The 72,089-nt window shown below is 40.4% G+C and overlaps 3 protein-coding genes across 4 annotated transcripts; all 3 read left to right on the forward strand.

Moving 5' to 3' along the window:
- Positions 1-10,663: 10,663 nt before the first annotated feature.
- LOC112173203 (pentatricopeptide repeat-containing protein At1g08070, chloroplastic) lies at positions 10,664-14,450 on the forward strand. 2 transcript variants are annotated; one of them, XM_040508007.1, is made up of 2 exons: positions 10,664-12,968; positions 13,128-14,450. In XM_040508007.1, the coding sequence occupies exon 1, from the start codon at positions 10,828-10,830 to the stop codon at positions 12,661-12,663; it is 1,836 nt and encodes a 611-aa protein (XP_040363941.1). In that variant the 5' UTR covers positions 10,664-10,827; the 3' UTR covers positions 12,664-12,968; positions 13,128-14,450. The 2 variants fall into 2 exon arrangements, with proteins under 2 accessions (XP_040363941.1, XP_040363940.1); XM_040508006.1 differs by having other exon boundaries at positions 10,664-13,352; positions 14,222-14,446.
- A 15,193-nt stretch (positions 14,451-29,643) lies between these two features.
- On the forward strand, positions 29,644-31,152 carry LOC112171317 (bidirectional sugar transporter SWEET1). The gene is made up of 4 exons (XM_024308519.2): positions 29,644-30,029; positions 30,145-30,184; positions 30,263-30,358; positions 30,712-31,152. Exons 1-4 carry the CDS (start codon positions 29,993-29,995, stop codon positions 30,911-30,913), a joined length of 375 nt encoding a protein of 124 aa, XP_024164287.1. The 5' UTR covers positions 29,644-29,992; the 3' UTR covers positions 30,914-31,152.
- A 23,224-nt stretch (positions 31,153-54,376) lies between these two features.
- Positions 54,377-56,183, forward strand: LOC112172425 (bidirectional sugar transporter SWEET1). The gene is made up of 6 exons (XM_024309767.2): positions 54,377-54,500; positions 54,597-54,633; positions 54,714-54,809; positions 55,096-55,375; positions 55,462-55,581; positions 55,767-56,183. The coding sequence occupies exons 1-6, from the start codon at positions 54,467-54,469 to the stop codon at positions 55,941-55,943; spliced, it is 744 nt and encodes a 247-aa protein (XP_024165535.1). The 5' UTR covers positions 54,377-54,466; the 3' UTR covers positions 55,944-56,183.
- The last annotated feature ends 15,906 nt before the right edge of the window (positions 56,184-72,089 follow it).

Below are 72,089 nucleotides of genomic sequence, written 5' to 3' on the forward strand. Positions count from 1 at the left end.
TTTTCTGTTAAAGTCACATATGTGGCTTGTATTTCTTTGAGAAAAACTCTATATGACTATTGCGAAAGGTATTTTTTGGCACTACGATTTTTTTTTACACCAAATGGTACCTCAAGTATGTTTTTGGAGTTTTATCTTAAATTTGTGATTAATATGTATTTGAGGTAAAAAAAATTTATAGGTACCAAAAAATACATTTTGCAATCGTTTCGGTACCATTTGAAGTTTTTATTCACAAAATACATGCCACATAGGCAACTTTAACAGAAAAATTAACATAGATACTAGATTTGGTAACGGCGCAATACTTGGAGTTTTGTCTTAAATTTGTGATCAATATGTATTTGAGGTAAAAAAAAATAAAAAATTATAGGTATCAAAAAATACATTTTACAATAATTTGGGTATTATTTGGAGTTTTTATTCAAAAAATACATGCCATGTAGACAACTTTAACAGAAAAGTTAACATAGGTACTATATTCGGTAACGGCGCAATATTTTAGGTATCATTTGGTGTAAAAAAAATTCGTAGGTATCAAAAAATATCTTTCACAATAATACAGATACCATTTGGAGTTTTAACCCTAAATAATATTGCTTTGAATTAGAAAAATGTTAATATTAAATAAAAGGACTCATCGTTAGAAAACGGTTTTGGACCAATTGGGCACTTAATCAACTGATTTGGATAAAATGTTGAGCCTATTAGGAAAACTTGAAATGTCTGTCCTCACTGGGAATTAAACATTATTGTTTTATTCGAATAAATTTTTTTATTGAAAATAACCAAAGTTATATAACAGAGGAATGACTGGTGGTGGACATGAACTCCCCACTCTCTTCCGTAAAAAATGAACTAGTTATGATTCTGTAATCATGAATGACCTCCATGAGCCAAAAGGGCCTAACCCTTAACCAACTATGTTGTCCAGCGTTTCGAGCTACAAAGAATTCCGAGAATCTCGATAACACCTCATAGACAACCACCAGAAAAACCAACACCCTTTTCCACACCATGTCCCAATGATACCAAACCACGTACAAGGATCGCTTGTCAGCACATTGACCATAATATAAAACCGACAATAAACACCAAATCCATGGCACCACAATTTGACCTAACTCTAACTCAAAAGAGTAGGGAGATACTGATGACCAAAAAAACTTAACCAAAAACAAAACTCTAAACAAAAACGAAAAGAGCAGTCACACTCCTCTTCCTTCTCCCCGGCCAGGTGCCCCGCTTGCAGAGTACCACCGCAAGAGTATCCCTTCAAGCTCGTCACGCCGAAGAAACCCATACCATTCAAGAAGCCACATCAAATCTCCTGACTGTTGTCTGTCAGATCCATGCCTAATATCAAATCCCTACCAACCCACACCACCAAGAATCAGTAAGGAATCACTGTGCCATGCAACCTTAAAGCAAAAAAACTCCAACAGTCTGTGTCCATCAGCTTAAGAGCTCGAACCCACCGCTGTAGACTACGCGTATTGTTGGAGGTGAAAAATTCCGTAGAGGAGTTTGACCCAACAATTAATGTAGACTGGAGCTGGAGTTGACCTGGAAACAATCGAGAAGCTTCTCTCGAGCGTTGACCTGGAGTTTGACCGTCGGCTCGAGGAGAATGGGAGGTACCTGCAGAGAACCCTCCGGTGCCTAAGTCAGTACGTTTCTTAGTAGTGGAGTACAACAAGTTGGAATTCGATGGATTACCTGGACGTCGAGCCTCCTTTATATAGGCGATGACTTACTTCGGAAACAAGCCGCCATTATTTCTACTTTGATAGCTGCATTTATTTACACACTTATAATGACAATTATTTCTGCACTAATAACAGTTAATCATTGCGTACTTACGACCGTCATTCATTGCGCACTTATAATCATAATCATTGTGCGTAGTTATTGTCGTAATAATCGCCTCATTCATGATGAAATTTAACGCCATACTAATTACGGAGTTAATCGCCTTAATTGTAGGCCCAGCAGAATTTGACCATTCGCACAATGCCCCCAAATTTTCTCTTTGGACACTCGTCCTAAAAGGAAATTTCCATTCTCTGGCTGCTTCAAATCTTGCCTCGAATATTTCCTTGAGCCCTGGCCGTCCCGATTCTTTCCTCGAGCCTTGGCCTCCCCGATTCTTTCCTCAGGCCCTGGCCGCCCCGCCCCGATTCTTTCCTCGGGCCTTGGCCGTCCTAGCAGCCCCGAATCTTTCCTCGGGTCTTGGCCGCCCTGAATCTTTCCTCGGGCCCTGGCCGCCTCAATTATTTCCTCGGGTCCTAGCCGCCTCGATTCTTTCCTCAAGGCGAAGATTCATTTTCAGCATGAGACATGGAATTGCCCCCATTTCCCTTTGAATCTGATCAACAACATTTTATTCTCCTTGGCCATCGGCCTTGGGTATTTACTCTGGCCACCAGCCTTACACATACATTTCAACAACCCTGACCACAAATATATTTCAAACAGAAAAGGAAAAAGTCAGAATATGATTATTAAAGGAAAGAATGCTAGTCTACGTTACCCAGACATTTGTCACTTCGGGCTTGTATTCCATCACTCCCAGTCCTTAGTGACAGAAATAGAATCTCGTCAGGGGCAGCTCACGCCATCACTTTTTAGGGATAAGTGTTTCCCACAGACGGCGCCACTTGTTGGAGGTGAAAAATTTCGTAGAGGAGTTTGACCCAACAATTAATGAGGACTGGAGCGGGAGCTGACCTGGGAACAATCGAGAAGCGTCCCTCGAGCGTTGACCTGGAGTTTGATCGTCGGCTCGAGGAGAATGGGGGGTACCTACAGAAAACCCTCCGATGCCTAAGTCAGTACGTTTCTTAGTAGTGGAGTACAACAAGTTAGAATTCAATGGATTACCTGGACGTCGAGCCTCCTTTATATAGGTGATGACTTACTTCGAGAACAAGCCGCCATTATTTCTGCTTTGATGGCTGCATTTATTTACACACTTATAATGACAATTATTGCTGCACTAATAACAGTTAATCATTGCGTACTTACGACCGTCATTCCTTGCGCACTTATAATCATAATCATTGTGCGTAGTCATTGTCGTAATAATCACCACATTCATGAGTGAAATTTAACGCCATACTAACTACGGAGTTAATCGCCTTAATTGCAGGCCCAGCAGAATTTGACTACTCCCACACGTATCGACCCACCTTAGAGAAGTAACCAGCGCCATACAATCCGTGACATACCATCTCCATATTCTATCCTCTGGCCACCTGCTTCACACCTGCGTCACCGTCAATCGTCAATCACCCATCATCCATTGTTGCACTACTGCCTGAGAGGAGTGGAGACTCGTCCACGACCCAAACCGACAAAAAGAAAACAATAACCGGAGCTTAGGGACCCCAAGAACCTGTCAAGCAACACCCGCCACTCATCAGTGACACAGGGAGTTACAGTCAACGTGGGGGAACCGCTGGACAAACTGCAACCTTTGTTGTGTTTCCCTAAAACTCTGCTGCGTTCTCGAAGCGAGAAGGATAAACTGAGACAAACTCTATTTGGATTAGTAGTGGGAATGAAACATGTTAATTTTGTACCTAATGATAATTTACCTTATAAATATATTGCGTCTTTTTCATTTAGCAGAACAATTTCTGCTAATGTATGACTCCACTGTGGACGCTAGGCTAACAGGTATTCTACGCTGAGTGTTTCTTCCGCCAAGTTCTGTAAACAGAAGGAAAGATCGTCAAGAGGAAGTCCGGAGTTATCCAAACTTCGCTTCTCTGACACTCAAGTTAGAAGGTAACAAGGCGGAAGCCATTTCTGGAATTGGGAAGAATGAGAGATGAACGTTACCCCGAGTATCGAGGCGAGGTCCTTATATAAACAGTGGAGGTTGCTAGGGTTCGTGCCAGCTGTCTGGCCGACTCTGCCTGGAGGATCGCACCCGTTCACATGCAGACGCAAGCGCTCCTCTAGCAGGGCCACTGCTCTTGTTATGTGGGGTTGCCTTTTGCTATCGCACCAACAAGTTCTTGATTAAATTATGTCATCAGAAATAGAATAAATATTTATGATTTTTTTTTTTGTTCCAGTATAAATATTTCATGTTTCTCGAGTGGTATATGTTTATTTTTAACAATGTCTAGTCAAATAAAACAAGGTAGAGAGAATAAATTTCTGATAGATTATTACACCTATTCTGTGGTGTATATAAACAGATTACAATCGTACTACAACTATTGTGTACTACTATACTACACAACCTATACAAGGTAAGTAATTACAACAATATATTCCCTTGTAGTCTATTCCTAATAGGGAACGATGACTCACACTAACACTCCCCCTCAAGTTGGCGCATATACATCAACCATGCCCAACTTGCTTAGTGAGTCATAAAACGCCTTCCTGGAAACTCCTTTGGTAAGTACATCTGCAGGTTGCTCTTCAGTTGGAACAAAAGGAAAGCTAATGATTTTGGCATCTAGCTTCTCCTTTATAAAGTGACGATCAACCTCCACATGCTTAGTACGATCATGCTGTACTGGATTCTGCGATATGTCAATAGCTGCCTTGTTGTCACAATACAGCTGCATGGAATTTTTGAGTATGAAACCCAGATCACGTAACAGATTTCTTAGCCACAACAATTCACACACTCCGTGAGCCATATCTCTATACTCGGCCTCAGCACTAGAACGTGCCACAACTTTCTGTTTCTTACTCTTCCATGTAACCAGATTACCTCTCACAAAGGTAAAGTAACCTGATGTCGACCTCTTGTCTGTGATATTTCCAGCCCAATCTGCATCTGTGAAGCCACAAACCTCGAGGATGTTGTTGTGTTTAGAAAATAGTACTCCCCTACCTGGAGCTGACTTCAAGTACTTCAGAATTCACATAACAGCATCCATGTGACTCTCACTCGGATTATGCATGAACTGACTCACCAGGCTCACTGCATACGCAACGTCTGGTCTGGTATGAGCCAAATAAATCAAGCACCCAACTAACCTCTGATAGCGAGCTCGATCAGTAGGTACCTGATTTGGATACTCAGCTAAACCATGGTTCTGCTCAATAGGAGTGTCAATAGGTCTGCAATCCAACAAACCTGTTTCTGTAAGCAAGTCAAGGACATACTTCCTCTGGCACAGATAGATTCCTTCTCTCCCCCTGGCTACCTCAATTCCTAAGAAGTACTTAAGCTCACCCAAGTCTTTCATTTCAAACTCAGAGGCTAGCTGTCTCTGCAGTCTATCCATCTCAACAGTGTCATTACCAGTGATTACCATATCATCCACATAGATAATTAGAGCTGTTACCTTCCCCTGTTGATGCTTGAGAAATAAGGTATGGTCTGAGTTGCTCTGCCTGTAACCAACCTTTCGCATGAACTGTGAAAATCTTCCAAACCAAGCACGAGGTGACTGTTTGAGACCATACAGAGACTTTCTCAATTTGCATACAAACTCACCAGGAGAAGCAACTACATACCCTGGTGGGAGACTCATGTATACTTCCTCGGCTAACTCTCCATGAAGGAATGCATTCTTGACATCAAACTGTCGGAGTGGCCAATTTAAACTAGCAGCGAATGAGAGCAGAACCCGAATAGTATTCATCTTGGCAACAGGAGCAAAAGTTTCATCATAGTCTATACCATACGTCTGAGTAAATCCCTTTGCTACAAGACGTGCTTTGTATCGATTCACTGATCCATCTGCATTATGCTTCACGGTAAACACCCAACGACAGCCTACAGCCTTCTTGCCTTGTGGTGGATGCACAAGTTGCCAAGTACTGTTCTTCTGCAACGCCTCCATCTCTTCATCCATAGCCTACCTCCACTTTGGATCCCCCAACGCATCCTGCACTTTGTTAGGTACTGATACAGCAGATATTTGATTCACAAATGATTCATATGACTTAGACAACCTCCTAATGGACATATAGTTGGCTACAGGATAGGTTGATTTGGCAGTAAGAGTAGGTTCATATCTTTTGGCTGATTGACCTCGAGTGGTCCTATGTGGTAACACATATGGCTCAACATTAAACTCACTACTACTAGTATCAGTGGATGGACATACCTCAAATGGGTGATCTTCAGTACCAGGAAGCTGTGGGTCAGGGGTAGAAGCGATGGCAGGAGGGGCAGTTGGGAGGGGCAGTTGTGTCTTCAACCTCATTCTGAGTGATGGGAACTGGCGCTTCTGCTGCTGGAGGAGGCGAGCTAATAGTTTCAACCGTATCCGTCAAAGTACCTCCTGGCTGTGTGACTTCTCCTTCTCCCTTTGATTCCTCCCCTCTGCATGATATAGCTCTTCAACCTCATTCTGAGTGATGGGAATTGGCGCTTCTGCTGCTGGAGGAGGCGAGCTAATAGTTTCAACCGTATCCGTCAAAGTACCTCCTGGCTGTGTGACTTCTCCTTCTCCCTCTGATTCCTCCCCCTCTCCATGATATAGCTCTTCAAAATATGAATTCTCCCCTTGAAGAGCTGTATCTGAAGAGGAGAAATAACTCATGTCTTCAAAGAAAGTAACATCCATAGTGACATAATACTTTCTGGTGGGTGGATGATAGCACTTGTACCCCTTCTGATGACCGCCGTAGCCAACAAACACACACTTAAGGGCCCGGGCATCCAACTTAGACTGCTGATTTTTTAGTACATGGACAAAGGCAACACAACCAAAAACACGAGCTGGAAGATTATGAAAGGATGGTAAGGAGACATGAGAGGCGAGAACCTCAAATGGAATTTTGCCCTGAAGGACACTAGATGGAAGACGATTGATAAGATGAGAGGAAGCATGTATAGCATCGCCCCATAGATACTTAGGCATATGAGCACTAAAAAGAAGGGCACGAGCCATATCAAGTAAATGACGGTTTTTCCGTTCGGACACTCCATTCTGTTCTGGTGTTTGTGGACACGTGGTTTGGTGAACAATCCCATGAATGTTAAAAAACTCTTGGAACACATGATTAACATACTCCCCCCCCCCCCCCCCCCATTGTCAGAACGAAGGACTTTAATGGTGCTATGATATTGTGTTTGAACAAGATTACGAAAGGTTTGAAAAGCGGGGAAGACTTCATCTTTTGTTTTAAGAAGAGCAACCCATGACAATCTTGTACAATCATCAACAAACAACACAAAATATCGCATACCCGATACAGTAGGCTCCCTAGAAGGTCCCCAAACATCAGAATGAATCAACTCAAAAGGAATGACACTTTTATTAGAAATACTAGAAGAATAAGTAGCACGATGACTCTTGGCCAAAACACATGTTTTACAATGTAAAACTGACTCATCCACACCAATAAACAGAGTAGGCATGGTTTTCTTCATAAGACTAAAAGATGGATGCCCTAAACGGCGATGCCACAACCAAATCTCACTTAGCTTATTAGAAGTCGAAGTCAAAGCGGATCGGGACTGTGCTCCTGGTTTCTCTCCTGCGTATGTCTGATCCAGATGGAACAACCTGCCCCTCAGATACCCCCGACCGACTATCTCCCTGGTGAGAAGATCTTGAAAAATCACATACATAGGATAAAAGGTTACAGAGCATTTAGACTCAGTGTTCAATTGTGGGACAGATATCAAGTGATGAGATAAGTCAGGCACATATAACACATTGTGAAGTTCTAAAGTAGGAGTAAGACGCACCGACCCTGACCCTAACACAGGAAAAGCCTCACCATTGGCATTGGTTACATAGGACACTGATGGGGAAGACAATTCAGTAAAATATGATTTGTCATAAGTCATATGGTCGGAGGCACCAGAATCAATAATCCATGTATCAGAACCAACAAAGTTAGAAATCTGTAAAGCCATACCAATTTTACCTCGACCAGCTATAGAGGCTGTAGGGGTAGCTCCACCTGCTGTATGATGATCTTGGCCAGCCACTCCATAGAAATCCGGTTCTTGGACCAAGTGAACCGCAGCTGCTTTGCCCTTAAGGCGATAACCTTGCTTTTTAGGTTTAAGGTGTGGGTTCAACTTCCAACAAGTCTCCCGAACATGCCCAAGATCGTTGCAATAGGAGCATTGAGGACGAGGACGGTTGGTGAAGCCTTGTGGGAAACCTTGCTGATGCAGTGGGGCTGAACTCTGTTGCTGAAGGAAAGGTACAGGTGCCTTGGCTTGAATGGTTAGGCTAGAGACTTCAACCTGTGCATGTTTGACACTTTCCTGCTGAGACTCATCCTTGCGGATGTATGTAAAAGCTGCATTCAAACTAGGAGGATCTGTCATTTTGAGCAATTCTCCCTTGGCACTGCTATACTTCTCATCAAGCCCTCTCAGGAAGACATGAACCCTTTCTAGCTCCTTCTCCTTCTGGTACCACACAAGATCTTCCTGATTCTTGATTTTGCAAGGACGCTTCTGATCAATTTTAGCCCATACATTCTTCAGCTTGGTGAAAAACACTGACACTGGTTGCCCATTCTGTTGCATTCCTGTAGCTTTGCACATCAGTTCATGAACCTGTATAAAATCAGACTCATTTGTATAGAGATCTCCCAACGTCTTCCATATTTCCTCAGCAATTTCACATTCCTCTACCATCTGTAGCACATCATCAGTCATGGCTCTAAATAAAATAGACATTACAAGCCCATCATCATCTTCCCACTTAGCATAAGCTTCTATGTCATCTTCACGAGGAACCTTGATTGTTCCTGTCACATGTCCCATCTTGTGTATCCCACGAAGATAAACGGACATAATCTTCTTCCATGTTCGGAAATTGGTACCAGTGAGTTTAGTACCTCCAAAAGAACCACCTTCTGAGCTCTTAACAGATACCTCAACTTTCTGAACCTCATTGGCCTTAGAACCCTGACCTTCACTGTCATCACCACCCATTGCAGTAATAAAATAGAAAAATACACTCCCAAAGTGCGCAGCGGAAATAAGAATAACAATAGTAACAACAATTTTTTTTTTTTTGAAACCTGGTTGACCGAGCTGGATGTGTGGACCGAGTCGGTTGACCGAGTTGGGACGAGTGGACTCACTGATGTAGGTGGGTTGACTCACTGAAGGAGGCGAGTTGACTCACTGAAGGTCGAGATAGATGCGAGGAGAGATCGAGAGCGATTGATCTGAAGGTGAGGAATCGATCTGGAGGTGAGGATCGATCCGTAGATTGGGCTGGAGTCGATCGACCTGGAAGTGCCGGAGAACGAACCGAAGAGGATCGGAGACATCTGAATCGAGGAGGGCCGAACTGGCTGGATCGGTCTGAGTGCTGCCGTGAACTGGGCAGCGACGCTGGAATCGATCGACCTGGAAGTGATGCAGCGACGCCGGAGAGATGTGATGCAGCGACGCCGGATCTGGAAAAATCGATAGGTCTGGTTTGAACACGATCTGGAAACCAGCGGCTCTTCTCCTGGTGCAGACAATGGGGCCGAACTGGAGATGAGAGGGTGTCGCCGAAGTCAAAGAAGAAGACACCGGTCGTTCTTTGACGGACGCCTAGGGTGCAGACAAACGATGATGATAGTCTGAAAATTAAGATAAAGAGACAAAGTCCTCTCGGATCTTTGCTCTGATACTAATTCAAATAAAACAAGGTAGAGAGAATAAATTTCTGATAGATTATTACACCTATTCTGTAGTGTATATAAACAGATTACAATCGTACTACAACTATTGTGTACTACTGTACTACACAACCTATACAAGGTAAGTAATTACAACAATATATTCCCTTGTAGTCTATTCCTAATAGGGAACGATGACTCACACTAACATGTCTTAGTTTGGGTCAACTTTGTGACACGGTTTGGAATGGACGAATGAGGCTTTCCACCGATAGAGTAGCCTGCTTCACTATCATCTTCATGGTTGTGTCCATTACCGTCTTCCTATCTTTGCTACCCTCCAAAAGACCCTTTGCCTTAGGCGATGTCCTCATCAATCAAAGCTCATAGAGGCATGACCTGCATTGTTGAGACGCTCATCAATCAAAACTCATAGAGGCATTTCCACCGTTAGAGTAGCCTTCTTCACTATCATCTTCATTGTTTTGTCCATTACTGTCTTCCTAATTTTGCTACCCTCCAAAAGACCCTTGCCTTAGGTGATGTCCTCAACTCCTCATCAATCAAAGATCATCGAGGCATGACCTCCATTGTTGAGACGCTCATCATTGAAGGTGAGCTTGACCTCCATTATTGATGAAACCGAAGCCACAAAGATACCACCGTAATCGTCTAAAACCAGCATGGCAAAATCAAAGCCAAAGCTCTATACGTGTGACTTTTCTCTTGCCTCATCATGCTTATAAAGTTATAATGGTAAAATACTTTTGTTCTGTAGTGAGGAGATGACCAACAACAAATTTAAAAAAAAAAAAAACCAACTCCAAGCACTGTCTTTAAATTCCTTTTGTTTGACATTCAATCTTTAATTATAATCTTTTTGCATTGAAAAAAAAAAAAGAAAAAAAAAAACTATAATTTTGCAATTTCTTAATAGAAGCATGAGTAAACTATATAATGACACTATTATCTGTCAACACATTTTTTTTAGATACCGCTATCATCCTACCAGTAACATAATCATATTATCAAATAAATTTTATTAATAAGTTGAACTTTCTTTTACATTAAACCAAAAAATTGATACCTAAGAAAGGAGAGCATGCACATGATCATAAGTTAAATGCACACACATGTAACACCAAATACAATACCAATATCAAGTATCAAGAGATTCAAGACCTATTGCTATTCTTGATCTCCAACGAGAATATATATAACTGTCTTTTGAAGAAACAGGACCCAACCACAATCACTATGCATCAAAAACTGCTGAAAATCCTGCAGGACTGCAAGTCTCTGAAACAACTGAAACAGAGCCACCTTCAGATATTCATCCATGGACTACAACACAGCAGCTTTTTGCTTCCCAAGCTCCTCACTCTCTCCTCGCAACTGGGTTTTCTTCATTACGCTTATTCCATTTTCCAAACTTCTTGCTCCCCCAATGTTGTGGCTTACAACACAATCATAAAATGCTTCATAGGAAAGACCCGAGTAGACGCATTGCGAGTCTACGATCAAATGAAGACGTTAAGGATTGTGCCGAATGGTTATACTTTCACTTTTCTTCTCAGGTGTTTTGAATCTTTTGAGGCCCTTGAGGATGGGAAAGTGGTTCATGGTGACATTGTCAAGCTTGGTTTCGGCTCCAGCGTCTTTGTTCAGAACACCCTTTTGGATTTCTACGCCAAATGTGCAGGCGGTTTTGAGTTTGGTTCTGCACGCCAGGTGTTTGATGAAATGGCCGAGAGAGATGTGGTCTCTTGGAATTCCATGATTGCTGCTTACATGACTCGTGGTAGGATAGAGCCTGCAATGAGGTTGTTTCATTCGGTGCCGAAGAAGAACATTGTGACATGGAACTCTGTTGTTTCTGGTCTTTCCAAGGCCGGAAACATGGAGTTGGCGCATTCGGTTTTTGAGGAAATGCCAGAAAGAAATGATGTTTCCTGGAATTCATTGATCACTGCTTATATGCGGTTGGGTGATATGAGCTCAGCTCGGTGTCTGTTTGAACAAATGCCGGAGAAAACAGTGGTTTCTTGGACCGCCATGGTGTCTGGATACACCGCCATTGGAGATGTTGAATCAGCCAGGAACTTGTTCAGTCAGATGCCGGTTAAAAATGTTGTATCGTGGAATGCTATGATTGCAGGTTATGTTCATAACCACATGTTTGATCAAGCTCTTTCTGTTTTCCGTGAGATGTTGATAGATGGCAAGTGCAGGCCTGATCAGAGTACTTTGATCAGTGTACTATCGGCATGTACTCACTTGGGTTCTCTTGAACATGGAAAATGGATCGAGTCTTATGTTAAGAGAAACAAGTTTGACATGTCTGTACCTTTAGGAAATGCTCTAATAGACATGTATGCAAAGTGTGGAGATGTAGAAAATGCAAAAGCTGTTTTTGATGAGATGGAACAAAGATGTATAATTACATGGACGACAATGGTTTCAGGTCTAGCTGTTAATGGGTGGTGCAGGGAAGCATTAGCTCTCTTTGAAACAATGTGTTTAAGCGGACATAAACCAGATGATGTGATTTTCATTGTGGCTTTATCAGCTTGCACTCATGGAGGGCTGGTAGACGAGGGCAAAATAATTTTTTATCAGATGGAACACGAGTTTGACATCAAGCCCCGAATAGAGCATTATGGGTGCATGGTTGATCTTCTAGGTAGAGCTGGGAAGTTGGAAGAAGCACTCAGGTTTGTAGAAAACATGCATTTGGAGCCAAATGCTGTAATTTGGGCCAGTCTACTGGGTTCCTGTAAGATTCATGGAAATGGAGATCTGGTGGAGTCTGTAACCAGGCGGATTATAGAGCAGGAACCGGAAAATCCCAGCTATTTAACTCTAGTTTCCAATTTGAGTGCATCAGTCGGACAGTGGAAAGATGTGCTGATCTATCGGCAAGTTATGAGACAACAGGGGATAGAAAAGGTTCCTGGTTGTAGCTCAATCCAAATGGGGAACAAGATAGATGAATTTCTTGCCCACGATACAAGACATGAGGAAAGAAAAGAAATTTATGGAGTTTTGAATTGTTTAAATGAACAGGTGTCAGCAGTTTCTGATGGGCTATGAACATATGACAATGGTCTCGTACACAATGATCCACCCTATGCGATGTATGGGAAGAAATATTAATGATATAAAGGAGTGGCACTGTATGTGAATGCCCCAAGCAATTCTGGCCAATCTTCTGAAGATCAGACTTGAAGATAGAATCAGAAAAGCACATTATGAAATACATCAACTTCGTGTAGCAGCAAGAAACATGTCTTGTGAAAGAACAGGTATTGGAACAAATTCTTTTGTCAGTGATTGGAAGCAACACTCTGATAAGGCAAATATATCTTTACAGAAGAAAGGGTTGAAGCAGTGGAAGGGTAAGGTTCTTCTGTTTTACTCTTACGAGAATTTTTTTTTTTATATTATGGCTAGTGTCACACTGACTAGTGAAAGAAAGTGTTAGAATATAATTCTTTTGTCAAAAGATTAAAGGAAGTAGTGATCTTACAGTTACATTCTGGGCTCCTTTTCTTTAGATGATAATGAAGCTAACAGGCAGTGTGTTCTTTCATCAATGAGACGTCTACCATGGTCCACAGCCTTGGGAGCAGTGGGACTGCAATAGCTTTAGATTGAATACTAATAAGTTTTGTGGAGCGGCCGATCATTACTGTACTAATGCTTGGCCGCTTACAAAATCCCTCCTTCTGAGCCGGCCACCAGATAAAATAACAGTGAACACTTTGTGCAATTGAGAACAAGTAAGTTCAGATGTTCATGAATTAGTTTTGGGATATACGTCAATTGTATATTTTTCTCCCTCCCTTTCTCTCGTTCTCCTCTGTACAAGATGGTGATTGACATACAAATTGTTTTTGTCTATCAAATTAATGTTGGAGAAACTCTAATTTTCCTCAGGTTTGCAGGGCTTTCTTTTGGTGTCATTGCAGTAATTATTTAGTTCCAATCCAACGTTGATGTGTATACATTAGACTGCAAATAGGTGTTTTTATTTTTATTTTTTTATATTGTGATAAGTAGAGAAGCTTGGATTAACGTGCAAGTTTTATACCGTATTTGTCTAACATTTCTTTGATGGAGTGACAAATGACGATAGATGTCTTAAATTTTTAAGTCTCCAAAATTTGGGTAGTCTGGTAGAACATTTCTTAACTCAGTAAATATCTGCTTTGCTAATCAGTTTATATTTTTGTGTTCAGAGTCACAATGATCCTCAAACAAAAAGAAAAGGTCAAGGATGCATATGTTCTTTACTTTATGTAAAGCTTCATTCCAAATTAAGTAGGTCCTTTGGGTGGCAAAATTGCATTTGCTTTATACTTCTGGCAAGATGTGATGTTTCACTCCACCGAATCCTATTTTCTAACTTTAAATTATCCACACTTAGGTTTTTAGAGAAAATAAATGAAGCATAATAATCAACAATGTCAAGATTAATGTACTGATTTGCAATAGGTAGACATTCTTCCTTGCTTGCGCAAATACAAGATAGCTTACAGGCTTATAACTTATTTATTCTAGTGTGCATATTTGGTCAAAATTGATGGTTTTTCTTTTCGTGAGTGATTTGTCTTATGAGCAGACTATACTGAATCTCATTGTAATGCAGGTCAAACTGCTTATGCAATATGATGTGTTTCCACTACTATGGAAGGATGTGATGCATAATCATGCATTAGCATTACTTGATTATATTCATTATGTTCATTACTTGTTTCATTAATTATGCAATATGATGTGTTTCCACCGGAATGGAAGGATGTGATGTATTAGCATTACTTGCTTATATTTGTTATGATCAGTACTTGTTTCGTTAATTAGTGCCACGCATTCTGAATATGTTATCGTGGTGCAGAAAAACATGACCTTTACAGAACTGCCATATCTGCTACTTTGGCTTCGAATGGGAACAGTACAAAAGTAAAGTATACCATAAAAAAAAATATATATATATATATATTAATATATATATCATAAGATTATACCATGAAATACATATACTGTAAGGTAGCTTTGAAGTGATTAGTGCTGTTTTAGTGTTTTGAGATAGCTTGCGGGCTCTGATACACTACTGTATTTTCTGGATCCCTGAGAAGTCAAAATCTGGTGTGCACAGATTATCCTCAATATTATTGTAATGCAGGTTACGCAGCTTCTGAATGTGATATAATTCCACTATTTCAGAAAGATGTGATGGTCTTTCGTTTCCATTATTCATTCGTGTTATTGATATTCATTACTTCTTTCATTAACTAGTGCCACCAAATCGACAAACAGCTTTGTTAGGAAAGCAAAGCATGAAGTACCTTTACAAAGCTGCCATGTCTGCAGAGTGAAGTAGCTTTTCTGAAGTTATTGATCCTGTGTTAGTGCTTTAAGATAGCTTTAATGGCTCTGTTATATATATTCTGTTCCACTACTTCTGTATTTTTCAGATATCCCTAAGACGTCGATCACCTCAATTCCTCATTGTCAGGATCTTTTCCTTTTCTGATCAATGAGAGAAAAGGGGCACTTAACGCAAAATGATACTGTCTAATGGAATCTTAGAATTAAGTCGGCATCCATATAGGCTATTATGGTCTGGTCCCTAAATGTGGATGAACACTGTGCTTGATGTTGCAAATAAATGATGAGCATTATCTTTGGATAAATCCTATTCCCATTTATGGTGCCTCAAAGTCGGTGACTTCCACTTTAAGTAAAGCATGTTATAATTTCTGTCTTACCTAATGAGGAGGGAATTAGGAGATGCAGGCACTCATGTTCGAATATGTGGAAGAGAAAAGGGACACTTCATTTTTTTTTCCATTGAAATTGTTGTTCAGTGAAGTTATGGGCAAGACAATGAAAACGATAGGCAACCTCACCCATGTTCCAAACTATGTCAGTCTCACTGTTTCTTTGCCATTCAACCCTACTTTTCACGTTGTGGAGGCGTCTTTGCATCTTGAAAGTTGCATCTAGGGAGGCAAAAGGGTTGTGTGGCTTGGTAGCCCTCAGGGCCAGTTAAATGGTGAGAAAAAGAAATGGGTCCTGGATTTCCATTTATATTTTCGGGGTAGAGGCGATGAGATTTAGGGGGGTGTATTCAATTCAGATTTTAAAAGATTTTGTTTGAGTTTTTATAATCCATGGATTTACTTAATCCACAAATTGTTTAAATTCTACATGGACTCTGATTGATTCTAAATTTCTAATTGATTGATTTACTGGTATTTGTTTAGATTTTACAAGTCCTTATGATGTTTTTGATAGGTCAATTTTTCTTCTTCTTTAAAAGCAATGGATGTATGAATCCAACTATAATGCTATTTCAATGACAAAAAAGTATGTGTGTGTGTGTGTGCGTGTATCTGTGGCAATCAACCATTCTTTATGTTGTATATAATGATATATGAATAATAAGAGAAAACTAATCAGCCAAAATATTACATAAAAAATAAAGTAGTAAACTAATGACATAATTTATTTCATATTCAAATAAACATGTGTGTATGTATCATCTTAACAATACCATTGAAAGTGAGCTTAATTAGCTAGAAGGATTAAGGCTTCCAGAGCTATAGTGATAAAAATTAAAAAAAATTATTAGATGAAAGCAAAGGCAGAGGCAGAGGAGGATAGTGGGAAGATAGTTCTAAGACAAAATGGATGAGTGTCACCTATTGAAAGTTGTTTTTTTTTTTTTTTTTTGGTGAAGAGGTTCTTCATTTTTTGAGTGAGAAAGAATCCATCAAAATATCATGGGTAAAATGCACTATAAAATCCTCTAAAATTCAGCATTTAATAAAATCCTTAAAAAATCCGTATACTTTTGAATATCTGCAGATTTGAATGGATAATTCTAAATCTTAATTGAATACATCAATGTTTTAAAGGATTGTTTAAAATCTCAATTGAATACCCATAAACTTTCAAAATACAAAAAAATCTTGTGGACTCTTAAATGAATACACCCCCCTTAAACTGTCTCACACTAACGGGCTTCATGTCATCTAAACGGAGTTTTTATCTTTTTTTATTTTTATTTTTTATAATTGTATCGGAAAAAAGGGGATCTTTTTAAATTTAGATAAAGAAAGAAAAATTATTTGGAGATGCAAGGAATTGAACCCTAAAAGAGAGTAGTTCTTATAAGAAGTCTACCAAGAAAAATTTATTAGAATAAACTGTGAAAGTTGCATGAATGCAATCCAGACGCTCTACGCCCTCTACCAATTGAGCTACCCCCCAATTTGAAATATTTGAATACTTTGATTTCTGAGAAATTTTAAATACAGACCTCTAACTACTTTTTTTTTTTTTTGAATCAAAACGATCAACTTCATTAAAAATGAGGGATTGATCACCCCAAATGTTTACAATCACCTTTGATAAACTCTAGGACAAAGTCTGGAGGGTGTTCAAGCCATACTGGCTTCATAAGCAGAGTTGGCTAAAAACAGTGCACCACTCGATTACAAATTCTAGATGCATGCTGTATAGTGATGCTAGGCATTAAGTGCAGTTCATGATGAATGTCATCAATAATTCCTTCTTCATTGACATGAGTAACCTATGTGTCTGCAATGTTGGAAACGGCCTCTAGGCAATCTGTTTCAATGACGACATTGCTGACCTGTAGGTGTTGCAAAAGCTTTAGCCCTTCTTTGATGACACAGAGCTCCACATGTTTTGCTAAGGCCACATGATGAACTGGAGTTGCAAATGCAGCTCTGAAAGTTCCTAAATAATCTCGCAATATGCCTCCTACACCTCCATGAGTTATATTGGGAAGAAAGCTGCCGTCCATGTTGAGCTTCCATCTTCCTTGAGTGGCTGGTTTCCAATTGGTTTTTTTGTTTCTGTTGGTTCGGTTTGGTAATCTTATTCACCTGGCTGAAATCTTCAAGCCAAGCCAACGAACTAAGAACCAACTCATCTGCAGATTGCTTGGTGTTATTCCACAGCATGTTATTCTTCCACAAGGCCCAAATAATCATCAATAGCCTTGCAAAGGCTTCTTTCTTCATATGCAATGCATGTTCGAGCATCCGTTCCTTGAAATCAATATTAGGCAAGGAGGGGCAGTTAAGATAGAGGTTGCAATAGGACACTTACAGAGGACATGAGCTACATCCTCATATGGATGAGGACATAAGGGGCAGTGCAAGTCTCCCATATATCACTTCGTGCTCAGTTTAGCTCTTGTAGGTAATAGATTCGAACAAGCTCTCCAGATACAAATTTGTATTTTACCAAGCACTTTTGCTTACCAAACTCTTTTCCACAATTCTTTAAAAGGGTCTCCTTGGGAGGTGGAGGCAAGTACATTCTCCAGCACTTTTGTTCTAGCTATCCAGTATGCAGTTTTAACTATATAAAAGCCTCTCTATTCTGGGCTGCAACAAAGTTTATCAAGCAAATGTCTACGGCTAAGAGGAATGCATAGTACGTTTTGAGCAATCTCATGTGGGAAGATGGCATGGACTGTAGCTGGAATTCACTGCCTTGTAGTGGAGTCAATCAAGTTGGAGACAATATCAAAGACACATCCCGAAGGCTTTTGGAGTACGACTTGTTGACAGTTTGGAATCCACTAATCATGCCAAATGCTAACATGGGTTCCATTGCCGATGCACCATTGTACATTGGCTTTGAGTACCGGCCTTCCCTAAAGGATGCTCCTCCAAGAGAATGATGGAGAGTCACCCAAGTCTGCATTCCAAAAAGAGCCATTTGGATAAAACCTGGCTTTATACAATCTTGCAATTAAAGAGTGAGGGTTTGAAATTAGTCTCCACCCCTGTTTACCAAGCATAGCAAGGTTATAAGCATAAAGGTTCTTAAACCCCATTTGCACCTTCATTCTTTGTTAGGCATAGTTTCTCCCAACTCCTCCAGTGTTTTTTCTTTTTCTTTTTGTCATCTGTGTCTCCCCAAAAGAAAGAAGCACAAAGCTGATGGATGTCATCACAAAGACACTTTGGTAATAAATAACAGTTCATCGCATACAAAGGCATGGTTTGAGCTACTGCCTTGATGAGAATTTCTTTTCTTGCTGCACTTAGTATTTTGGTTTTCCAACTAACCAGCTCCTTGGTGAGTTTATCTTAAATGTAAGCAAAAATGGCAGACTTGGATCTTCCAACTTTCCTTCGTAAACCCAAGTATTTATCATGCTCATTGACACACTGAACCCCTAAAATGGCAGCCAATTTTTGTTGTCTTCTCTCCATGACATTGTTGCTAAAAACAAAACTGTTTTTTTTTTTTTTGAAAATTCACCTTCTATCCTGAGGCTTTTTCTTGAGTGTCAAGAATCTACTTGTAGTGCACACATTCCTCGATTGAACAGAGCCAAAGAGTATATTGTCGTTTGCAAAAAATAAATGGTGCAGCGTGGGGGCCTGAGGACACATGGTAAGGCCTTAAATGGATTGCTATTGTACTGCCTGTGATATGAGTGTTGATAGTCCTTCACTATATAATATAAACAGATAGGATGATAATGGATCACCCTATCGAATTCCCCTGGTAGTGATTAGAGGAGAAGGTTCACCATGAAGCAGAAAAGAATAAGCCACAGAAGTTAGACAATTCATGATGATTTGAATCCATTGAGAGGCAAAACCAAGTTTTGTCAGAATAGCAAAAATAAAAGACCAGTCAAGTACTCTGTCACAGGCCTTACTAATGCCAAGCTTCAAAGAAAAGAAACCTGCTTCCTGATGCCTCAGTTTGTGTATGAAATGAGTTGCTCCATTTGCCACCAAAGTGTTATCTGAAATTAATCTGCCAGGGACAAAGGCACTTTGCAATGGAGACAAAATGTCCGGTAGCCAGACTTTAAGCCTATTAGCCACAACTTTGGAACTGATTCTACAAATGACATTACATAGAGTGATGGGACGAAAATACATTGCCTCTTTAGGGTTTTGAATTTTAGGTATCGAACACAGATAAGTGTAGTTTGATTTCGGCCACATTTCACCACGTGTCAGTAAGTTTCGAACTGCCAAACACATATCTTGATTGACAATATCTCGATATTTCTGGTAGTAAAAAGGAGACATAAAATCAGGTCTAGGACTTTTCGAATGATGCATTTGGAAGAGAGCACACTTGATTCTCTCATCCGTGTTGGAGCTAATAATGCTTCATTCATTTGTTGTGTTACTCGACATGGAGTAGCAATAACCACCATTGCAATGACGTCTTCGCTAACATGTTCTGTCGAGAAGATGTTCTGAAAGTAAATTATAAGAAGCCTCTGCACTTCAAGCGGTTCAGTTTGCCAAACATTGTTTTCATCCATCAGACCCTTGATTGTATTATGACTTCTCCTGTTACTTGCTTTTCTATGGAAGTAGGCAATGTTTATGTCCCCCTCCTTCAACCACAAGGCTCTAGATCTTTGCTTCCAATATTTCTCTTGCAAGGAGAGTAAGTGGTTGTAGCGAACATGAAGCTTCCTTTGCTCTTCATAGAGTTGAGGAGAATGAGGAAGTTTCATCAAGTCATTTAGCTTATCCTGAATCACTCTCATCTCAGTTTGTTGTTGATTGAAACCAATACGGTGCCAACTTTGACAATTTTGTACAGCGTCGTGTGGCTTCCTCTACTCTATTTGTCTCCAAGAGCCTTTGTTTTATTTCCAATCTGCTGCAGTGCATTACCTGTAGTAGGCATGGCAAATTCTTGCTTGATGATGTTCAAACAATCCTCTCTGCCAAAGCAGCATTCCCCAAAACGAAAGGGCCTATTTATTTTTCTTTGATTTGGTTGTTCACTGTAGGCTTTCAACAAGTAAAGGATTGTGGTCAGACTCAGAAGGACTGAGCCTAATAACCCTGCTATACGAAAATCTATTACGCTATTGGACAGTTTGAAATCCTCAATCTAGCCTCTTTTTTGTGTGCCTGTTTGACCAGGTGAACCCCTACCAACAAAACCCATATCAACGAGTCTACAGTTAGTCATAGTTCTCCGGAACTCTAACTAACTGTGTGTCATAACCTCGTTGAAGTCCTCAGCCATCAACCATGGCAATATACAATTTTGTGCTGCTAGGGATGAAATCAATTTCCATGTCTGGTCTCTACCTTGCTATGCAGCCACCCCATAGAAGCCAGTGAATCTCCACAAATCAGTGCCAGGCTTACCAATTTCAACATCTATTTGATTAGGAGAGTGGCTACATACATCAACATGAGTGTTATCTGACCATAGAATGGCAAGTCCCTGCGAGTCTTGCTCATGAGGGACATAGAAGCTATCCTTGAAACCAATTTGGCGTGTGATCAAGTCAATGGTGCTTTTCTGAGCTAGGGTTTTAGAAAGAAAGATTCGTGCAGGTTTCTTAGCAAGCACGATATCCACTAGGGCTCGTTAGGTCTCGTTGTTGACTATTCCTCTGCAATTTCATACCAAGATGTTGCTCTGAAGCATTGTTGGGCAGATTTGTAACCGACAAAGGTGTGGCGGTTTGGTGGCAGCGTACGAGGGTGACGGCGGTGCCTTAGGATTTTCTGTAGTTTGATATACGACCTCTAACTACTTAATACACATCCCTAATATTTTATATTTCAAATCAGATTTTATAGATAGGTTAAATGACAAAAACAGACACCTATGCATTAGAAGGAAAAAAAAGTCATATTTTCCTTATATTATTCTATAATTATGTATAAGTAATTAGATAAACACAAGTACACAAAAAATTACTATATATACAAGACCTTCCCATTTAATACAAGAATAATGTTAGAAACCATCTAATTTAATTTTTGGATTTTTTTCGTAATAAATTGTAATTAAAATATTACTAGGGGTGAGAAACCACAATATTTAGAATTTCAGAATCAATAGCATTAAATGTTTTTAAAATAGATCGCTTGTCTCCCGTTTTTTGCTTAGTTTTTTATTTTTTTTTTGTCTAAATGTTATGATTAATCAATTTATTTTCTAATATAAAATATCACAGTTAGAAAACTTTGTAATTGTTAATTTGTTTGGCCCTCCAATGACAACTTCGTAGTTTCGACACCGCCACTGTGGAGAAACTGGTGATATAGTTTTGGTTGAATGTTCAACTCATAATTTTATACTTGATCAACATGGGTGTTTGGTGAATGAGAACTCAAATAATACAAAACATATTTCTAGTCATCTATTTGAAGGGAACAATAATAAATTTTTATAGATTTCCCAATAACTAACACAAGTAATTAATCTGATCATTCAGTAAATGTCAATATACTAATCATATCAAACACTACTTTAATATAGTCAAATAATAGGATATTTCATGGTTTTTGAGATTAAGGATATTTTAGGTACTTTGAGTTATGTATTTAGTAAAATATTAGGAAGAGAAATTAAATGGGTGATGTATTGAGTAGGAAGTGTGTAGTAAGTAGGTAGAGGTGTGTATTTAAAACAAATTAAAATATGTCAGAGCTCAATTTTTTCAATAATGAAAAAACAAATATTGCACCATTTGCCACTCAAAAAATATTTTTGTTCTTCAAGGTTTATTTTATTTTTTCTGGTATGTCAATACAAAATAAAAGGTTTTTCGAGATGCAAGAAATTGAACCCATACCTTATGAATGCAATCCATACGCTCTACCAATTGAGCTACATCCCCAATTTGTGTACTTTGATTTCTATATAATCACTATTAAATATGAATAACTAATGTACAATATTTTTGAACTTATTGTGACATCAACAATTAGAATATGTCAAAATTTGATTAAAAAAAATTAATATTGCACCATTTGTCACTTGAAATGCATTTTTATTTTCGAGGTTTACACAAAACAAGAGATATTTAGAGATGCAAGGAATTGAAGAAATTTTTTTTTTGGAGGAGCGAAATTGACTGCGGAGACGGCGGCTTCAACTCGGTTGACTGCAGCACCGGTGCCAAACAAGTCGTCAAAAATTTCAGTGGAACGAACTCCCTCGCTTCCCTCTCCTTCGTCCGCCCCGCCGGCGCTGACGACGTGCAGGCCATGGCCGATCAAGGCCTGGTCCTGGACATGCCGACATCGTTGGAGAGAGAGAGAGAGAGAGATTGTGTGTGTGTGTCAATGGTTGTAGTTTAATAATTAAGTTGAGGGTAGAATAGTCATTTTGCTTCAAATGGGGTAAGTGAGAATAAAAATCTGTTGCTGAGGTGAGTGTGATAATTTTGGCTGATTTTGGGTCAATGAACATTTTTTTAAATAGCTAATCCGCCAGATACGGATACAGATTTGAATTGAGCTATCAACGACTATTAGATCGAGTCGGGTTGAAATATTTTTATTAATAAATAGATTTGGATTTAAGTCCATCATCTCCAAATGTGGTCCATTCACACGTTAAAAGCTAGGTTACGTGTAACCCGGAAGAAGAAAAAGAAAAAAGAAGAAATACGGGTACGTCGACATGACGTGAGGTTAGTCGGTATGATCCATCGCATCCATTGTCTGAGTTGTGATCATATACGATCAAGCTATCTGCATAACCAAATTCTTTACGCAATCTGTTGATTGATGATGTGAAATAATGGAAATGGTTGATAAAATTCCAGCCTCATCTATAGGTACTCCAATTGCATGCGATGCCATCAATTCCATCTGTTATGTTCGTAAAGTATCATCATGCAAAAACCAAAATTCTTTACATTCTCTCTCAGCCTTTTGTTTTATATTGGTCGTTGTCATATATACATGCGCTGTGCAAGAGTTCATATATATGGTGGTAAATCTCTGATAATATGAACCTACAAAATCTGGAACAGTGAGAAAGAATAACTGTTTTGGTAAGGCATGTGTAGACTTATGCCAACCCGGCCACAAGACTCGAACGCCTTTCGGTGATAATGAAATTAGACGAACTTAGATTATTCTTTTTGCCTGTAAAGTTGGCAATCTTTTCCCATTACTGTTCTTATCTTTTCCCATTACCGTTCTTATGTAAATACTAGATAGAACAAATAGGTTAAGATAACTGCTTTGAGAATCAAATATGCATCACAAAGACAACACAACAATTTGCTAACGCAGTGTAAACCTCTCCACTGAGGAAACTTCACTGCGTGGCTTGTAACGTAGCCAACATGAGAAAATCAATCCACTATAAATCAAATGAGTTTACAGCATACTAGTAGTGTTGTTCACAACAATCACTTTCTCTTAGCAACAAATGCTAACTTGATTTATAATTGATCTAACTTCTTACTTAATTATCACACAATCAATATAAGTCTATCTTCCAAGATCTCAACATCTCACTGATCTTGACAATGAAATATGTAAGTGACAGAGTATGCAAGGAACCGAAACATATAACATGCAAAAAGAGTTTTTCAGAAAATGATTTGTGTAAACATTTGCAACACAAGGAAAAAGACCTTTGATACCAAAAACTCTACCTTCATAAATCAGTTTGAAAACCTTATATAAAGGAGCAAGACTCCCCCTTGATCAAATCTCTTCTTAATCACGGAATAAGATAAACATGGAAAGGTTTTAAAACTGTTTTGAATATGCAATCAAATTTTTTCTAACTGTAATCAATATCTCTATCGGATATGCATTTTGTAAGCATTGTAAATCAGATGAGATTTTCAGATCAATTAAAAGCTATGCATATCACTTTAGAATCATGCAAAATGATATGAATTAAAAGACATCTTCATCTCAAGATCAGTGAGTATGATTTCCTTGATTTCCTCTTGATGTTTAGATTATGCAATCTTCCTTTATAGCTTTGAGTCACCGAAAAGGTAGGAGAAATATTCTTCTAATCCTTTGTGACTTCTGATCTCCTAGCAGCCTTAGGAGAATATGTGTTGAATGGTAATAGCCCAATATACCTACGTCTTATAAGAATTATTTGATTGTTGTCTTGATCCTCATCAAATAATTTCTACGGTCAATATCTGTAGTTTGTTGCTATCACCATATAATAATGCTCGCTGAGAATTGAGAAAATACATCAATCTTATTCATGCATATCAAATGAAAGAATCGTGATATATTGACGATCATTGGGCATCAACAAGAATCCTTGTGAGTAGAGGAAACAGCCATGCACCATGCTCGGCAATACCTTTTCTAAAGTCACATATACCAGGCTGCTAGGGGAAAAGTACAATCGAAATTGCATCACGAATGCCCCTAAAAAATATATTGCTCGCAATATCTCACAAAGTCTGGAAAAGTCATAGGGACACCCTATTTCAATGATCTCTTTAGCATTCACTTGCCAATAAGTGAATCTATTTTCCCACCCATAAAGGAATCTTTTTCTTTTCTTGTTACATTGGAGGGGATTAAGACTAATCCTAACCCATTTTTCCACCATCCTTCACAATGGCTACCTCAAGGGTTTAAAAGTATTGAGGTTTTAAGAGCTACTAGTTGCAAGATGCATTCAACTGTGTTAATTGGATCACCATCGAAAGATGATATGATATTTCCCCATTGCTATTTAATTACCCTCGTTGCCAAACACTCAAAATGTTCCTCATTTGTCTCAAGCTTTCCATCTAAATTGAAAGCAGACTATGCAATTGCCATTTTGCTGCATGCTACTCGAAAGATCCAGCATTTATGAACACATTTGCCTCAAATATAAGGAAGAGGGAAAAACAAATCATGCATGTTTGAAACATTAATTTCATGCATGCACCACTTAACTTATCTCCTAGGGCACCGCTGCAAGAAACGTACGGCTAACTATCCAAAAGAATTTGCAACAAAGAAATAAACCCCGTACGTAGCTCATCAATTATTAATGTGTAGTTGCGTCCATAACTTTGATATCAAAATAATTGGATTGTATTGGCCATGAAATTAAATCGATCCGTTCCTATCCTGTAATAGCTAGCTAGGATCACAAATGCTTCGAATTAGAATATTTGTACATGTGGTCGTAGCTAACTAAGATGCCGACAAGACATTGGTGGATGCACTTAAAACCGGTGAGAAAATATTAGGCTAACAGAGTCCTGCTTCCTTTCCCTTTAGGGCAATGTAGCCTTCAATACCTTCATCAATACCAGAAGCCTCAGTTATCCTATATGATTTGAACCTTGTCTGGGGTCTCAATATACTTAAATTAATGGTCCCCTCCCCATGCCATATGGTATGAACATAATTGTGGGCATATTTTTCCTTCGTTTCATTTGAATTCATTATATCCAGGGTTCTAGGGTTATGATCAATAACATTATACACTTGATCCAGTATAGATTGTATTGCAAAGAAAAAAAAAAGAATTTAAGCCTAATTTATCAGTCTGGAGGTTGTCAATATGAGGAAGGGTTTGCATGGATTTACATGTCCCCCTGAAACAAAATTGACGTGAGCCTACAATTGATGTCTCCAAACTAAATTATCACATCAATTGGGGCTTTGGAGTTTTCAACTTAAAATCGGAAAGAAGTACCCATGCCATTTCGGGTATTTTGAGTCTCAATTCATTCTCGGCCATTAATTCTAATTAAGTTATAATATATAATACTTTAATTATCCATGCCAAAGTTGTTCATTTGTAATTAGCTCAAAATCACATCATGATAGTGGACTAACTTCTACAAGAGTCCCAACTTTGAACTAGAAGCTAGCTACGTACTATGCCTAACTAGATAGGTAGTTGATTTCCTCCTTCATATATTCTCAGTAGAGATCGAGTCACCATTCCATGCTACAGGCTAGGTCCAAGCACAGACATGATTCGAAGATGGACTGACCTAAGTTTTCGACCTGGGCATCTTCGGATGCAGTCTAGCTATATGTCAACAAAGTGCCTTTATCTGTTTTATAAATAAGTTCGAACAAAAGTTCGGGATACTTTGTCATCAAAAAAAAAAAAAAAAACAAAGTTCGGGATACTTGAGGAATAAATTAGGTTCATAATGAAAGATTAACTATTGATCTTTGCATGTCATGAGGGATGTCTAAAATAAAGGGCCATTTTGTATTTGCCATGTGTACTGACCTGTCTCTTTGGCCTTTGGGAGTTTGGGTGACATCTTGAAAGATTTAGCTATTACATGTACACCGCAATCATTAGAGAATAGGTGACATCAAACCATTTATATTTTCTTGATGCCAATAATCTAAACAAAATTCTTTTGGGGGCGCGAGGAAACCCTAGGGCTGCCTCACAATTTTGAGTTCGAGAGTTTTCACGGCAGTTGTAGGGTCAGTATCTCCTGACGACATTTTCTAGTATGTGCTCTTAGGCATTCAATTCAGTGCAGGACTGCAGGGTAATGTTATTTGAATACGTGTTATTCGTATACCAGTTACATTTCATAAGTGAGAGAAGTAGATATTGTGAGGCGCCCAACAATGCAATGACTAAGAAAAAATAGAAAAATTTACATTTATGTAATAATTTTACCACGTCACACGTTTACGTTGTATCCAAATTATCTGTGTTTGTCACGTGGACTAAAATAAATACTTTCTTCTTCTCTGGTTATTTGATTGAGGAATTCTATTCATACCTCCAAAATTGGCACATAGACCTCTCTCAATTTTTGAATATTTTTAATTCCTACTTTATCCTTCTAGAAAACAAAAAAACTAAAATTGCTTCAATTGCGCTAGAGAAACTTCTTCTCTATATGGTTTTATTTTTTTTACAGTAAACCTGATCTATCCCACAATGGTTAACGAACATATATCATTGTTATTAGTATTTTGCTCTACGTACGTTCTGGATGGTAATAAGTAATAACATTACATACCAAAGCTCAAAATCTATATTCTGGGTTTCAATCGACTCTCTCTGTCATTCATCTCTATATTCCGAATCTAGATGGTTATTTGGTTGTAGTGTGCTAGCTATACATAATGCAATTTCGAATCTGGTCATCTTCCTACATGCATCCAACAATAATTATGCATATATCTATTCTGGATTATAAGAAGGGGCTTTAGCATTTCAAGGTTTAATTCATGTGATCCAATGTTACTGTAGTTAGGCCAATTAAGCAATGCGTACTGAGATGAAAGAAGTGGATAGAAAGAAGGAAAGAGAGAACGAATCGACGAAAGAAAAAAACAAGGGGTAAAATTAGAATTTTATTGTCAAAATTTAGAAGAGGAGGTTCAAATACAAAACTTTGAGGTATGGATAGAAGCACTCGTCGATTTATAATTGATAAATGAAACTTGTTAGTTGTTACACAGTATAGCAGTCTTTTTTAGATATTACCCACCTTATCAAATGCTTAGCTTATCCTACATTCAATTTTTTACTCACAAAGTTCCGATTTTTCCCTCATAAATTAGAAAAACTAATATTTTTTTTAACCTATAATAAAATTGAAAATAATTACAGAAAGAAATGAAAAGTAAAAAGTTAAGAACATGATCGTCTTCCACCCAGACCTCCTTCTCAAATCATCTGATCTTTTCTTCTCTTCCTATTTATTTTATTCTCAGAATTAGGGTTATGACAATAACTATTAATTATGGAAGATTACATAAGAAGGAAGATGATAGTGAATTAGGGTTATGACTATCATTTATTAATTATGACAATCACCCAGACCTCCATTATTGAGGATAGTGGATGCGATTAACAATGACAGCATCAAGTTTCTTTGGAGCTTTTGGACATGGCTATAGATGACATAAATGTCTTTAGTGCAAACAGGTCGGTCCTGAGAATTTAGAGACCTACTGTGAAAATTTGACCAAGGCCTTATGTTCATTGCAAAATGACTTATAAAAAAAAAATTATAAAATAAATATAATGACAAATTATTCTGAAACAGCTAATCAAGATAACGAAGAAAGTTTCAAATAATGTTAAACACGGAAAGTTTCAAAAAATCAGAGACACTAAAAGTTTTTTTTTTTAAAAAAAAAAAGGAAGGAAAAAGAAGAAAAGAAGATTAAAAAAAAAATCATTGACACGGATAGTAAAGAAAAGGAAGAAAAAAGAAGATTAAAAAACAAAGTGGGGGCCTCGAACTTGTGACAAGGAAATGAAAAACCACCCGAGCCTTTGCCAGCCTACCAATTGATCTACACAAGCTTTTGTGTACATGGAGGCAACTAAATTTATTATATTAACTTACACCTATATATATATTTGAAACTCGAAGTCGGCAGCACTACCTGCACACCCTCAGGGCCGCCCCTGAGTGCAAATGTTCACATACTATGCTTGACATGCGCCTCAGCGAATCGATCGACCTCATAGACCAAGGAGTAGATTGGATCCTCCACCACCGGCCACATTGACCGGAGTACACTTACGTGCGTTGTCGTTTATGGCTGCTGTAGTACTTCTAGTGTGTATAACTGCTTATCATTCTATTTGTTCAATTTTTTTTATTTGATTGCTTTTTAGATATTTTACACAAGGGCAACAAGGAAATATTTATAAAATATATAAGATATAGGGTGAACTGAGAAGATGATATGATGGTAATAGCTTCACCCTAAACAAAATGTTCCGATAGACGAGATTATATATTGAAAAAGTCTTATCCATGGTCATTGACTAATTGTGAAATTTATTTAAAAGACATTGATGACAATGGATTTCATTGACTTTGTTCACAACCTCTTGTTTTGGAATTGAGAAGATCCATGCTCCTAGTGCACACACCTTGCATGAGTAGATGATGTGCCTGAATTTGCTCTTCTCCAAACTGAAATCCCGCCGTGTATTATCCAACCACAACTAACTAGAATATTGGATTGTTAGCAAAAATAAAGGGGTGATGTGATCTTGGCATGGGGTAATCGATCGTCTTATGGGAGAAAAAAAAAAAAATACTTTGGTAATAGTTACGGAACCAACCCACGCATTTGAGATGTGATACCTAATGTCCTGATCCCTCACACACACACACATATCGTCATATCTTATGATATCATATACAAGTTCTTGGCAACTGATTTATGGAGGCCTAGCCTCTTTCCTGGTATTATCCCAGATGACAAAAGTGCGATCGATATGAGTACTTACAGTTCAAAAATAACAGCCGTTCATATTTTAGGTCTTCCATTTCTGGTCTAAATATGTAATTAATTAATATACTTATTGGGAATTAGATTTAGGTTACATACAGGGATACAATTAGAAAATTAAGATCATATCTTAAACTCGATAGGTAGCCATGAAGGCACTTAAGGCATGAGCGTACAGGCTTTGGTTGCGTGAAGCTAAGTCATAATTCTCGCTAGTCGATCACCATGGCATGGGAATCTCTCAATTCTTGGTTATCCTTTCCCTAAAATATGGAATATTTATTAGTACGTAAGTAGGTTACTTAATTATTATTTTTGTTTTTGTTTTGAATAATAAGCTTATAAATGGCCTGTGATAGACATGGCTCCAGTACTGTGTAGTCGATCGATCAACAACTATGAATATTCCCAAGCTCATGTTCAGACTAGTCTTTGGTGGGTTTTCAAAACAAATGTTTCTCCTCACTCTTTGCTCAATTTCTGTTAATTTCAATTGGCTTTCTGATCTTTGTGTTCCTCCGCTTCTTTTATTTTTTATTATTTTATACAGGAAATGTCATCGCTACGTTCTTCTTCTTTTGGTCGCCAATGTAAGCAGCACTGTTAGATTTATGAAACTTTAACGTACTAATTTAGATACTGATTAATATATTTTGGTGTATTATTAGGAGTAAAGTAAAACAAATCATAAAGAACAAGTTTACAGAGCAGCTCTCAAGCATTTCGTACCAGATCACTTTTTTCAAGCGCCTCCTTTCTGCTTGGTATATGACCCTTCACTTTTCTTACCACTGTCGTGAATGCATGCTAATCTTTAATTTTCTTACCTATACGCGTGGAATAGTTGATCGAGTATCTCCTTCTTTTGTCTCCGTCCAAAGGGTAATGGTCTATTACTTGCAATTGATCGAGCTTTTGTTTTAAATTAGCGGATCGTGTGTGTATGTTTTATCATTTTATATTTTACGTAAAATAGGATTCAATTTGGCTCAATTTCTGTACTGCATCTAGGGTTTCTAGCTAGTTTCTACAATTCATTATTGTTTTCTTGGCATAAATATATTTTTTCCAATTAATAATAACTGGTCAATTTGATCATAACAAGAAAAAAAAACAGGTATCGCTTGCCCTATGTGTCACCAAACAACATTTTCATATCAAGCATCAATGGCATTGGTGCAGCTATTGAAGCCATGAACCTGCTCATCCTCATGATGTTTGCCCCGAAGAGTGAGAAGGAACAACTTCTTGAATTGCTCCCGTTTGTATTCTCGTTTAAGCACGATGAGAAATCCAAAGAATTATCTAAACCACACTAAACAGAATATGAAACGTTTGGGTTTCATCATGGTAATTAAAGTGATGGAAGAATAAGTAATCAAAACTACGATAATACAATTCATCACAGTGTTGTAATTTGATATATATGGAATACATCAATGAATGAAGTAATGGTTTCAAATGAGGACCAGACCAGAAGAGTGGTTCTAGTATTGATTTGTCCTTGTATCAAAGTATTCTCGTTTGTAAACCAAGTGATGAAGTCACAATTTTGGCGAAAAATAAAAGGCAAATTGTAATAACCTAATCTGCTTAGTTTCTTAGGGGAAATATTTCTAGAGGCGGGCACCTATGCCAGAAGATCACTTTCATATGAGTAGGTATGGCATTTCCAATAAGTGCTTGGCATGTGGTAAGCACACAATGCTTGTGCCCACAAGAACAATTACAGCGCATGCATGAGTACTCTTTTTGTTTTTTCAAAAGAAAATTTGATGTACTAGTTGCATGATCTTCTTCGCACGCATGGGAAGAGATGGATTAGACTGTCTTCTACTGCATCCCACTTGGATTAATTTTTGCTTAAGCCCTAGTTTTGGATTTAATCGCTTTGTGGAAATAAGTTGCTAATTTTATGGTTTGATCGAGTTACTCAAGATTTAAGTTTTTCCGCCTACTTATGTTTAATATATGATTACTACGTACATTCCTTTCCATCAAGAGGAAGACAAAATTTCTTTCTTCTATTTTGGATTAATTTATTTAATCTACTATATCTTTCTAAATTTAACATATTGTAACGTACATGTTTCGAAATAGAAACAGTTTCATACTTTTGTTACTTTAACTGTTAACTCAACCAGTAAATACTAACATGTCAAACCGACCATTTTCAAGACAACAATTATAGAATTTGTACATGCATGTAGGTATATATTTTTGGAGGAGTTGACTATGCACACTTTTTGCACTGTTGCTCAACAAATTGAAAGGCAGCATTGTAATTTTATCTCATTTTGAATTTGATTTCACAACATCAATGTGTTAACGGTCAAAATGACCATCAAAGTGACACAGGTGCAATACTATTACAAATTTCAAAAACTATGCGATGTCAAATTAAATGAACGGAGGAGCTTACCATTTATATCTTTGGAATTTCATTGTTCAATCATAATGGAGATCGCCAATTCCTAACATTATTATTCCTATGCAGAGCTCACTCATAATATTATGATTCCATAGTTCATTATACAAATGTTCCTAGACTTGTTTGGATTATATGCTAATTATGGTTTCCTCCATTTCGTACCTGAATTTATGTGCATGGAAGATTCTATCACATTAGTTCACGTTCTCTCTCAGCTCACTCTTATTTAATGTTTTGTCCCTTTGACAAAATCCTTCCTAATTATCCTTCATAAGTTAATAAAAAAATTTGGAATCCATAAACATCTTAACCCTGCTTTCATTTGTTCTTTCTCGATCTTTTTCATTGAGCCCTTTCGTTTTTAAGTCCTCTTGGAGCAAGAGCTACGAGGTACATGGAAGAAGGGCCAATGCTAGCTACGTTTAATTTTACTGGAAATTATTCTATGCACCGATGGTGTAAGTGACCCAACCCTTATAAAATAATCTCAACCCTTGATATTTATTATCAACTTTATTTTTAATAAACAAAAAGTGAATTTAATGCAATCTAACCATTCATTTATGTTGGTGCAAATGCACGGCGGTGCTCTGAATAATCTCTCTAATTTTACATGCAATTTCTCAGTAAGACAAACAATGCATATAGGGATTATTCTTTTCTTCATAGAGTTTTTTTTTTTTTTTGACAACTAGAGTTTAAGACTTCGAGAATTCAGATTAGGACACTTGCTAGTTGCTTGTAATAAAATGCTCCGTACAATGAGTCAATGAGCCTGAAAATAGTGAGTCCTATGAGTCAATTTGGTTCCTCATCTCACTAATTGTGACCTAATTAAGGGGGAGTATTTAGTACACCGACGTGCACTTGCACCAACATAAATAGATAGTTAGATTATATTAAATACACTCTTAGGTTATTAATAAAAATATTAATTATAAATATCAAGGGTTGAGATCATTTTATAAGTGTTGGGTCATTTACACCGTCGGTGCATAGATAATTTCCACCTAATTAAAGTCTTAAACGAGTCAAAGACAACATCAGCTAGACAAGATTTAGTGTAAGCTGTGCCCAACAAATTTTGTGTTTGCATGATGATATGCACCTAGAAAATTAGTTAAGCGGAGACGAATTTAAACCATAATAACTAAAGAAAACTGAAATTTTTGTCCACTCATTTCTTAAAAACAATTTATGCATAAAACATATGAAAATAAGGAGAAATTTTTATGATATTAGATTAAAGGGTAAAAAATACAAATAGTACCCAAACTATGGTCGACTCCGAATTTCTGTACCCAAGTTTCCAAAACTATCACTTTGGTACCTGAAGTTCGGACCCCGACCCAACTTTAGTACCTAAAACACTGTTGGCCGTGACGGAGTTAGTCAACTGTCAAACTTTGAGGGGTATTCTCGTCCTTTCACCAGATTTCTTCTTCTTCCTCAAACTCCCTTCATTTTCTTCTTCCTCCCAACTCTCCCATCATCTTGGGCACGGGTGGGTTGCGCAGGCGCGGGGCGCTGGGTGGACTGCGCAAGTGTGGGACGCGGGTACATATGTTGGGTCGAGCTAGATAACTTGGGTACCATTGTGATAATTTTTGAAAATTTGGGTACAGAAATTCAGAGTCGATCATAGGTTGTGTACTATTTGTATTTTTTTCCCTAGAGGTAAAGACAGAGAGTCAGTTTTACCCCTAAGAAAATGCCACGTGGCATGATAGTTAACGTCGTCCATGACGGAAGGTATGAATGTTGGGTCGAGTGGGATATTTGGGGTACCATTGTGATAGTTTCGGAAGCTTGGGTATAGAAATTCGGAGTGGTCCATAAGTTGGGTACTGTTTGTAATTTTTTCCCTAGATTAAACATGCATGAAATCATCAAAATCATGACACTTGTGGGGGCAAAAGCTGCATAATATATTTCAAATGCATAAAATTGTCCGGAGCTTCTATATATATATCAGTGTGTATATGATGAAGCAGTATGGGTGGCAGCCCCCACTAGCCCTATGCTAGATCTGCCAGTGATGATACGATGAATTTGACAACCTGCGCAATGGAAATTGATAAGACTACTATACATACTTTGATAATATTTTAGATGTATGCATGTGGTTTCAGTGCCAAATTTTGCTTCAACTTCTATTATTAGAGTCTTTTTTATGTTTGGTAGTACAAATTATAGAAGGACTTAAGGGTTGCCTTTTATTGCACGTTTTTTTTCCCCATTTTCATAAAAACCATGAAGAATCCTTAACTCATAAAGTCATAAGTTGTAGAGACTATATTTTTCATTCTGTATTAAGATAATTACCAACAACAAAATATTGTCATAATCTTGAGATTTGTAGGTCAAACCAATAGAACCTCCTTTAGCATAAAGAAGAAATCTAGCAGATTAATTTAAACTATCATCGACCCAACATAACTTATATTGCTCATCTAGGCACACAATTGTAGTACTCGCAGTACACTTATATTGAGACACAATATAGAGTATAGCAATCATCAATCCACTTACTTGATAATGAGAGTAGCAAACCCAGATGTTTTAGTCTCTTGGCACCGAAAGGGATCTAGGTGTCCAACCACTACTGCCACTACCGTTAATTCCCAAAGCCAGAATATAGGCATCATCGTGCAACATCCTATGCCAGCCAATGTCTCTGACAAAGATTTGAGATGTCATCTACACGGCACAGGCTGCCCTATTTATTTTGAAGAGCATGTTTAGTTTTTTTTTTTTATCCATTTTAGCAATTGTCCTAGCTATTTTAGCTTCATTTTAATATTTAGCTATCATACTCCGAAATATAGAGATTGAGATGAAACTTTCTATTATTTTTGCTAATTTAAATTACTCAATTTAAGTTATTATGTATAATTTATAAATAAATTTAAACTATCTTTTTAGTATTTAAAAATAATATAATTTCAAAAGTACCTAAAAGCATAAGATCTGAGTATATTAAAAGACATATATTAAAAGTGGCTAGCCAAAAGCATCTAAGAGTATCTTTAGCAGACTCTTTATTTTAGCTCCTTAGTTATTTTGGAGAGCATGTTCAGCTTGTAATCTGTATCAGACTCTTAAGTAGCTCTAAATTATAACTTTTAGCTATCGCTCCTAAATATAGAGAGCAAGATGAGACTCTCTATAATTTAAAACATTCATTTTGAGTTATTTTATGTAATTTATAAATACACTTAAACTATTTAATTTTTATTTAAAAAATAATATAAATTCAAAACAAGCTAAAATAGAGAACACTGATTTCTAAAGTAGTTAACCAAAATGACTTTTTAGCTACTTTTGCTAAAATTTGACTAAAACATGACTAGCTAGCATTGCTAAATATGCTCTTAGTAGACTCTCTATCTTGGATCTTGAGCTATTTGGAGAGCATGTTTAGCTTTTTATTAATTTTAGCAGTTGCATCAAACTCCTAAGTGACTCTCCATTTTAACTTTTAGTTATCTCACTCCTAAATATAGAAAGTGAGATGAGGCTCTCTATTATATTCGTGAATTTAAAACATTCCTTTTAAGTTATTCTATGAAATTTATAAATACATTTAAACTATTTTTATTTATTCAATAAATAATATAAATTCAAATCTAGCTAAGATAGAGAGAACTGATGCAACACTGTAAATGTCATGTGTTCGATTCTCACTGACATATATAAGGGTGAGGTGGGCTAAATGTATTTTTTTAATAATAAAAAAATGCAGATATATTTCTAAAGTAGCTAGCCAAAATGATTTTTTAGCTACTGTTAATGTCTAAAAGTCTAGCGGTAGCTGGACCCTAGTTAACGCTGATCCGGCAGGCGGATCGATACCTTTGTTGTGAATGGTTCCCGTTACCTGTCAAATAAAATACAATGGGCGTCAGAGGGAGACCGCGCCGGGCGGTCTTCAACTCTCCGATGCCTAAGTTAGTCAATGTATTTATGTTGACAAAGTAACAGTAGGTAAGTATTGAATGCGTAATAAATGAGGAGAGAGGAGAGGACCTTTTATAGGTGAGGAAGAGGATGATCTTCTCCTTGTTTTCGATGTGGGACTGATGGTGCTTCAGTTCCCAGTTTCAGTAGCTTCTGATGCCATCTTGACACGGCGCGTGGCGGCGCGTCGGCGGTGCTTTGGGGTTGATCCGGGGCTCAGGCGGTAACCCGGCTAACTGTCTTTACGTCAGTCACTCATATGGTGGGCGTTGGTACCCCCGGTGGTACCATGAGCGTGGCTCATTATAGCTAATTATGCTTGCAAATGGACATGCATGTACAAGTCCCCCAAATCCCCAGTCAAGGAGGGCAATCTTGGTTGGGGAGTTGATCGGCGGTTTGAAGCGTTTCTCCCGCTAGACTTTGCAGAAGCATAATTAGCGTCAGTGCGTTGTCAACCATGGATTTACTGAGCAAACGCTTTGTGCCCTTTCGGGTGGGCCCCTGCTAGGCCCCCCAGGGAGTCCCCCACTCCCCGGCTAAGATGGACCTCCGGATGGTCGTTGTTATTGTTTGTTGAGGGGGAGCTGCACGGAGCAGAGGGTGTTGGGTTGCGAGCCCAATCTTAGCACCCAGGTGACGGGGGTCAACGTACCTGATCAGGGCTGTCGTAGACTGTTGACTAGTCCCCATGTCCCGTAGGGACATTCTGACCGTAACTCCGAGTGGCGGCGTTGTCAGAGAGGCGTGGCCTCGGGATCCGCCGCTGGCGGAAGTCCCCCCGCTAGATGTAGCAGGAAGCAGCGTCAAGTAGACGTGCTTGGTATTTTATTGAGCGGTGTTGCGCTGAATAAAGTACGCAGCTTGTCAGATGAGAAATGGGGTCAGCCAGCGGTGCGCTGTGTAGCGGAGGACGCCCCGTTTACCAAATGAGGAGAGAAGCTCCGCCGGCGGGGTTTCGCTCAGCGGAGACTCCGTCACTTGGGAGATGACAAGTGAGGATCCGCTGGCGGGGTTTCGCTCAGCGGAGACTCCGTCACTTGGGAGATGCAAGTGAGGATCCGCTGGCGGGGTTTCGCTCAGCGGAGACTCCGTCACTTGGGAGATGCAAGTGAGGATCCGCTGGCGGGGTTTCGCTCAGCGGAGACTCCGTCACTTGGGAGATGCAAGTGAGGATCCGCTGGCGGGGTTTCGCTCAGCGGAGACTCCGTCACTTGGGAGATGCAAGTGAGGATCCGCTGGCGGGGTTTCGCTCAGCGGAGACTCCGTCACTTGGGAGATGCAAGTGAGGATCCGCTGGCGGGGTTTCGCTCAGCGGAGACTCCGTCACTTGGGAGATGACAAGTGAGGATCCGCTGGCGGGGTTTCGCTCAGCGGAGACTCCGTCACTTGGGAGATGACAAGTGAGGATCCGCTGGCGGGGTTTCGCTCAGCGGAGACTCCGTCACTTGGGAGATGACAAGTGAGGATCCGCTGGCGGGGTTTCGCTCAGCGGAGACTCCGTCACTTGGGAGATGACAAGTGAGGATCCGCTGGCGGGGTTTCGCTCAGCGGAGACTCCGTCACTTGGGAGATGACAAGTGAGGATGGATCCGCTGGGCGGGGTTTTCGCTCAGCGGAGACTTGCCATGGTTGGGGGGTTTACTTGTCAGGTGGTGACTTCCCTTGGAAGCCAAAGAATGATGACGGTGGACACGTGGCTAACTCTGAGAGGGTTAGCGTCTGGAGGCTTGCCTCCTAAGCCTAGCCGTCTTCTCGTCATTAATGCGAGTAATGATGGATCTCGTAACCGAGGCGACGCCTCGGTTAATCCAGGGAGTTAATGAAGACGTGGGACACGTGTACGGTTGGTACGTGATGTAGTTTTGTAGCGGACGGCTCAGGATTATTTGATGTTGACATAAAAAGGGGGGAACTGAGCGAGTTTCGACATTTCTGGAAAATCTTCAAATCTGAGTTGCCTGCTTCGAGCCTTGTTCGCCTGCGAATTGCGAAGGAGATCCCCGGGTTTGCGTGGAGTAGTCGGACTGGAGAGGACGAAATCTGTTAGTGAAGACGAACTGCATTCCAAGGTCTTCGACGTGAGGTTGGTATTTCGGATCCTCTTCCTGTTTCATTGAATCTGCAATGGTGGTTTCTGGGTTTTGGTATTTCTGTTAATGGTATGATATTGCCTCCGTGCTGTTTTCGGAGGGTGTAGGGAGAGATTTGAGGGAGGTTATGGTGTTTGACAGAAAGTTGGGGTTTTGGGTTTTGCTAGACGGTCTAATCTGGGTTGAGCGTGCGGTTGTTTTTGTTTTGGTATTTTTGTGGGTAGTTGTTCTTGGCATCTTTGGCTATATCTGATGTGAGAGTAGGTTAGATCTGTATTTGTGCTAACTGATGTGGGTTTTAGGGTTTGGGATGGCCAACGTCATAGATATTTCGAGCAGTGAGGATTCCGGGTCTGACGTGTCGTTCAGCGTGGCGGATATGACCTTTATTGACTCGTTGCGTCTGTCTGCCCATGCAGGAACCTCACTGCCAGAACCGCTTGAAGTTGAGCCACTTCGGACCATCCCCTGGGAAATAGCTATGGATCGTGGCTCGCGTCCAGAGAGCTCTAGGGCGGGTGAGTTGGCTAGGCGCGACGAGCGCTTGGCGAGCAATAGTGCTGCTAGCGGCTCCGCTGGCGAAGGGGAAGCGCCGGGCCAAAATGTCGAGTCGGCGTGGTACCTCTCAGATGGCACCGCCGTCGACGAGGCAGGTGGGCGGATGGATGCCGCCGCTGTTAACCGGATGAAGCGGACGTTCCGGTTGCCGGGCTCGGTGAAGCTGCGCCCCCCGACAGCGGATGAGAAGGCCTCGATGCTCCCAGCGGGATGTGCTGCCGTGCACGAGGCCATATTCCGCCAAGGAGTGACATTCCCGCTAGTGCCCAATCTCCAAATTCTTGTGTGCGAGTTTGGTCTTGCCTTTGGGCAGATCTGTCCCAACATGTGGCGGTTGCTGTTGGCGATGAACTCCCTGTGGCGCTTGTCGGGGTGCGAGGGGCCTACCGTGGCGGAAGTGCTTCACTTCTACGAGCTAGTGTATGTGAAGCGCCGAGGTTGCAGAGGGTGCGTGAACCTAAGCCGCCGCCAGGGAGCGCCCAAGTTGATTGAGAACTTAAGGGACTCAATGTCCTACTGGCGGGGGACCTTCTGCGTCGCCACAGATGGCTGGGAGTACCATACTAGGTCGAATGTGGAGGGGCCGACGTTTAAGACTAAGTCGGAATTCCAGCCCATCCGAGGTTGGCAACTGGTTTCCGCTAAAACTAACTGGCGGTTTCAAACTTTTGCAAACCTGCGGTTTTTGCTAATGATTATTGTGTTTGTGCAGCGGGACTAAGGTATATTCTGACGCGCGAAGAGGAGTGTCGCGTGGCGAGGATCCGCGGCTGCTGGCGGAACCGCAATTTGCTTGACTTCCGTCTTCTGACCGGTTGGGAATTGCTGGTCGACCTGGGGCTAACTCGCTCTATTGGTGAGAGCCACTCCGCCACACCTCATCATTTTTTTTTTTTTTTTTTTTTTTTTTTTTTGATTCGGACTGACGGGTGTTTGTGTTTTTCTTTTCAGAAACCCCGCCCGGTAACAAATCTAGTCGCGACGCTTTCGAAAAAGCAATGGATCGTGCCGAGATAGAAAATTTTCTGGAGGCTATGTATGCCGAGGGGTTGGCGGCCCAGCAGACGGTGGTGAACCCGGAGACGCTGGTGCTGAGCCAGTCTGAGGTTGCGGTGGAGCTGCCGATGCCGCACCACTCCCATCTGGGTGAGGATGGCCTGCCGGTAGTGCAGGCGGACACCCAAGTGGGTGGCGGGGAGAGGGGGAATGTTGGTACAAGGCCGCGGGAGCGGATGCCTACCACCCGGCGCGGTCCTCAAAAGAAGACGGTGCAGCCGACGGGGACTGCCACCGAGTCCCGGGGTGAGCCGCCGGTGCGGGTGACGAGGACCGCTGCTGGGACACAACGGGCGTTGGAGAAAAAACGCCGGCAGCCTGACTCCCCCGTCGAGGAAGAGGAAGAAGAGGTGGTGATCGGAGTCCGCCAACAAAAGAAGGCTCGAGAAGCTGCGTCGAAGGGTGCAGTGGCGGAGGGGGAGGCAGCAGCCGTCAGTGATCTGGACTCCTTTGCCGAGTATGCGCCATTCATGACAGAAGGGGAGCGGGCGTTCCTTTTCCATTTGTGCGAGCGGCTGGGGTTCGGGGGTCTGGCGGGCATATCGCGCCCGACGGCAATTGACCAATCGCCCTTCAGCTCGGCGTTTGGTCAAATATCTGCGGGGTTACATGATATGTTCGAGGCGGCGTCTAAGCAGCCCCGGATTGAGGAAGAGCTCAGGGGGGAGATCGGAGGTCTCCAGAGGGAGCTGGCGGAGGCCAAGGAGAGATTGGCGGAGGCCGAGCAGGGGCTGGCCAAGGCGGAGTGTGACTATGCGGACGCCCGCGGCAAGCTTAATGCGGCCATAAGGCGGGATCTGGAGAGGAATGAACGCGTCTCCCAGTTGGAGCAGGAGATCGCATTGCTGCAGGAGCGGATAGCCGCGAAAGATAAGAAGCTCATTATTGTGCAGCGGGAGTCTGCCGCCAGACTGGGTGAGATGCAGCGGCTGGACGGGGAGGTCAACCGCCTGAAAAATGAACAGAGTTCTTCTGCAGCCGCCGCCGTTGAAGCGTTCAAGATGTCGGCGGAGTATAAAAAGACATTGACCGAAGCGGCGAAGTCTGGGGCCCGGGCAAATATAGACATGTTGACGCGGAAGGGCGCCATTGACTTTGTAAAGGCGTCACAGCCCGACGTGCCGGTGGTCGAGGGTGTCCCGCCGGAGACAGAAGTCGTGCCTCCCACTGCGGCAGGTACCCATTCGGGCAGCGGGGAAAGTGGCTCCCATCCGCCGGAAAGTTCCCGGCAGACTCCCCAGCAGACCCCGTCGGAGGTGTCACGTGCCGGATTTCTGGAGGCACACACCCGGGCGGATGGTACAATGGAGACTCCCAGCCCGACAGCTCGAGGGTCTGATCAGGCGAGCCGATCGGTCGTGCCGCCGCCAGTTGAAGCCGGAGAAGCCGAAGACAACCGCTGAAGCCAGCTGAGACTTCCATAGGTTTTTTTTTTTTTTTTTTTTACTGTAATAATGAACTATTTTGGGTGGGGAGTCCCAGCCCTGAAATGAAATTTCAGAGTTTGACGTTTGTCATGATGTGTTTGTACCGCTAGAGTTTTGACGTAGAGATTTTTCTTTTGCCAAGCAATGAAACATTAAAGGAATTAAAATTGGTCCAAGTGCACCACGTAGCGGACGTGGTCCGCTGACGATTCCTGGCGTTGCCAGTTGCCCTCAGTGCTAGACTTGGTAACAATGGTTTGAATAATTCCTCGTTTCATTGATAGCTGACTGATCAGCGTTTACAAAAGAGGGGTAGTACCCGTTGGGTAGCTTCCCTTAGCTAAATATTGAACAAAAATTTAGCTAAGTCAAGATGCTCTTGGGTAGCGGCATGACTATTTGTAATAATACCGAAGGTGTTCGATATTCCAAGGGTGGGTCGTTGTGACGCCGTCCTTGTCCATTAAGTAGAAGGTGCCTGGGCTAACGACTTCCACAATTTTGTATGGACCTTCCCAAGTTGGGCGAAGCTTTGTTGGCGGTGGAATGACTTCCTTCATTACCCAGTCCCCCAGTTGGAGGTTCCGGGCCTTGACTCTGGCGTTGTAGAAACGCGATACCCGCTGCTTGTTTTGCAGGTTGCATAGGTGGGCCCTGTGTCGCTTTTCCTCCAGGAGGTCTTTGTCCAGGTTGATGCCGTCAGTGTTGGTCTCTGGGCGGTAGCCCTCGACTCTGGCGGTAGGTTGAGAGACCTCAATGGGCAGGACAGCCTCCGTTCCGAACATCATGCAGAAGGGAGTTTCACCTGTTGCGGAAGTTGGGGTTGTTCTGATGGCCCATAGAACTTCCGGGAGTTTCTCCGCCCATAGACCCTTTGCTTTGTCGAGTTTTTTCTTCAGCAGCCTTTTGATTATCTTGTTTGCTGCTTCGACCTGACCGTTGGTCTGGGGGTGGGCGACAGATGCAAAACTCATCTTAGTACCCAAGTTGGCGGTGAAAGAGATGAGCTCCTTGTTGTTGAATTGCGTGCCATTGTCGGTGATTATCGTGTGTGGGACACCGTAACGGCAGTAGATGTTCTTCCAGAGGAAGTGAATTACCTTGGCGGTAGTTATTGCTGTTAGTGGTTCCGCCTCTATCCACTTGCTGTCGTAGTCGATAGCCACTATAATGTACTTGAACTGGCCCTTGGCGGTTTGAAATTTTCCCATCAGATCCAGGCCCCAAGTTGAGTGGATCCATGGGGCGACGATGACCGATAGTGGTTCCGCCGGTGCATGCGGGATGTCAGCAAATTGTTGGCACCTGTGGCATGATCTTGCTACCTGGCGGGCATCGTCGCCGAGAGTAGGCCAAAAATAGCCTTGTCGCATTGTGCGATTGGCTAAGGATCTGGCGCCTGAATGGTTTCCGCATTCTCCGCTATGAATTGCTGCCAGAACGACCTTTCCCTCCTCTGGGGTTAGGCAGCGGAGGTTGGGATGGGTGAATCCCTGGCGGTACAGCTTGCCGTTCTGGATGTTGTAGCGGGTTGCCCTCCGCTGGAGTTGTCGCGCCTTAACCTTGTCGTCCGGCAATGTGCCGTTGCGCTTGTACTCAATGACTTCGTCCATCCAGCTGGTATTGACCTCAATGTTGAAGATCTCCGCCAGGGTTTTTGTGATACTTGGCTTGTCAAGACATTCCACTCTTGTGTCCGCTGGACTCTGATGTGGCTGGGCGGTTGCTAGCCTTGCCAGTGAGTCAGCCTTGGCGTTCTTTTCCCTGGGGATTTGTGTGATGTTATGAAATTTGAATTTCTTGAGGAGTGTCTTAACGTACCCCAAGTATGCCGCTAACTGTTGGTCCTTGGCCTGGAAGCTGTCATTGACCTGATTAACGACCAACTGGGAATCACTAAAGATGTTGACGCTGTCAGCCCCTGAATCGATGGCGAGGAGTAGGCCGGCAATGAGTGCTTCGTATTCCGCCATGTTGTTGGAGGCTTTGAAGTTGAATTTTAGTGCGTATTCCACATTCAGCCCCCAGGGCCTGTGAGGATGACTCCTGCGCCGCTGGCCTTGGCGCTGGCGGAGCCGTCCACATGCAGGTTCCAATCTGATTGTAGGGGAGCTGGCTCCTTAGCGGTGACCATTTCCGTCCCGGGCTCATTCTCCGTGCTGGGACTGGGCTGGCGCTCAGTGAGCTCGGCGATGAAGTCCGCTACCGCCTGACCCTTCATGGCGGTTCTTGGCTTGTAGTCTATGTCAAATTCACTGAGCTCGATGGCCCACTTGCTGAGGCGCCCTGAATGTTCAGGGTTCTGCATTACCTGTCTCAGTGGTTGATTGGTCAGCACGTGGATTGTGTGCGCTTGAAAATACTGGCGGAGGCGCCTGGCGGCAACGATGAGTGCAAGAGCTAGCTGCTCTAAGGGTGGATACCTTGTTTCTGCCCCGTTCATGCCCCTGCCGGCGTAGAAAACTGGGAGCTCGTCCTGTCCCTCCCGCCGGACAATGGCGCAACTCACCGCTGATACCGATACCGCTAGGTATATGAACAGTGTCTCTCCTTGCACAGGGATAGAGAGTAGTGGGACTGCCGCCAGATAATCCTTCAAGCCCTGAAACGCCGCCTGACATTCTGGGTTCCAGTTGATGACTTTCTTGTGAGTTGTTTTGAGGAGTTTGAAGAATGGGGCACACCTGTCAGTGAGCCTGGAGATGAATCGAGAGAGGGCGGTTAACTTGCCTTGGAGGCATTGGACGTGTACCTTATACTCAGGGTCTGCCAGGTCGAGTATGGCCTGCACCTTGTCCGGGTTAGCCTCGATGCCTCGTTCACTGACGATATAACCCAGAAATTTGCTGGCGGTGACGCCAAAGAAGCATTTTTCTGGGTTGAGGCGCATGCCGTAGGCCAGGAGGATGGTAACTATGATCTTGAGGTTTGCCACGTGTCCGCTGGCCTTTACACTCTTGACCAACATGTCGTCCACGTAGACCTCGATTATCTTGCCCAAATGTTCAGCGAACATAGCATTCATCAGCCGCTGATAAGTTGCTCCGGCGTTCTTCAGACCGAAAGGCATAACATTGTAGCAGTAGAGGCCCTTGTCGGTGGTGAAGGTGGTACACTCCTGATCGCTGGGATGCATCTTGATCTGATTGTAGCCGGAGAAAGCGTCCATCATGCTGAGGAGTTCATGCCCGGCGGTTGCGTCAACCAGCTGATCAATGCGTGGGAGAGGGAAACTGTCCTTTGGGCACGCCTTGTTGAGATTTTTGAAGTCGACACACATCCGCCACTTGCCGCTAGGCTTCTTGACCATGACCAGGTTGGAGATCCATTGGGGATAGATTACCTGGCGGATGAATCCAATGCCCTGGAGTTTGGCGACCTCTTCTCCTATGGCGCGGTATTTCTCCTCGTCGAAGGCCCTTCGCCTCTGCTTGATGGGATGGAAGGATGGCTTAATGGTTAGTTTGTGTGTGATGATTTCGGGAGAGATACCTGGCATGTCCGCATATGACCATGCGAAAACGGCGGCGTTGTCCCGCAGGAATTGAGTGAGTTCTGCGGCTACTTCTGGGTCTAGCTGAGCTCCTATGCGGACTGTCCGCTCTGGGTGCTCGTCAGAGATGCTGATGACCTTCAACGATGTTTCAGGATTGACCGGTTCCTTCCTTACGTATTTCTCCTCCTCATCCCTAGGATCCTCGAAGATATCTGGTGGCGGTGCCTGATTTCCTACCGTTAGGATTTCGTGGCGGCGGGTTGACCGCGCAATGGTGGTAGAGTAGCATTCTCGTGCCAGTTGCTGACTTCCCCTGACACAGCCTGTGCCGTTGGGTGTGGGGAACTTCATGAGAAGCATGTATCCGGCGATGATGCATTTGAGCTTGTTGAGTGCCGGCCGTCCTATGATGGCGTTATACGAACTGAAACAGTCCACAATTATAAATTCGGTATGTACCTCCGCCATACATGGACTGGAGCCGATGGTTAACCGCATGTAGTCAGAGCCCAGCGGCTGAGTGATATCGCCGGAGAAGCTAAGCAACGGCTCATGGTCTTGTAGTAGTTTCTTGTTCCGCTTAAGGTTGTTGTAACAACCGCTGAATATGACATTGACAGCAGATCCGCTATCCACCAAGATTCTTCCTACTGACCATCTGTCGAGAATGGCATCGATCAGGAATGGGTCGTCATGGGGTAGATGCACTCCTCGCTCCTCCTCCTCTGAGAAGGTGATGGGCTCCCAACCAGACTTTGGGAGTTTGGTGGATCTCTCGTAGCGGATGTTACAGACTTCCTTTGGGTGATTGGCGCGTGCGTAACGCTTTCTTGCCCTGTGAGACATGTTGGTGATTGGAGCCCCGCCGTCGATGGTGTTGATGCGGCCCAGTGGCTCAATGTTGGCAATCACAGGTGGCGGTTGGCGCACCTTGAATTGATCCATCTTGCCGTCCCGGTATAGGGTCTCAATGGTTGTTTTGAGAGCGTTGCAACTGTTGGTATTGTGACCGCTGTCCTCGTGGTACTTGCACCACATGCCGGTGTTTCTTGGCTTACCCTTTTTGGGGAATCTCGGCGAGGGTGGCGGTGGTATCTGATCCTTGCACTGATTGTAAATCTCCTCGTACGAGGCTGTGAGGACGGTGAACACTGCATACCGCTGAGAGGATTCCGTCTGCTTGTTGCGATTGTCCCCCTGGGATTGGCGGTTGCCCTTGTAGTGGTTGTCTTTCTGCCTCTTGCTTTGGTAACCGCCCTGCTGCCACTCCCTCTTCTTGTCAGCTGGCGGTGCAGTGGGGGCTTTGCTGGCGGTCTCTTGATGGCTGGAGGAGGGTTGAGATGACTTTGTTGGTGTTGCTGGTGGCGGTGGGGTTTCTCCATATGTGATAAACTCTGCCTGGGCATGAATGACCGCCTCACTCATAAGGTGATCATACGCCGCATTTGGATGATTGTAGTTGAGGTGATATAGGAATGGTCCCTTGAGGAGTCCCTGCTTGAAAGCCGCCGAAGCCATTGTTTTATCGAGATCGCGGCACTGAGATGCTGCCGCTCGCCATCTTGTGACGAATGCCTTCAATGATTCGTCCCCTCCCTGTCTGACGCCAAACAACTGGCTCGTGTTGTGATGACCGGCGGACAACAAGATGAATCGAGAGAGGAAAGCATGAGATAATGCGTGGAATGAGTCGATGGACCCTGGCGGACACTTGAAAAACCAACTCATTGCCTCACTATCCAGCGTTTCGCTGAACAAGTGGCACAGGGTGGCGTCATCAAATCCCTTGTTGTTGGTGACCTTCTTGAACGTGTCCATGTGGACGAAGGGATCGGTCTTACCGCTATAATGTGACATTTTTGGGGTCTTTGCAAACGCTGGTCTGACGGCTTGCAAAATTGTGGCGGTGAATGGGCCTGGCCTGGACGCGAAGAGTGGGTTTGGGGCTGGCGCCGGGGTGCCTGCCTCCGCCAGGATTAATCTCCGTTCTAACTGCTGCATCCTCTCCAAAATTTGGGTGGTTGCGTCGCCCGCGGGGCCCGCTCGGGCGTTCCGCGGAGCGAACCCCCGCCCGGGAATGGGTAGATTACCCTCAGTCCTTGTTCTAGTCCTCGAGTGGTGGGTGCGCAGCGATGACTCCGCCTCCTGCTCCGGCAGGTGTGGGATAGGGGGTGGTCCCATTCCTGCCAGCTCAGGTGGGCTTAGCGGTACCTGCATTTGCACGATGGGTCCTATACCAGCGGTAGGCCGGCTGTGTCTGGTGCTGTGTGACTGCTCACTTCGTGCAGGGTTGGCGTTTGCGTCCAGCGTTCGCCTTAGCTCGTCGAAACGTGTCATCAGCGTGGCCACTTGGTTTTGGGCCTCCGCCTTCTCCTTGCGTTCCTGCTCGCGCTCTCTGTTTGCTTTGTGGAGGTCCGCCAGCGCCAATTCATACAAGGCGGTGAGGTCCTGACCTGGGGGACGGCTGCTGCTTGGATTTGTTTCACCGCCTGGGTTGACCGGGGTGTTGAATAGTGCACGGTTGATGCTTACCGCTGGGCGGGCGGGTTGGGGAACGGCGGACTGGTCTGCCTGCTCCCCGATATTTCCCCCGCTACCGTTAGTCATGGTAACTGTGATGGGATGACCTTCTGTTCAAGGATTCCCACAGACGGCGCCAATGTTAATGTCTAAAAGTCTAGCGGTAGCTGGACCCTAGTTAACGCTGATCCGGCAGGCGGATCGATACCTTTGTTGTGAATGGTTCCCGTTACCTGTCAAATAAAATACAATGGGCGTCAGAGGGAGACCGCGCCGGGCGGTCTTCAACTCTCCGATGCCTAAGTTAGTCAATGTATTTATGTTGACAAAGTAACAGTAGGTAAGTATTGAATGCGTAATAAATGAGGAGAGAGGAGAGGACCTTTTATAGGTGAGGAAGAGGATGATCTTCTCCTTGTTTTCGATGTGGGACTGATGGTGCTTCAGTTCCCAGTTTCAGTAGCTTATGATGCCATCTTGACACGGCGCGTGGCGGCGCGTCGGCGGTGCTTTGGGGTTGATCCGGGGCTCAGGCGGTAACCCGGCTAACTGTCTTTACGTCAGTCACTCATATGGTGGGCGTTGGTACCCCCGGTGGTACCATGAGCGTGGCTCATTATAGCTAATTATGCTTGCAAATGGACATGCATGTACAGCTACTTTGGTTAAAATTTAACTAAAAAATGGCTAGCATTGCTAACAATACTCTTAGCTACATTGGCTAAACTTAACTAAAAAATAGCGAACATCACTAAGAGTATCTTTAGTAGAATTTCTATTTTGGCTCTTTAGCTATTTGGAGAGCATGTTTAGCATTTTTAATTTTAGTAACTGCACCAGACTTCTAAGTGGTTCTACATTTTAACTTTTAGTATCTTGTTTCTAAATACAGAGAGCAAGATGAGACTCTCTAGCTATTGTTTTTGTTAATTTAAAACATTCATTTTAAATAATTCTATGTAATTTATATATACATTTAAACTTTTTCCTCTTCATTCAATATATAATATAAATTCAAAAACTCTTTATTTTAAATACATTTTAACTAGAATTGATGCATGCTTATTTTAAAAGTGGTTATCCAAAATAGTTTTTTTTTAGCTCTTTTTGCTAAAATTTAACTAAAAAAATAGCTAGTATTGCAAAAAATGCTCTTAAAAGCTTTGCTCTAAAAAATAGTTAAAGAACAAAGATAGAGAGTCTATTAAAGATCTCTTAACCACATATGCTAAATAAAAATGTTAAAATGAAACTCGAATTATTTTTCATTTGACCTAGCGCTCTGCTAGGGTTTCGGAATCCTCTTCCTAAGGGCGGCGGTTTCTTGTATGCTCGTTGTTGCTCATCAATGGTGGTTATGGCAGACTTGGGTCTGCTTATTCTCTTCTTCATTGCGCTGGGTGGCGCTGAGGCTGTGTTGATTTCATGGGATGGGGGTGCTGTTTTTTCTGCGTCCAAACTCGATGGTGAAGTGAAAGATGTGGCCTCGTTTGCGGGGATGGCATCTCGGTGGCGGATGAGAGGCGATCCGACCTTGGGTTGGGCTAGATCGGTTCGGAAGGTTCGTTTCCGATCGGGTGATGATTTTTGCCATGTCGATGACCTTGCTGTTGTGGAAGACGATGATCTACTGGTTTGCTTGACCTCGGGATCTGCCATCTCTAATGGCGATACGAGGCTGCCGGAGGTGAGACCGACTCTATTTCCCTCGGGCTCTAACCCTTTGTTGGTGGGGAGGATGACTTCTTTCTACTCATCGGAGGAAGCTGCTTTTGATAGTGGTAACCTGGTGGCAGGGATGTTGGCTGCGAGCTCTGACATCGATGTCTGCGCAGATTGCAACAAAGATCGATGGCAGGACGGGGATGATCTTGGCCCTATGGTGTTTTGCTCATCGCCTGAACAGTTTTTTCTGGAATCGGGCCCTACCAGTGAAGGTGGCAGAGTGGACGACGTCCTCTGGCGAGTGGTGGTCGGTAGTGGGGGCAGGGCTGTCTTCTCACTTAGAGTTTGCCTAGGTGGATTAACTGGGTCTGACATTGGAATTGGGCTGCGAGAGCTTTGCTTTGGGCTTGGACAACTGTATTGTTTCCCATTTGTATTTTCAGTTTGGGCTTTCATCTTTTTGTTATGAAAGATGATTGGCTTGTTCATTTCTTGCTTTGAGTGGGAAAGATTGCAAAGAAAAGAGAGACCCTATTGAGCCTCGCTCTTCGGGATGTTATTTTTAATTCCTCAGGGCTCTACTCTTCTTTGTTCGGGCTTAATCTTAGAAGGTGGGTGTACTAGGAGATTACTAGTTTGGTTTGCTCTTTTAGTTAGGGTTGGCTTTGTAGTAGTTTCTACGGAACGGTTCTTTCTGTCGCCCCCATAGGGGGAGATCGTTTTTGTACTGTTTGCTGAGCTGCATAATGGATGACCTCTTCAACTCAAAAAAATAAAATAAAAATGTTAAATTGTCTACCCTGTTTGTTTATTTTGATTTTCTTTTGTTCTTTATATAAAAAATATTAATCTAATTTGCCTTTTAGAATTAAGCTTCTTTGGACGGGGGCAACTAAGTTTGGCTTAATAATTAGTGCAGCAACTTGTCCTGGCAATTTTGTATGTATGTGGCCAACGCCCCAATTGCACTGCACTGCACTGATTTTTTTTTTTTGGATAAATTTTATTATTATAGTTCTTTCAAATTTCTTATAATAGTATTGAGTAATGCTAGATGAACCATCTTTTTGGGTATCAACTGCATCACACATTATGCAGTAAGCACAAAGCCTATCCAATTACAAAATTTCATAAAACGACATGGATGCCCCACATTAGTTGCCATATAAAGTGAGACACATGTTCACATGTATTTTGAACTTTCTCTATGTTATTTTGCCCCTCTTGTAAAAATAACTTAGGTCCTCAAATCTCTCTCGTCCCACTTGGAATCTAATTCTTAGTTGTATCTAGCTAGCTAGGATTGGAGGTCGATGGAGCCATTTGGGAGGGGCCTTCATTGCGACATATGAATGGTCTAATGCATAAGTTTATTCTCCTGTTCAGATGAGAAATAGAAGGCTCATCATTTGCTAAATTGCTCTATATCATTGTTTTAAGGAAAACAGTAATTATATATGAAGCATCTCTTAAGATCATGAATCACTCAGCCGATCGAACTATCTACAAGTTTCTTCTCCTCTTCTCCAACTTTCCCTTTTTATTTTATTTCTTTAATGTTAAGCTTTTTAACTAGTTACATTGTTTTTTTTTTTTTCAAAATAGGGTACTTTTCTTGTGTGTACGTGGCACAAAAAAAATTAATCAGTACTCAAGCAAATGCATATATGTTCAACTACCAATTGTATAACAATGATAAAATAGACACATCAAAGTGTACAGACCTTGAAATTAGTTGCATTAATAAAATGACGAACTTAGGACCCGAGCTTCACGAGTTCACGCAACTTCTCTAGAAGGATAGAATCCAAATTGTTAGCTGAGGGGACAACTTCATCCTACATGTCCTGAACTTGGCTGAGCGATACAATCATAAGTCATCCATAGAATTAGAGGGATTTTGCTATAGAATAATCATATCCAAAAGATCCATTTATACAGTGGTGTGAATGTTACTCGATCTTTTCACTGTTTTATTCAAAAATCCTGTGATACATACTTGCATTGATTATCAATACCGCGTTGAGGCGAATTATACTTACATATGGTCCAGTTGTTTTGGGACATGGTATAGAGGAGGATGACTTGGTTGTTCTTAGTGTTGGCTATACGATTTTTTTTTTTTTTTGAAAGGGGCTATAAGAATTAATTGTGATTCATAATTGGTATCGTTTTGTATTCTGAGAAAATGAATGATTAAGTTGGGTATGGGTTGAGCCCATTTGGCTCATGAATGTCATTATTAATGACGGACTAGTAACTATGATTTTTATTATGAAGGAGAGTGGTGATATTATCTCCACCACCGATATTTCCCATGGTATGTGATGTTGGTTTTCTGCAAAAAAGGATTTTTTGTCGAGAAGTTTTAAATACACACCCCAAATTACTTAATACATACTCCTTACTCAATACACATACTATTTAATTTCTCATTCTAATATTTTACTAAATACACAACCCAAATTACCGAAAATATCCTTAAACTAAAAAACCATGACTACTATTTAATTTGATTAGTATATATTAACATATTAGTGTTTTATTTGACCATATTAATTACTTGTGTTAGTTATTGGGAAATCCATAAACAATAATTATTGTTCCCTTCATATAGATGCTTAGAAATAGATTTTGTATTATTTGAGTTAGCATCCACCAAACACCATATTGATCAAGTGTAAAATTTTGAGTCAAACATTCAACCAAAACTGTATCAATAGTTTCTCCACAATGGCGGACCTATGAAATTGTCATTGGATGGTCAAACAAATTAACAATTACAAAATTTTATACATGTGATGTTTTATATTAGATAATAAATTGACTAATCATAATTTTTAGAAAAAAAAATGAACTAAAAGTGCGAGTAAAGCTATTTGTTTTAAAAATTTAATGCCATTGATTTTGAAATTCTAAATTATATGGTTTCTCACCCCATTTAATTACAATTTATTTAAGAAAAATTTAAATTAGATGGTTTCTAACTTTATATATACTGGTTTTAAATGAGGATGCATGTGTAGATATTTATTGTGTTTATAATTATAGAATCATATAGGGAAGATATGATTATTATTATTTTTCTTCTAATATATAGAAGTCCATTTTGATCATTTAATCTACTTATAAAATCTTAGAGTTTTTCTATTGGAACCTCCAAATTTACTCACTTGACCTCTATGCTATTTACACCTCTTATCAAATTTTCAAATACTAAATTTACTCACTAAACCTCACTAAATTTCCTCAAATAACCTCACTAATATAATTTGCAAATAAATTATTATCTTTAAAATAAAAAATTTAGTCATTTCAATGATTTAATCACTCTATAAATATTAACTAAATATACATTTCTTAATCAAATTTGAGTTTCAAAAATTAATGTCTAATCAATAAGAAAATGCCATGAACTATTATGTTTTTTTTTAATTTTTTTTTTCTATTTTAGCTGTGCAAAAAAAAAAATCATTCGTTTTTTAATGTTTTTTTTTCTGTATTTTTTGTACCACATGATTAATTATGTAAATATTTTAAGTTTTTTTTTTTTTTTGCAAATATAATGGATTGACTTAGATTTTGTTTTCCCTCACCAATATGCGTTCAACATATATATCATACATTTTTATGTCACATGATTTTAACCATATTTTAAATTCTTATTAAATATATATGAATGCTTTAATGAGTATGTAGTGAAATTGGAAAATAAAAATAGATAAGGAAAATAATAAGGAATACAATCTAATATTATTGAATTGGAAAGTCTACATAAAATAAATATAATATTTTTTTGGTATAATTATTGTCCTTAATAGTCATTTTATAGTAGGTTATATATGTCATTTAATAATTCATAATAGAGTGAGGTCAAGTGAGCAGATTTGGAGGTCCTAATAGAAACTGTCAAAATCTTATTTGAAATATAAAATAATAGGGATGTGTATTAAGTAATTTGGGGTGTGTATTTAAAATTTCTCTTTTCTGTCATTTTACAAATTAACAAAAAAAAAAAAAAAACAGAAGAGAGAGAATTAAACTAAAATTCAAATCATTGCTTGAGATTAAGGAGCACCATGACTATTGACTAAAAAAGAGAGCGAGAGGATAGAACGCCGTTTTTCATCTTTGTACCTGTCCGGCTGCGCCTCGGTGCTGGCATGGGCCGTTGGCCTTGATGGTGGTCGCTATGTGCGGCTGGACGGGCTGTGTCGCTGGTTGGCCGGTCTGATGTCCAGAGATTGGGTGGGAATGGGTTTTCTTTTGTCGTGCTCTTGGGAAGGCTGTGGCTGCATCTGTCTTTGGTCTGCGATCTGGATGGTGGCAGGTTTGGTTTCAATGGCTGATGGGGTTGGATCGAAGGGTGGTTGGGATGGATCGATGGGTGGTTGGGATAGATCGATGGTGTGTGGGTTGGCCGACGGTGATGCTTGGGTTTTCGTTTCAGATCTCGACGCAGAGCAGCCGGTATGCGGTGGGGATGGTGACAGAGGCTGTCGTCCGCTGGTGGTTGGTTGGGGACGGTGACCTGATGGTGGCCTGACGCAGGTGGTGGGGCGGCAGATCTGGAGGAGGGACCGGAGGACTGGTGCAGACGCCGACTTGGGCCTGGAGCAAGAGAACCAACCGTGACCTGGTCTTCTGGGCTTGGATACGGCTTGTGGGCCCGTTCTGGGCTGGAGGGTGGGTTTGGGCTCAATTCTTGGGCCCAGACCATGCTATTTTTTTATTTCTAGTTATTATTTATTTATGTTTTTCCTTTCTGCTGCGCTTTTTGCGAGTAATAAGTCCCTACATTAGTTGTGTAGGGTTAGTCGGGCTTTGTGCCTCTGTGTGCACTCAAAGTGCTTTGTCTGCTCTGGGTAGGCGGCGAGTTCCTTGCTTTGTCAAATAGTCGTTACCTCCTAGTGGCAGGGTGAAACTTGGTGTCACTGGATGTATTTTCCAGTGGCAACATGATGGGAAAGCTGTGAGAATGGATATTATGCTATGCTGTATTCGAGTTGCAGATCGAGTTATCTTTCCGTTGTGTCACTGCTGGGAAGCAAATAGAACCGTCTGGAGCGTGTTCTTTGCTAGTTGGTGTGTATTTGAATACAATTGTATAGTTGAGACTCATGATATTATTTCAGGATGTACTCTAGGTGCCTATTGTAATCAGGGGTTTAGGCTCAATGTTCCCCCTCCTTGTATTCGACAGTTTCATTAATCAAGAGGGTAGCCACACCACCCCTTTATTGAAAAAAAAAAAAAAAAAAAAAAAAATTCAAATCCCTAATGATAGCTAGAGAGGAAAGGAGAATCTATCACATTCAGATTAATTTGACTTGAAATTTAACTTACCTTACCCAGCATAACTCAAAAACTAGCTAATTTTTAACTAATAAAAATAGCTGTACCGTTATAGTCGGTAAATTTGGCGACGCACTATACTATACGATGCTGATATATTTTTTTTTTTTGAAACGACACGACGCTGATAGTTTGTTTGCCAAATAAGACCCATCGGGTATTTACTTCAAACAGACTCCACTCACTAGTTTGTTTTCCCCTCTATATAAACACCTCCCCCCACGCCCTTTCTGTGAAATCGAAACTTCCTCACACCACCCCCATTCTCCATTTTCTCTCCAACTCTCTTCTCTCCCCGATCACCTGCCTCCATGGACGTCCTCAAGTTCTTGTTCGGAATCTTCGGTGAGCGCGTCGATCTTCCTCCCTCTCACTTCCTCTTGTTTTTTGCTTTCTGCCTTGTAACTAATAATTTCCCTCTTCCTTCTACTTGTTCTGCAGGTAATGCCACCGCTCTCTTCCTCTTCTTGTCGCCGACGTAAGCTTCTCTCTCTCTCTCTCTGGTTTTCTTGAAGCTATTTGATGCTGAATTCTGTGAACGGTTTCTGGTTTTGATAGGATTACATTCAAGAGGATCATACAGAAGAGAAACACAGAGCAGTTTTCAGGCATTCCTTACGTCATGACTCTCCTCAACTGCCTCCTCTCTGCTTGGTACTACTGCTCTCTCTCTCTCTCTCTCTCTCTCTCTCTCTCTCCCCCTCCAACCGCCTCTTACTTTTACCTTTTTGCCCTTCTGCTGCTTCGGATTTCGTGTCCGTTAGTTACTAAAACCAGATAAAATGACGTTTTCATCCCCGGCTTCTTCGTCGTCTCTGTTAGAGTAGCAGCGTCAGGGTTTCTGTGTGTGACATTATTTTTGCGAAATTACATTTCTGCCCCGTGTAGTTTTGCGTAATTAGAAACTGGCCCTGATGATGTGAAAGGTTTGTTCAAACAGGTACGGGCTGCCGTTTGTGTCCCCGAACAACATTCTGGTGTCCACCATTAACGGCACCGGTGCAGTAATCGAAGCCATCTACGTGTTGATCTTCATCTTCTTTGCTCCCAAGAGAGAGAAGGCTAAGATTATGGGCCTCTTCATTTTTGTGCTGGCTCTGTTCTCCGTCGTGGCCTTGGTTTCCGTCTTTGCCCTTCACGGCAGTGGCAGGAAGCTCTTGTGTGGCCTCGCCACCACCATCTTCTCCATCGTCATGTACGGCTCGCCTCTCTCAATCATGGTAAATTTTTTAACTGATTTACCACCCCCCCCCCAGTCTGTTGTGGTAAATTTGGAAAGTGACTGTAGTGAAACGTAATTGTGCAGAGGACTGTGATAAAAACAAAGAGTGTGGAGTTTATGCCATTCTTCTTGTCACTGTTTGTGTTCTTGTGTGGCACTTCCTGGTTCGTCTATGGGCTGCTGGGCCATGACCCTTTTGTGGCTGTAAGTGTACTTCTTTACGTCCTTTCTTGATTGACCTTTTTCTGATTTGATTTATTAAAGTGAAAAAAGTTGAGATTTGGGTAGAATTTACTATACTACAAAATCTCTCACCTCAAGAAATGAAGAAAGAAACCAAAACCCTCTTTGGAAATATATGATTGAGATGAGTGTTATGGTGTGTGCAGGTGCCAAATGGGTTTGGGTGTGCTCTGGGGGCATTGCAGCTCATCTTGTACTCCATCTACCATGACAACAAGGGCGGCGACACCAAGAAGCAGCAGCCTAGTGCTGAAGACAATGTGGAGCTTGGCCTCGAAAAGCCTCACCAATCGAAGCAAGCAAATGGCGTTAATGGTGTTTAAGATGGGGCATGGCATCAGAAATTGCTGCATTTGCCACTTGTTGGTGTAGCTAGTTAGGCTTGTTTTTAGTTCATGTTTCTCGACCCATGATTTGAGTGAGTACTACTGGCAATGTCAATTTTAGAGTCTGATGGGATTGACCGTATACAGACAAATGTGAGATTATTGGTATTGCTTTTCAATTCAATCATGCTTATGACTGCTTTTACGAGTAACAAAGACGAATATTACTTTTGCTGATTTTTTTTTTCACTTCTTGTCATTTTGTTATTCCGTGTTTGACCAAGTTGATCCAACTATTTTATAAAAATCTCGAATATTTATCCAAACTAAATAAGAAATTTAAAGTTTCTTCAACAATATATGAGCGATTGAAACACAAAAATACGTGTAATCTTTTTCACGTCAAAGCTTCAAGAAGTGAAAGTAATCCAATCTGGGTGAACCACATTTAGCTCATTCTTGGAGATGGAAACTCTTAAGCACTAGACCCTTTGAACATTAATGGTGAACGGTGGCCATTGAGATTGCCGTGCAGTTGTGTCAAAAATGGTCCAAAGTGTTAGGTAAGTCCCTCCTTAAAAGAACGGAGTTGTCTCCAGGATAAAGAAGAAAGCATGTGGGAGACAAAGAAAGTTGCAGAAAACATGCAAAAGGAAAAATAGCAGAAAGTGAAAGCAAAAAGGAAAGGTGAAAGGAGAAAGCATGCAAGGGAAAGAAAAAGAAGGAGACATGCATGGAAACATGGAACGTGAGAAAGGGAAAAGCATGGCTTTGCTTTTCATGTGTTCACACCTATGACTTTGCTTCTACTCACTGCATGGTATGTGCATGAAGTGCACTGCCTATATATATCCCCATATCGGCAACAGCAAAAGATGAGAGAGGGCAGATAGCCCAAACTCCAGAGAGAGAGAGAGCTGAAACAAAAAGAGAGTTTCAGTAGCAACTCCAAGGGTCTTCAAGATGTAGAAGATAGGGGGAGTGTGTTCAAGGGCGTGTATAGCTCTTGGGATAGAGTAATCTTCTAGGATTGAGAAAGGGTGTACAAGGGGTATCCGATTGGATACAAGGCTTGAGCTGGGTATAAACTTGAGTGCTCTAGTTGTGTATAAACTTGAGTGGTGTATCTTGTACTTGTGTGATTCTCTCATAGTGAAGATGAAAACTCTCTGAGGACGTAGGCATGGATTTTGGCCGAACCTCGTTAAAACTTGTTGTCTTCTTGGCTTGCTTATTTCTTATTTCCATCTCTACTAGTAGTACTTGCGTGACAGGGGATTAATTTCCCAACAGTGGTATCAGAGCCGATGGTTTGGCTGGGACAAGTCATGCATCCATGGTGTAGTCAAGCAAATGGTCAAGGTGGCAGCCCGAAGGTGCAATAGGTGGAGTCAGCTCGGAAAAGTTCTTAGCAAGAAGAGCGGGTCGGAGACTCAAAGAAATCCTCATCGATGGTGTATCGATAGGTGGAGTGATTCGCGAGCTAAGGGGAGCAAGGTGGACTCAGGAAAATCCTATTCAAAAGTGGAGCTGCAAGGGATCATGATATGACTCAAGGGGATGATGGCTGGTGAGGTTGTTTGTCATGGCAAGTTCTAGCACCTCATCATTCAAGGTGGAGTCAATTAAATGGTTAAGGTGTTAACTCAAAAGTGCATTAGGTGGAGCCAGCTCGAGGAAAATTCCTAGCAACGTGGAGCGGGTCAAAAACTCAAGAAAGTCCTAATCAAAGGTAGTTGATAGGTGGAGTGACTCGGAGGCTAGGTGGTGCGAGCCAGACTCAAAAATCCTAATTAAATGTGGAGTTGCAAGAGACCAAGATATGACTCAAGGGAATGATGGTTGGTGAGAGCGTATATCTCACTAAGGTGGCTCGTGGTGTCAGCGATCGTGCTTGTTCGTCGTTCATGGTTTTCGTTCGTCGAAGGTTTGCATGTTGATCGTGGTTGCTCATCATGACTTCAGGTATTGCCTCATAGTTTGAGGTGGAGCAGTTTGATGGAAAAAGGAAATTTCACTCTATGGCAAAGGAGAGTGAAAGACATCATAGTTCAACAGGGCTTAGTAAAGTGTTGAAGGGGAAGGATGTGAAACCGGAGAAGACAGCGGATAATGCAAGGAAAACTGTCGGGGATTTAGTGATCATAGCAGGTCTAAATCCAGAGGCAGGGATGCTACAAGTGTCGTAACTAGGGTCATATGAAGCGAAAGGCTTGGATTGCATTGCTGTAGCAGAAACCGATTTTCATATGGAGATGCTCTCACAATCTCCATAGGTGACACATGTTCTTTGACTGGATATTAGATTTGGGATTGGCGTACTTTGGGTGGTGTGACGATGTCCCAAAGTTACAGAGAAATTTAATATCCTTGAGCCAGTTAGACTCCAAAGGCTGCAGGGTTTCGTCAGCAGGGGGAGTTATGAAAATCACACATGGCGGTACGGTCCTCATACAGGGAGAACAGTGTGGTAGGTATCATCTGGTATGTCAGACCTTGATGGATAATGGGAAACATGAGTGCGCATAGGCGAGTCTCGTTTGCGGGTACAGCAGAGACGTCGTTGACAAGTTTCCGAGTCCAGATGATGGTGAGAAGGTAAATCCTGCTAGGGAAGAGGTCAAGTCAAGGTTCCTCTTCAGAGCCAACAGGTGATCGTTGTCTCGGGGTAGTTACACATGGTATTGGCCGATTGAATCAGGGGGAGCTAGGACCAAAAGCAATTGACTCTGATTATGTGTAATTACGCAACTAGAAGGCCAATGGAATGCTTGTGGGTATAACAAGCTGTGTCTCAGATTGAGATGACTTCAAAGATTGAAGTAGTGTTGCTGAGCTCTCCATTTAAGTCGGGAGGGGAGATTGTTAGGTAAGTCCCTCCTTAAAAGAACGGAGTTGTCTCCAGGATAAAGAAGAAAGCATGTGGGAGACAAAGAAAGTTGCAGAAAACATGCAAAAGGAAAAATAGCAGAAAGTGAAAGCAAAAAGGAAAGGTGAAAGGAGAAAGCATGCAAGGGAAAGAAAAAGAAGGAGACATGCATGGAAACATGGAACGTGAGAAAGGGAAAAGCATGGCTTTGCTTTTCATGTGTTCACACCTATGACTTTGCTTCTACTCACTGCATGGTATGTGCATGAAGTGCACTGCCTATATATATCCCCATATCGGCAACAGCAAAAGATGAGAGAGGGCAGATAGCCCAAACTCCAGAGAGAGAGAGAGCTGAAACAAAAAGAGAGTTTCAGTAGCAACTCCAAGGGTCTTCAAGATGTAGAAGATAGGGGGAGTGTGTTCAAGGGCGTGTATAGCTCTTGGGATAGAGTAATCTTCTAGGATTGAGAAAGGGTGTACAAGGGGTATCCGATTGGATACAAGGCTTGAGCTGGGTATAAACTTGAGTGCTCTAGTTGTGTATAAACTTGAGTGGTGTATCTTGTACTTGTGTGATTCTCTCATAGTGAAGATGAAAACTCTCTGAGGACGTAGGCATGGATTTTGGCCGAACCTCGTTAAAACTTGTTGTCTTCTTGGCTTGCTTATTTCTTATTTCCATCTCTACTAGTAGTACTTGCGTGACAGGGGATTAATTTCCCAACACAAAGATGGGTGACACTGACCCTTAGGGATTCATTGGTTTAGCTAGTCCTTCACTTACACGTTGTTGTGGTATAGTTAATTTGATTCTTGTTTTCAATTTTGTAATGACAAAAACCAAATTGGATAGTGATGGGATTGGACGGCATTAATGCAACCAGAATGCAGATGCATACTATTGCATCAGCTAGCAAGATGTTTCAGTAATTCCGTCGTGGCTGAGATGATCAGTACTTTCTGATAATAAAATATGGGTGTGTGTGTGTCTGTCTGTGTGTGAAGTATTAAAAGGTAGGAAAACTTGTCGTTTCCATTTCAAATACGCGTAATTAAGAGATGGACAAGGACCCGAGTACATACGTATCATTATGAACGGTGGAGTGTGCCAATTTGCACTGTGCTATTTGAGATCTGTCATGATTCAGATTCCCTAGAACATGTGACCGAGGAGAGACCACAATTTGACAAATTAGCTTGCTTATCATGTATATTTGCAAAAATCCAGTAGGTTAATCGGTTTGAAAATCTTCAAACACTTTATTTCAACTTCTTTGCACACCCTTAATTTACTTTCTTAATATCTTTTATCAGTTGCGGTTGCTTAATTTTAACAAACACCATGTCCTCAAGGCTCAAGCTAAGTTAGATGCCGAACATGGGATGCATCTATCATTATGATGACTAAACATTAAGCTGTGATTTCCCTAAACCATTTTGGGGTAGAGAAATTGAAGAAGCAGAGCTGGTCTGCTTCTGTTGCTCGTCCTATATCAGGCCCATTTGAGGCAGTTCGCCGACTAATATTTGTCTTAGCCTCTTTGCAATTTTGCATGTCCTCACTTGTTCTACATCTTTTCCACAAGTCAAAAGTTTCAGGCATCCAAATAGTTACATAGATGGAGCGGCTATGTAAGCTTCTAAAGGCTCCACATATCTTTTCAGAAGGGATCGATTCATCAGTGTGCATGTACGGGTCAATTACTCAACATATGTAAAATGAGAATAAACATATATTTTCAGGAAACGTTTTCATATCAACTTCGTTCTGAAAACGGGCTGTCGGCTAGCTCACACGTAAACACATATTTAGCAAAAGAGAAAAATTCTGCTACCGTTCCCAAACTATTTTGCCAAGACCAATTTGATACCCGAACTCTCAAAAGTATCAATGTGATACCCAAAGACCTAAATTGGTATCAACGTGATACTTCCGTCAAAATTTTCAGACGGCGCGGTCTGTTTGCTGACGTGGCAAACACGTGGGTCCAAAAAAAAGTGAAATGACCAATTTACCCTTTTTTTTATAGAAAAATTCATCTATCGTCCCCAAACTATTTTGCCAAGACCAATTTGATGCCCGAACTCTTAAAAGTATCAATGTGATACCCAAAGACCTAAATTGGTATCAACGTGATACCTCTGTCCAAAATTTCTGACAGCGCCGTATGTTTGCTGATATGGCAAGCACGTAGGTCCCAAAAAAAGTGAAATGACCAATTTACCTTTTTTTTTTTTATTAATTCATTTTTTTCCTTTTCTTTTCATTTCTTTTTCTTCCTTCTTCTTCTGGGATTTCCTTCTTCTTAGGGTTTCGCAGCGCCAAGCAGCTGGGGGCTGAAGCTTCCAATCGAACACGATACTGGTCGAAGAACCTGCTGGTGCTGAGATGATCAACGACCCGTCGGCGTAAATTAGGGCAGCCGAGTTGTTGAGCTAGACGAGGCGTTCAGCCGGAAGGTACCATGAGAGAGTGGCCGTCGAGGCGAAGTATGTAAGGTCTCCGAATGGAAGGCGGTCTAGTTCTAGGGATGCCATTTTAGCTATTCTTCTTCTTCTTCTTCTCTCTCCTCCTCTCTCTCTCTCCTCTCCTTCTCCTCCGCCCAAACCATCACTAACGCCACCGAGATCCTCTCCAATTCCTGCTACAAATCCATCTCGGCAGCATTAGTGATGGTTTGGGCGGAGGAGAAGGAGAGGAGAGAGAGAGAGAGGAGGAGAGAGAAGAAGAAGAAGAATAGCTAAAATGGCATCCCTAGAACTAGACCGCCTTCCATTCGGAGACCGTACATACTCCGCCTCGATAGTTACTCTCTCACGGTACCTTCCGGCTGAATGCCTCGTCTCGCTCAACAGCTCGACGACCCCAATTTACGCGGACGGGTCGTTGATCATCTCAGCACTAGCAGGTTCTTCGACCGGTATCGGGTTCGATTGGAAGCTTCAGCCCCAAGCTGCTTGGCGCCGCGAAACCCTAAGAAGAAGAAGGAATCACGTTGATACCAATTTAGGTTTTTGGGTATCACATTGATACTTTTGAGAGTTCGGGTATCAAATTGGCCTTGGCAAAATAGTTTGGGGACGATACCTGAATTTTTCTATAAAAAAGGGTAAATTTGTCATTTCACTTTTTTTGGGGACCCACGTGCTTGCCACGTCAGCAAACAGACGGCGCCGTTAGAAAATTTTGACGGAAGTATCACGTTGATACCAATTTAGGTCTTTGGGTATCACATTGATACTTTTGAGAGTTCGGGTATCAAATTGGCCTTGGTAGCATAGTTTGAGGACGGTATCTGAATTTTTCTCTTAGCAAAACGAGGAACACTTCATATTGGGTTAAAACATCATAGTTTTGATTAATGACCAGATTCCATATAGAAATGTACTTTTCATTGCGATGAGTTTTGCAGGACTTTCACGACAAGAAAATTTAATACTTATTAGCAAAAAATATTATGGAGTTATATTGCCATCAGTTAATTAGTTCATGACAATTAAACACAGTACTAAAGAATGAAAAATTCTACAATGTATTAATGTATGACATGCATATAATTGCCTTAAAAGTGATAAAATGAGTCATCAAAATAGTAATATTAGTCTTCAAAGTGGTAACATGAGTCCTTAAAGTGGTAAATTTTATTAGTTACCACATGAGTCCTTAAAATAGTAATATTAGTCCTCAAAGTGGTAATATGAGTCCTTAAAGTGGTAAATTTTCTTAGTTTACCATATGAGTCCTCAAAATAGTAATATTAGTCCTCAAAGTGGTAACATGAGTCCCTAAAGTGGTAAAAATAGTTGATGTATGAGAAATGTTAACACACCATAGCTTTACCCCTAAAGAATAAATGATATAATATTGTTTTCTTTTTAATCAAAAGAAGTCATCCAAATATTGAATTTCAGCAAGCAGTACAAAAACAACACACTCATATGGGTAGTTAGAAAATATGACTGGGACTTTAGACCCAAGGATCTGAAGAATTGTCTCAAATCGAACCAAAACTGACAGTTCTGTGCGGTTCCAAGACTTAAGAAGTGTCAATTTTTTAAAATAGTATATATTGTGGTTCGGTTTTGGTTAATCCATCAAGCTGCTCTGAGTTTTTTATTCAAACCCTTCGCTTCTTCAATTACAGTCTTCTATTCCTTTGTTCATCAATGACCTCTGATTCAAGTCCAACAATTGGTTATGAGCTAGTTGCTGCAAGTACAACTAGCAGTACACTCAAGGGTTAGGGAGCACTTCACCAAGTTTGATTAGCCGCTTAATGAGGTGATCAATGGGGAGGAAAATGTAGTTAGGAGCACAAAATGAGTAGAAAGTAAGTATTGCCCTACCCATCTAGCATGTGATTCTAGAGATAATGGCAGTAGTTCACTTAGGAAACACAATGAGCAGATTTCTAAGGGTTATCCAGGTAAAATTAATTTAGAAGAGGGACAGCAAGTCTTAATTACTAATGTGAATGGTAAAAAGAGTTTAACTAGTAGGACTTAGACACAATGATAATGATGGATGAGCTTCCTTATGTTCATTGAAAAGGCTGAGTTTAGGCTGGGTTTAGGCACATTTGTGATGTAGCTGTTCCTAGGTTTAAGGTACCATATAGGAAGGTTATTGTGAAGATTTTTTGAGGATGTATGAAGCAAAAAAAGAATGAGTTGAAGAGTGAATAGCAATCTGACAGACACATTGACTAGTTGTCAAAACATTAACTGCATGGTCATCACAACCCATTTAATCTTTGGTTGGAAAATGTATAGAAGAGTCTTAAAGTTTTGTGTAATTCCAAACCACAATGGCACTACCATAGGTAAAACTTTAGAGAATGCCTTAATTGAGTGGACCATTGATAGAGTTTTGACAATTAGTGTAGACAATGCAGCTGCAAATAAGCATGCTATTGATTATGTTAGGAAGAAGATGTTAAGTTGGGATAAAAGCCAATCTATGGAGGCAAGTTTATGCATGTGAGACGTTTAGCTCACATTGTGAATTTAATTGTGAGATCTGATTTGCATATAATGGAGAGGTCATAGTTTCAATTAGGAATGTTGTTAGGTATGTAAGGAGTTCCCAGGCTAGAACAGATGTAGTTAAGAATTGTGTGTATAAGGTGAAGTTAGAATAAATAAATAAAAAATTGCATTTTGGATGTTCCAACAAGGTGGAATTCCACTTACCTTATGGTGGACACATCTTTGGATTTAAAGAAGGCATTTGATAGGATGGCAGAGGAGGAAGATGTGAAGTACTTGAGTTATTTTGATAAAGATGAGGAATCAGAAGACGAGGAATTAGAAGATGAGGAGGATGAAACAGAAGCTATATAGAGGTCTAGAACATCAAGGAATGTTGTCCTTTGCTCTGTTTGGTTATGTGGAGTTCTTTCTCTCTTCCAAGAAGTGCAGTGTTGTTATCAAGAGAGTGGAAGAAAAGGGTAGAGATTTTGGAAACAAAAAAAAAATCTGTGGAGGCTGAAGTGCCAATGTCATCAGTGGCAAGAAAGAGGAAGATACATGGTAGAGCAACCGCATCTCCAAAGAAACTATACGTTCTTTGTTGGGAAAATGTAAAGATTACTTGTTGGCTTTTCAATCAGTTAGAATTCGGCATATTTTTCATGAAGCAAATGGTGTTGCAGATAGGCTGGCTCACCTTACTAGTTTGTTTTACTTTGATGATGTTTGGATAGATGAGACGCCTGCTATTATTCAGGATGTTCTCTGCGAGGATTACATTAATTGCTTCTCTGTAGCTTGGGGTTCAGGTGTTATGTCCCCCGATGCAAAATCATAATTATAATATAATAAATGGAACCGGGCGTGGGGCTAAGCCACCAAACTAGGCTGGGTTCCATACCCATTTCAGAAAAAAAAAAAAAAAAAAAAATTCCTAATTTGAAAAAAGAAATCAAAATTCCAAATTGGAAATTGGAACAGAAATATCCCTCTGAACTTTATGTATGGGAATTCAAGCATCTTTTTTCTGATCCGATCTGTCCGAAACACGCCCCTAGATTTAAGTGATTGAATAAAAAAATGAAAAAATTATCACCTTAGTCATTCAACTATAACTCAATTGACACTTTGGTCGCTCTATTTTTAAAATTATCACTTTAGTCACTCAAGTTTAGATTTATTTTTTCACTTTAGTAACAGCTGTTAAATACTCCATTACACACCGTTAAAACTAATAACATTTTGGTCAAATTACTAAAAAAATATTAAAATTTGGCTATATTTATTGAAGAAGCTAGAAGGATCAAACTTAGTCTCCCTTTGAGAATAGTAAAATAATCTTTGAGAAAAGTTAAGAACTTTTTTTTTTTTTTTGCCAAAATATTTTGAAAATAAAAAGGCAAAAAGAGGAATTTAGTACTCAATTTGACTAAAATGCCTTGAAAATACGAGTTATTTACAAGAATTTAACAGTAAAGTTGACGGCAGTGACCAAAGTGATAAACGTATTTAAGTTGAGTGATTAAAGTGAAAATTTTAAAAATATAGAGACTAAAAAGTGTCAACTGAGTCATAGTTGAGTGACTAAAATGATAATTTTTCCAAAAAAAAAATTATAGATTTGTAACGTCTTTCTATAAATTGTGCATACGTGCAAAAAGACAAGGTGGTGAGCATGGGCGGATTCATATAGAGCCCAGATTAGGCACTTGCCTCGACTGGATTTTTGAGTTTACATAGGTTTGGTATAGGCAACCTATGTGAAAATGGCAAAAATAGGGCAAAAATGGCAGAAATAGGGCAAAATAGGCAAGCTTCATAGGATATAATGACCTACTGAATGTATCCTTACTACTTACTTTGAGTCTTACCTTACATAAGAAACATTTCTGGATTCGCCACTGGTGGTGAGTGATAAGGCTCTCAGGTTTAGTAAGAGAGGAAAGGCAACTAAAGCTACATGCTCGACATGGGTTTGAAGGAAAAATTCTTCAAGAGTCCCTCAAGTCCAATCTCTAACACCAAGCGAGTGGGTGACAATGATTTTGATTTTTTTTCCAATTTATTTATTTTTTATTTATTTTTATTTTTTCCAATTAAGATTACACTTTGATTTCTGAGCTTAGACTACAAAATCTACTTTTTCGCCATTTACTGTGTTAGTTGAGATAAAAGAAGAGAATCTTTTGTTTTTGTGCCATTGAGCCAAAAGTGGCCATGATTAGTTCATTTTGGTAAAATGACCCAATGAATTGTTAATTGCATTTCAATACCTTATATTTTTCTACTTCACTGTGTATACTACTAGATGCCATGACTCATTTGCCTGGTTCAGTGATCTTGATGCTAATCTTGTTTTCTATTGACCTCCATGATGAATTGAATGAGAAAATTATTGATGATTTTGAATAGAAAGTTGCAGTTGGTTGTAGTTCTCATGATCATGAAGGGTAGGTAAACTTATCTATATGTGTTATGCAAATTAGCTTTAATATTTATTTTGAAGTATCTAATGTGATCTCTTGATTGATCGATCGAGTAGCTGAAAGTGTAAGAAATCTAAGCCCAACTATCATGAAAAGCCTTCTGTAAGAGACCAAATTCAAGATATCCTGGAAGCCAAAAGCCCATTCTTTATGAAGTATATACCTTTTGATGTTGTCAAAAACAGATCTAATTTGGTAATGCACCAAGTTTGGTAGCACAATTGTGTTTGAAGCTATGTTGATCCACTTAGTTGTCATATTGACAGACGCTTCCCAAGCATTTCTGCAATGAATATTTGCAACATGACACAAGAATAATTTTGGAACATGAAAGTGGGAACGAATATACAGTGAAGTATCTTAAGAAATATAGACGACTAATTGGTGGTGCAGAAGGTTTTGTAAGGAAAGCAAATTACTTGAAGGTGATCTCTTAGTTTTCCATTGGGTGAGGCCGTTAAAGTTTAAGATATGCCATTGTTTTTTTTTTTTGGACAATGGAACTACTTGGTTCTTAATATCCTCAAATTTGATGCAATATGTTCGATTTTCTTGTGAAGGTTTACAAAGTCAAAGAAGAGACTTTGAGTGAAGTGAATGCTGCCTTTACCCTATTGAAGTTTATAATTTAGGACCTGTTGCTATGTTGAAGATGTTAGAAGTAACTGAGAAGTTCACCTATACTGTGAATGATGATGGAAGACTTCTTCTTCTTCAACAATTGGGTTGTGTTTGTTACGTGGGACTATTATCCCCCACCTTATTTCCTATAATAGTTTAGGACTCTTCTAGCTTGTGATATGCTATGTTAATACATGACCCATGTTTGGTACTGCTTAGGACTAAAGAGCAGAATAGTCAAAATAGTCATATCCCATGTTTGTTTGTGTATTGGACTAAAAGTTGGTAATTTGCATAAACGTGAACGATTTTCTGAGTTTGTGAGAAGAAAATAAAATTGGAAGGTGAAACCTGAAGACAATTCGTAGCAAGATGGCAATCAGAAAATGCCGTGAGAAAATGTTCTAGCTTGTTTTTTGGCAAAGTTCACATACAGCAAGAAGAAATCTAATAAAATTCTAGCTTGAGAAGAGCAACCACAATCTACATACTTGTAGTTAGTTTTTACACATTCACAAGTCCACCTATTAATACAACACATGCTAATAAAGTTCCATACTTCTTGTTAGTTTTTGGATTAGGATTTAGTTAGTCTAGCTTGGCAAACAATTTTTCTTTTTATTAGCTATTATTATTTTGTGGGTAGAATTTTGTAAACTCTGTTTGATTTATGATTTAATAAATCTTTGATTATTATTAATAAATTAATTTTTTAAATATTCAAATTATTTTGAAATTTTTAAATAAATAATTATCAAATGAGACAAACAATCCAGCCTCATTTAAAGTCATTTGCAACAAACAATGATTCTTTTGCATATGTTGCAAATCATTATATGCAACATTATATGCGATCTTGCCTATTATTTTTTTCAACAAATATTTATTATTGCATTTTATATTTTCGACAACTATGCTAATTTGACATATCTTTATAAAGATATTGGCGACAATCCAGAGTTGTCGTAAAAAGACTAAATTTCTCGCTTAATTAAATATGCGACACCTTTGGGTTGTCGCATAATGTGTTTTACTGATTGTCAAAAGCGACGAAATAACAGGGTTGTCGTTTTTTCAATATGTGACGCAATAAGTTCCTCGACGAAATTATAGGAGGCAAACAAGAAGCCTCGCATATAATTTTCTACAACAAATGCATATGTGTCACATATTAATATATGCAACAAAAATGAAACCTCGCAGTTATTTTTTGCAACAAAAAAAAGTCTCGCATATAAATTTTCGATCAAACATATAAACCTCGCAGATGGAATATGCAACGTAAACATGGTCTCCTATATTGGAAATTATAACAAATATAAAGTGCTAATCTTGGTGTTGTGAAAGTAAGAGATTGCTGAGACAAAAAGTTGAAGGGCTATAGAGTATGTTTCGTGTCAAGTCTTTAATTTTCGTTGAGTCTTAGTGTGTGTCTTACTGTGATTTTGCTAAGGGACTAGCAAAAGCTAAGTGTGGGGGAATTTGATAGGAGTATTTTAATGCGACGTTTTAACTGCATTTCCCTACATTTTCTGCGTTATTTCCTTAATAAAACTCTGTTTAGGAAAGTTTCCATTCTTTGATTGGGAAAGTTCCTATTTGTAGAAAGTTTCTATTTTTGTAGTTTCTATTTATCATTTTTAGTAAGTTTCCATTTTCAGTTTAGGAAAGTTGCCATTTTTCATTTTAAGAAAGTTTCTATTTTTCTTATTAGTTTCTATTTTCAGGACCTCCAAGCTAAAAAGTGGAAATGAACTCATAAATGGAAATGAACTCAAAAATTGATGCGCTCGAAAGCAAGCGCGCAATTTAGCTCGGAGGTCCTCAAAATAGAAACTAATAAGAAAAATAGAAACTTTCTTAAAATGAAAAATGGCAACTTTCCTAAACTGAAAATGGAAACTTACTAAAAATGATAAATAGAAACTACAAAAATAGAAACTTTCTACAAATAGGAACTTTCCCAATCAAAGAATGGAAACTTTCCTAAACAGAGTTTTATTAAGGAAATAACGCAGAAAATGTAGGGAAATGCAGTTAAAACGTCGCATTAAAATGCTCCTATCACTCTTCCCTCTGCCCTTAGGAATTGAAATTTGGTTTAAAAGAATTCTCCCTTTGCCCAAGTGAGAATGAGCCATATCTGGAGCTAGTTGATCTTGACAAACCTTTGAATGACAATAATTCTCTGTTTCCAATGATTAGTCCACCTCATTCTTTTCTTGGATAGACACCTTATGAAGACTTGTTCTTTTCATGGAGAGTTGACTTGTGAAGACGGGATGTGTTAAATAATGTGAACTTCGGAAAATATCATTGCTTCAACATCAAGTTTGTGAACTGGTTATTTGAATTTGCATGACATCATTATTATTTCTTAAAAAAAAAAAAGATATTCTGTCAACTTCTAAAAATATCATTGCTTCAGCATCAAGTTTGTGAACTAGTTATTTGAATTTGCATGACATCATTATTATTTCTTCCATAAAAAATTTGATATTCTGTCTGAATTTCAATTGAATTGGGCTTTTAGGTATGGAAAAGTTCTTTGTTGAAGTTGAATTGAATGAAACTGTTGATTTTCAATCGGAAAATTTTACAATGTATTAACGTATGACATGCATACAATTGCCTTAAAAGTGGTAAAATGAGTCCTCAAAATAGTAATATTAGTCCTCAAAGTAGTAACATGAGTCCTTAAAGTGGTAAATTTTCTTAGTTACCACATGAGTCCTCAAAATAGTAATATTAGTCTTCAAAGTGGTAACATGAGTCCTTAAAGTGGTAAATTTTCTTAATTTACCATATGAGTCCTGAAAATAGTAATATTAGTCCTCAAAGTGATAACATGAGTCGTCTAATTGGTTTTCAGCGAGGAAGTTCAAGTTATCATACAAACATTAAGCAACAACCTGCACAAGTCCTCACTTAATTGGTCGTTTGCAAGAAAATTAAAGTTGTCACATAAACATTGACCGACCACTAATAGAAGTTGTCGCCTAATTGGTTTTTAGCGATGAATTTTAAGTTGTCACATAAACATTAAGCGACAACTTGTTGAGCTCGTCGCCTAATTGGTCTTTTGTGAGAAAATTAAAGTTGTCACATTAACATTAACCGACAACTCGTAAAAGTTGTCGCCTAATTGATTTTCAGCGAGGAAGTTCAGGTTGTCACGTAATCATCAAGCGATAACCTGTAAAAGTCATCACCTTATAGGCCTTTTGTGAGAAAATTAAAGTTGTCACATATACATTAATCGACAACTAGTAGAAGTTGTCGTCTAATTTATTTTCAGTGAGGAAATTCAAATTGTCTCATAAACATTAAGCGATAACCCATTAAAATTGTCGCCAAATTGATTTTCAGAGAGAAAATGTCATCGGCGACAACCCAAAGTTGTCGTAAAAAGTCAAAATTTCAAAAGCGAATACAAGAGAAAATAGCAAAAGCGAGGAATTTCATTGTGACAACTCAAAATTTGTCGCAAAAGCTTGGCAAATTCGAGGAAATTTCAGTTGTCGCACATTATCCCATCAGCGACAACCAATTTGTCGCATAAAGTAGGAATTTGTGAGAAATTGACAGTTGTTGCCCATATGACATTATGCGACGCCCAATTCCTCGCAAAATATCAATTAAGCGACAATTTCTACAAATTGTCAGTTAATGTTTTTGTGACAACTTTAACTTCCTCGCAAAAGATTAATTAGGCGACGACTTCTATAAATTGTCGCTTAATATTTATGTGATAACTAGATTTCTGTCACTGAATACTGATTTGGTGACCACTTCTGTGAGTTGTCGGTTAATGATTATGTGACAACCTTACCTTACTCACTGAAAATCAATTTGGTGACAACTTTATTTGGTTGTCGCTTAATATTTATGTGACAATTTGAATTTCCTCTCTGAAAATCAATTTGGCGACAATTTTAATGGGTTATCGCTTAATGTTTATGAGACAATTTGAATTTCCTCACTGAAAATAAATTAGACGACAACTTCTACTAGTTGTCGATTAATGTATATGTGACAACTTTAATTTTCTCACAAAAGGCCTATAAGGTGATGACTTTTACAGGTTATCGCTTGATGATTACGTGACAACCTGAACTTCCTCGCTGAAAATCAATTAGGCGACAACTTTTACGAGTTGTCGGTTAATGTTAATGTGACAACTTTAATTTTCTCACAAAAGACCAATTAGGCGACGAGCTCAACAAGTTGTCGCTTAATGTTTATGTGACAACTTAAAATTCATCGCTAAAAACCAATTAGGCGACAACTTCTATTAGTGGTCGGTCAATGTTTATGTGACAACTTTAATTTTCTTGCAAACGACCAATTAAGTGAGGACTTGTGCAGGTTGTTGCTTAATGTTTGTATGATAACTTGAACTTCCTCGCTGAAAACCAATTAGACGACTCATGTTATCACTTTGAGGACTAATATTACTATTTTCAGGACTCATATGGTAAATTAAGAAAATTTACCACTTTAAGGACTCATGTTACCACTTTGAAGACTAATATTACTATTTTGAGGACTCATGTGGTAACTAAGAAAATTTACCACTTTAAGGACTCATGTTACTACTTTGAGGACTAATATTACTATTTTGAGGACTCATTTTACCACTTTTAAGGCAATTGTATGCATGTCATACGTTAACACATTGTAAAATTTTCCGATTGAAAATCAACAGTTTCATTCAATTCAACTTCAACAAAGAACTTTTCCATACCTAAAAGCCCAATTCAATTGAAATTCAGACAGAATATCAAATTTTTTATGGAAGAAATAATAATGATGTCATGCAAATTCAAATAACTAGTTCACAAACTTGATGCTGAAGCAATGATATTTTTAGAAGTTGACAGAATATCTTTTTTTTTTTTAAGAAATAATAATGATGTCATGCAAATTCAAATAACCAGTTCACAAACTTGATGTTGAAGCAATGATATTTTCCGAAGTTCACATTATTTAACACATCCCGTCTTCACAAGTCAACTCTCCATGAAAAGAACAAGTCTTCATAAGGTGTCTATCCAAGAAAAGAATGAGGTGGACTAATCATTGGAAACAGAGAATTATTGTCATTCAAAGGTTTGTCAAGATCAACTAGCTCCAGATATGGCTCATTCTCACTTGGGCAAAGGGAGAATTCTTTTAAACCAAATTTCAATT

The sequence above is a fragment of the Rosa chinensis genome, chromosome 6 (genome assembly GCF_002994745.2).
Source record: "Rosa chinensis cultivar Old Blush chromosome 6, RchiOBHm-V2, whole genome shotgun sequence".
In the NCBI taxonomy this organism is placed as follows: Eukaryota; Viridiplantae; Streptophyta; class Magnoliopsida; order Rosales; family Rosaceae; genus Rosa; species Rosa chinensis.

Bases quoted from the DNA above. Each gene is read 5' to 3' on its own strand.
- LOC112173203 (XM_040508007.1), top strand. From the start codon at position 10,828: ATGCATCAAAAACTGCTGAAAATCCTGCAGGACTGCAAGTCTCTGAAA.
- LOC112171317 (XM_024308519.2), top strand. From the start codon at position 29,993: ATGAATATTCCCAAGCTCATGTTCAGACTAGTCTTTG. The intron at 30,030-30,144 runs GTGGGTTTTCAA...TATTTTATACAG, and splicing joins CATGTTCAGACTAGTCTTTG to GAAATGTCATCGCTACGTTC. The intron at 30,185-30,262 runs GTAAGCAGCACT...GTGTATTATTAG, and splicing joins TTCTTCTTTTGGTCGCCAAT to GAGTAAAGTAAAACAAATCA.
- LOC112172425 (XM_024309767.2), top strand. From the start codon at position 54,467: ATGGACGTCCTCAAGTTCTTGTTCGGAATCTTCG. The intron at 54,634-54,713 runs GTAAGCTTCTCT...TGGTTTTGATAG, and splicing joins TTCCTCTTCTTGTCGCCGAC to GATTACATTCAAGAGGATCA. The intron at 55,376-55,461 runs GTAAATTTTTTA...GTAATTGTGCAG, and splicing joins GCTCGCCTCTCTCAATCATG to AGGACTGTGATAAAAACAAA.